Source organism: Chenopodium album, chromosome 21 (assembly GCF_948465745.1).
Source record: "Chenopodium album chromosome 21, dcCheAlbu1.1, whole genome shotgun sequence".
Lineage (NCBI taxonomy): Eukaryota > Viridiplantae > Streptophyta > Magnoliopsida > Caryophyllales > Amaranthaceae > Chenopodium > Chenopodium album.
The window spans coordinates 40,995,617-41,047,113 of record NC_137854.1 but is presented as its reverse complement, the minus strand read 5'-3'; the positions used below and the strand labels follow the sequence as shown (position 1 = coordinate 41,047,113).

Genomic DNA, 51,497 nt, shown 5'->3' with positions numbered 1-51,497 from the left:
AAAATTAAAAAAATATTTTTACAACTTTCAAGCCAAGTAAACAATAGTACTCGTATTAAGTAGGAGAGGTAACGGGAACTTCAAAAGATTCCAATAAGACCAATATATCGAAGTACGTAGTATACTACTTTGTATAAGAACATATAAGAAGCTTCCTTTTAATTTTAAATGTTTGACTTGTTTATATCTAAACAATTTTTTTGTCTAATATTTACCACTTACAAGACAAATAAACACTAGCTAGTTGGTAGTAGGTTATCCTTTTGGTAAGCTCCATATTTTGTATCTGTTTTGGAGTTACCTTTTGTAATATTTGCTAATTAATATAATCATCTAGTGTTTGTTTAAAAAAATACAAGACAAATAAACATAGGTACTCATATTAAGTAGGAGAGGTAACGGGAGCTTCAAAAGATTCCAATAAGACCAATATATATATGGAAATATACTTTGTATAAGAAGATTACTTTTATTAAGTAGGAGGGTAATTTTGTCGCCCATCATGTACCTAAATTAATTTCTTTTTGGGGTGAAGCAAGTTTAGGAAAATCATTACAGTAAATTATAAAATTGTACTTACATGACTAAATAAAGATAAATCTAATATATACTTCCTCCGTTTTCTTTTACTTGCAACACACCTTTTAGGCACGCAGTTTTAGGAGATGATTAGTGAGGGTAGACGAGCGATTGTATCAATATAATTTTTACACGAAGATTAGAATAGGGTTAAGTATCATTTGTAAAAATTATAATTAATAATTTATCCGTTTACATTACATAAACCCGACCTCAAAACACGTGCCACAAGGTTGTGTTGCAAGTAAAAAGAAACGGAGGAAGTACATATTAGAGATAAAGATCTAACAAGATCTCACATGACAAAACTATGTTTGAAAGTATAAAAAAAAAAAAAAAAAAAAAAAAATCATTATCTATTAGATGTCATTTGAAATTTGAAATCTCTCAAGATTTCAGATGCATAAGACAAACAAAAGAAATTAAATAAATTGGGGCAAGTACATAGATTATCCCTAATATGTCTATTACACTACTATATAATATACCCTTAGATTGCTTGTTAGCTATTGAGTAGAGAAAAATGGAACCAAACCAAATGTCAAATGAAGAGGCAAAAGAGTTATTAGAAGCAGTAACACATATATCAAACTATAATATAGCTTACTTGAATTCCATGGCACTGAAGTGTGCTGTTCAACTAGGCATCCCAGAAGCCATTCACAAACACGGCAAACCCGTGACTATCGATGAGCTCGCCAAAGCTCTTTCAATCCATCCTACCAAGGCTCCATCCCTACATCAGTTGATGCGTCTTCTTGTTCACTCCAAATTCTTCGCTACCAAAACATTGATCGATAATGGAAACCAAACATTATTATATTTTGATCTTACCCTAAACTCGCAACTTCTTTTGAAAGATCACCCTCTAACTCAAGCACCTTTAACTATTATGCGAACCGATTCACTAATAACTAAGCCGTCACATAATCTTGCTACATGGTTTCAAAATCAAGATATTGAGGTTTCTGAGTCCCCTTTCCACGTTACTTACTGTAGACATTTATACGAAGATGCGCCTAGTGATACCAAATTTAATGAGTTATTTCAACAAGCTATGACAAGCGATTCTCAATTGATCGCCCGTGTACTATTGACTAGTAACGAGTTCAAGGGTGTAATGCACGGTGTTGAGTCATTGGTCGACGTTGGTGGAGGTGATGGTACTATGGCCAAGGCTCTAGCCGAGGCCTATCCTGAAGTCAAATGTACCGTGTTCGATCTACCAAACGTAGTCGATCGGTCACAAAGAAACGAAAAGGTAGCTAACTTAACATATGTTGCAGGTGACATGTTTGAAGCTATTCCTCGTGCTCAACTTATCCTACTCAAGGTAAGTTACACTAATACTTTTACAGTAACTATCAAACCTGTATTGTAATTATTATAAGGCAAATGAGATCTAATATTTAATACCCGTATATATACTACTTCCTCCGTTTTTTTTTTTTTTTTTAATATTAGCAATAGTTTGATTTTCATACTATTTATTTGCTTTACTTTGATATATGACTAACATTGGTGATTTATAGGTATAAAAAAGTATAGTCATATGAGGTCTTGTTATATTCGTCTTGATTCATACTATATTAGTATGAGAAATTTGTGAAAAATGACCTTTTAAGTGGTTGAATTTTTGTAAAAAAACCTTCTAAATTTTATTATGTTTTTAGGCGGTACTTGGATGAGTTTTTTTTGGTGGTCAATGCCGAAACTCCAACGTTGACTTTTTTTTGGTGGTCAATGTCGAAGCTCTGAGGCCTCCGACGTTGACTTTCACGTTAAAAAAATAAAAAATTATTTTTCCCCCAAATTTCTGAAAGATAAAGGCGGAAAAATGAAAAGGGTGGTTTGAGAAAGGAGGAAATTTTGGGGGAAATTTTTTTTAATTCATGTGAAAGTCAATAGCGGAGCTCTGGCGTTGACCAGACCACCAAGAAAACTCACCCAGTACCCCTAAAAACATAATACAACTTAAAAGGGTTTTTTTCACAATTTTTCACTTAAAAAAACCTTTTTACAAAAAGTCGACCAATTAAAAAGTCTTTTTTCACAAATTTCTCTTTTAACATCAAATGTTTTTAATACTTATTTATTGATAATTAAATATATTAACGATAGAAATAATGCATTGGTAATCGTGAAAAGTGAAATGTTACAAGTATATAAAGAATAATAGAGAAGGTAATTTAAACAATAGAAGGATTGTGTCAAAAAAAAATTTAAACAATAGTACGCAATTTCTTATTAAATTCGCCTTGATTTTTAGTTTCAAAACATTAATAGTGGGTTTGGATTGAAGGAAATGGAGGGAAGGGAAGGGAAATGGAGGGGGGAGGGGGGTTCATTCATTTGGATAAAGAGTTACAGATAAAGGGAATTAGAGGGAAGAGAAATGTAAGGATTAAATTTTAAGAAAATAATCCCTCCAACAATGGAGAGATTTGGAGAGAAAACTCATCATTATTCCTTTCTCTCTCCTCCCCTCCCCTTCACCTCCCTTTCTTTTCTTTCCCTTAACATTACCCAATGAAACCGTGAAATTAACAAACTATGCAATACTTACATTAAGGAATTGTTATTACAATATTTACAAATTACCTACTTTTAATCGGCATTTGACTAATTAACTCCTTATAAATTTACATTGTAGTGGATATTGCACAATTGGACCGACGAGAATTGCATAAAGGTGCTTAAGCGATGTAAAGAAGCAATTCCAAATAGGGACAAAGGCGGCAAGTTACTAATCATAGATATGGTGGTTGGGTTTCCAAGTGACAACTTAAACCAATTTCTAGCAGATGTGCACATGATGTCTCTTTTTGGTGGAAAAGAAAGAACTGAACAACAATGGAAATATCTTTTCATCAATGCCGGTTTTGGTGATGACTATAAGATTTTACCAATTTTAGGGCCGAGATCCGTTATTGAACTCTATCCTGCATAATTTTAATTATTTTGATATTAGTTTGTTTTTTTTTTTTTTTCGTTCACTTTTAGTTGCAACGTTTTGTTCTAAGATAAAAGCTCTCATGATACTTTTAGATAAATTGTATGTTTTTTTTTTTTTTTTTTTTGGGACAAATTGTATTTCAAGGCCCTATTTAAAAAAGAATTTTAAAACATATTATATATATAGATTATAGAATATATCCAATGGCAAATTTAAGTTGTGATGTATATATACTCCTCCGTTCTTTGTCCCAAAAAAAAAAAAAAAAAAAAATCCTCCTCCATTTTTTTTTCTTTTTCTTTTTTTCTTTTTTTAGGTAATATTGTTCAAACATTAATATTTAGAAAATCAGATATAACAAAAAATAAAAAAAAATAGAGAGAATATAAAATGACACTTAAATATGAGAAAATACTCCCTCCATTTTTAAATACTTGCTCTATTTCTCCATGCGCGGAGTTTTAGGAGAAATTGGATAACGTAATAAAATATATACTCCATACAGAGATACTAGGGTTTGTAAAAGGTAAATTGGATGAGAGAGAATCTAAAATTAATAAAATTGGGTCCCACTAATTGAGGAAAATGAATAAAAATATTATAAAAGCTTTCCAAATAAGGAAATGGGGCAAATATTTAAAAACGGCCACAAAAGGAAAGTGAAGCAAGTATTTAAAAACTGAGAGAGTAGAAGTTTATCTCATTGATAAACAAAATATGTTTATCAAATGACTAAAATATAAATAAATCAAAAACTTTTTGTCATATATGGGTTCCACACTTTTTTTATTTATTTACCAAAATGTCATGATGTCTACACAAAATGATAAAATTGTAAATAAATCAACAACTTTTTGTTATACATGGATCCCACATTTTTTGAAAAATTTACCAAAATGCCCTACATGGATTAGAAAAATAATTGATTTATCTATGATTTTGCCACTTGTATCAGGGGGGATAAAATGGGTCTTCCTCATTAGATCTTAATTAAGGGTACGTTTTGCTTTACGAGAAAGTACAAGTTATGAAATGACATAACTATAATTAAATCAAGGGAAATTCTCATTGGTAGCCTCGTACTTTTGCTTATTTCCATTGGTAGCCACTTTTTATATGAATTATCTTTGGTAGCCTTAAACTTTTTAAATTTTACTTCCGTAGCCATATTTACTATAAAACGTTAATTTTAACTGGAGTCAAATATTTAACCCATGCATTTATGATCTCTCACTAACTCCACCTACTTGTAACTGAGTCAGTCATAAAACACCAAACCCTTCTCTTTTTTTAGAACAACAAACCCTTTCTCATTTCTTCATCTCATTCTAACATTGCTGGGCATAATTTTGCTTGAGGAAGTCACAATTACAGTAGATAGCACGAAGGAATCATCAATTGCGAACAGAAGATCGATTTAAGGGTAGCTTCATTCCAGGTATGTGGTCGAGAAATTCGCAATTACAGTCGATGCTCTGTTAGAGCAACTTCAATGGCAAGCTAATTGTCAAATTAGCTTGTCATGCCACATAAGCTTTCAAGCTAATTATCTTTGTAGCTAGTTTGAGCCCCAATGGCTAGCTATTAGCTTATTATTTAAATTATTAATTTATTATTTTTATCTTAATTACTAATTAACTTTTAGCATTTTCTATTTGGCAAGTTTTTTTCAAGCAAATTAGCTTGGCAAAGCTAATTTGCTAGACTAAGCTAATTGCATATTTTTGCTCCAATGGTCAAGCTAGTAGCTAGAGATTATTTAAAATTGCTAGCAAGTCCCTAGCTACAACCATTGGAGTTGCTCTTATTGTGTGACTGCGTGTAAGTGAATAATTTGGGTGAAAGTTAGGTTTTTCTTAGTGAATTATGCAAATTAATGGTTTATTTTTGTAAATTATGTGGTTCAATGTCGATAATTATGCAGATTTAAGATTTATTTTTGTTAATTTTGTGGTTTATTTTTGTTAAATGGGTTAATTATGCAATTTTGCATGTATGTGTTAGGCCTCGAAGTTAGGCGTTGAATTTCGTATGCTGATGAATTTCGTATGTTATTGTTTCATGTTACCTCAAAGTTAGGCATTTAATTTTGTTTGATGTTGAATTGCATGTATGGGTTAGGCCTCAGAGTTTTGCGTGTATGGTATTGAATTTTGTATTATTATTGCTTGATTTGGGTGAGTGGTTAGGATTTGTGTTGATTGTTCTGAAATTGGTTGATGTGGGTACGAGCTTACTATGGACATATGAAAGGGTTTCAAATGATTGTGTATATGAATTTACCTCTGTTTTTTTTTTTTTTTTTTTTCCTGAAATTGTACCTTTTCTTTGTCTTATAATAATGCAGAATGGATTACCCAGTGGTGCTTAAATTTCAATATAATCGTAGTAATATTGATGTTGTGGTAGATGATGTTGATAAAGTGAACTTAATTGACTTAATAATTGAGTATTGGGAATTATCTAGGAAAAATGACACACCCACACCCAGAAATCCTAGGTTTGAATATTGCTATAAGATGATGATGTATGAACTTAGGTCAGATGGTCAGTTAATGGAGATGTTTGAAAGGCTGGTTACCCACTGTTCAGCCATAACCATAAAAGGGGGAAGGAAAAGAAAAGAAGAGAGGAGGGAGGCATAAAGATTGAAGGTATGGGGTGTTTATTTATGGTGGGAGGTCTGCTTGCATTTTGGAGGGAAACTTTGGAGCCAAAAATAAGTAAACTATAACCCTAGTTAGTGTATAAACCGTGAATCATTAAAATTAACGTTCTAATTAACGTTTTATAGTTAATATGGCTACGGAAGTAAAATTTAAAAAGTTGAGGCTACCAAAGATAATTCATATAAAAAGTGGCTACTAATGGAAATAAGCAAAAGTACGAGGCTACCAATGAGAATTTCCCTTAAATCAATAACTTTTTATTAAAAATGAACCTCACAATAGTTAATTAATCTACAATTATGTCATGATGACTAGAAAATGAACCCCAAAAATAGTTGATTTATTTATAAATATGTCTTGATGATTAGGCAAAATTGTTGATTTATTTACGTACAGTGTTGTCATTTGATAAACGAATTTTGTTTATTAATAACATGTGACCATGTATGACGTACGTATTAATTAAAATTACAAAAGGAAGTAGCTTGGCATTGAGGGGGTTATAGCTTAAATGATATAATTGGGAAACCATGATGTGGGAATCCAAAGCTACAAAGGCATGTAGCTAGCCAGTGTGGATGCTCTATGTACGTAGTTTCACTCCACCCAATGCACATATTGATTTGTTTAATATTTTTATGTAATTGTTTTTTTTTTTTTATGGTTAATTTATTACAAAAGGAAATAACTTGACATTATAGCGGTTGTAGCTTAAATCATGTAGCTCGGAGAATAATGATATGACAACCTAAAGCTACATATACATGTAGCATGTAGCTAGCCATTGTAAATACTCTTGCTTATTACTTTAACTTATTGTAATAATATACGAAGTATAGCTTAATAATTACAACACATTTTTATACTCCACATATGACTGATCAGATACTCGATCACATTATTAGTTTATGGTGTGATTAGTTCACATATATAAAGAATAGATGCAAAAGAAATTGGAAATGAAAAATGATTGTGACCAATCTAAAAGTGTATATATGTGATTAGATCGACGAGGTGATCTGAAAAATGATTTGGAAGATTTGCAAATTTTATTTTAAAGACCAAACGAAAGCTGTATATTTTTTTTTTTTTTTTTTTTTAAACAACGAAAGCTATATACTTCGTATACAACTAATAATTGTGTTTTTTTTGGGTGCAACTATGCTAATAATTGTGTTTTTTTTTAATCATAATGCATCCTATTTAATTTTTTATTTGTGGATAACTAGAAGATACATGTGACCTGAACACTACAAATTCTTAAATGGACCTGGTTCACACTAATTTATTGTGAACCACTAACATTAGAGACAATATGATTGTTTTGTTAATAAAAAAAAGTCACTATATTAAAATAAAGGTTGCTATGCTGAAATAAACATGAGTGTGACATTAAAAGCTATAAGAGGTTATTTTTTTAATGATATTTTTAATATAATGGTCAATATGAATAATAAAGATCACTATGTTAAAATTAGGTCACTATTCGACATAATTTCGTACTTTAAGTTCATGATAATATTAATGGTCACACAAGTTTTTAAAAAGGTTACTATGTTAAAAATAAGGTTACGATATTAAAATTAGGGGCCACTATGTTGAATATAATGCCAGTTACGTGTATATAAACCTTAGGCCCACAATAATATTATTGTGAACCAGGTCCACGCAAGATTTTCTGCCTGAACACGATTAGGTTATCTTGAAAATGATTTGGAAGATTTGCAAATTGTAAAATTGGCAAAAGGAAAGCAATGCATGCAACTAATAAAGTAATAATTATGTTTTTCTTTTTATTATTTTTTTTTTTTTTTTTTTTTTTTTTGGAAAGCATAATAATTGTGTGTTTTTATTTCTTTTTCTTGTTCCTATATTTTTTTTTTTTAAATAAAAATTGATTCATAAATAAAAGGTCATATGACATCTACAAAATTAAATCTTTAATGAATATTGTATGTCATACTACCTATTCTTTTTTTTATCGCAACATGTCATATTGGCAAGTATTTTTTTTTTTTTTAACCAAATATAGGCAAGTATTTTAAGTCTTTAAGAAACAGATTAGAATATATAAACAATTAAATCAATTTAAAAAAAATAACATAAACACTACTAATAAGAAAGCAATAAAAAAATCAATACCTCTAGTATATATACAATACGTCTGTATACTACATGTATTATATTATTCTTTTTAAAATGATAGTGAGAAATATTGGATGGAGAGAAGTAAGGGTATTGTTACTATTGTAGCCTCACATACATGTGTGTATATATATGTATACACTAGATCAACTATAGTTGAATAAAGTTGAACATAATGGAACCAAACACTATTTCAAATGAAGAGGCAAAAGAGCTATTAGATGCAGCAACCCATGTATACAACCATATTATAGCTTACCAAAATACCATGGCCCTAAAGTGTGCCGTTCAACTAGGCATCCCGGATGCCATTCACAATCACGGCAAGCCAATGTCTATCGACGAGCTGAGCTCGCTAATGCTCTTTCGATCCATCCTACCAAGGCCTCATCCCTACATCAATTGATGCACCTTCTTGTTCACTCCAAATTCTTCGCAACCAAATCTTTACTCAATAATAATGGAGATGAAACATTATTATTTGACCTTACCCTAAACTCGCGACTTCTTCTGAAAGATCACCCTCTAATTCAAGCACCCTTAACTCTTCTAGGAACCAATCTTCTTTTCACTAATTCATCACATAAGTTTGCTACGTGGTTTCAAAATCGTGATGTTGTCTCTTTTGAGTCCCCTTTCCAATTTACTCACGGGAAGCATCTATACGAAGTTGCACCTAGTGATACCAATTTTAATGAGGTATTTCAACAAGCTATGACAAGTGATTCTCAATTGATCGCCCGTGTACTATTGACTAGTAATGAGCTCAAGGGCGTAATGCACGGTGTTGAGTCGTTGGTCGATGTTGGTGGAGGTGATGGTACTATGGCTAAGGCCATTGCCATGGCCTATCCTAAGGTCAACTGTATCGTGTTCGGTCTACCAAATGTAGTAGTTGACGAGTTAGAAGGAATTGAAAAGGTTGAGAACTTGACATATGTTGCAGGTGACATGTTTGAAGCTATTCCTCGTGCTCAAGTCGTCTTACTTAAGGTAATTTACAATTTGTATATGTTTATGGGTGTTATTGCAAATATTTGTTCGTTTAAGGTAATATTTGTTTAAAATGATCCAATAATTCGGCATTTCATATAATTTTTACATATGAAATTATAAGTATTACTTCGATCACATGTATTTATGTATAGATTCATTACAATGAAGTTACAATAAATTTTAAGGACTATTAATATTCATAAACTAAACTTATTTGTACGTAATGCTCTTGTGGCTTGATCAAAACTAGGGAAAAAATAAAATATATTTGAACCAACTTTTAGGACTATTAGTCTATCTTTATATTATATTATCAACTTGCAAATATTGTATATTTTTATGGGTGCTTTATTTACTAGTCCCTTAAATTTTACTACTTATCAGTGGGTATTGCATAATTGGAATGATGAGAATTGCATAAAGGTGCTTAAGCAATGTAAAGAAGCAATTCATACCAGAGACAAAGGAGGTAAGTTGCTAATCATAGATATGGTGGTAGGGTCTCCAAGTGACAATTTAAACCAAGCTCTTGCAAATGTGCATATGTTGTCCATTTTGGGAGGAAAAGAAAGAACCGAAGAACAATGGAAATATCTCTTCATCAATGCCGGCTTCAATGACTATAAGATTTTACCAATTTTAGGACCGAGGTCTGTTATTGAGGTTTACCTTGCATAATACGGAATTTTTACTCCTTTTGTTTCTTTTAAATTGTATGTCTTATTTAAAATTCTCTATGATTCCATGCAATGCATATGGAATATAATGTAAAAAAAAAGGAATATAATGTAATATCATTTCAAATAAATTAAACAATATTTGAACGACATCATAGTTATGTGAAATCTTATTTAATTTATCATCAATATATTGTTTCCACATATCGTTTTTCAATAAGACATGCATGTTTAAAATACAAGTATATATTTATATATGAATGTGTAGAAAGTACTAACGGCCTACGGTGAGCCGTTAGTTTCATATCTCACAATTCTAAAATAAAAAATAAAAAAAAATACGGAAGGTATAAAGAAGAATAAGCGAGAAAGGAAGAGAGCTAAAAGCTAGAAAGGAAGAGTGAATAAAGGTGTGTGGGTCTAACTTTTTTTAGAGACATGCATGCATTTACATGCAAAAAGGATAAAATCAAATTTATGTTTTTATGTCTTTTCGAATTACAAGAATAATTTACACAATAAGATTTGAGTAGATGTCAATACGTACGAAATTGACGACTTCCATGAATTAAATTCATACCATCATCCCCGATTTTCTATTTGTTTGGCAATCTACAGAAGAACTAGCTTGAACCACTCGTGAACTTGTTTTCTACCGGGGATGAGAAATAAGTGTTGGAGTTTTGCTAATCCTTGTAATGCAAATCAAAGTGTTCTTAAGTGAGTGTGGTCACCTTCGTGCCAATTTGTGCAAGGAGCGTGCTAGCGAGAAATTAAAGAGATGTAGCACGCAAGGTCCGAGCTATAGCTCGCATGCAAGAGAGCTAGAGCTCGCTGCCTAGAAAGCCTACAGCACGGCTGAGTGAGAGCTCTCATGCGAGAGTGCTATAGCTCGCTGCCTAGAGAGCCTACGGCAAAATCGAGCGAGAGCTCTCATACGAGAAAGCTTAGCCCGGCCGTGGGTTTGAGCTTTGTGCAAGGCTTGCCTTGCTTTGTTTCTTTTTCTTTCTTCTTCTATAAATACTACTCCTTAACTCTTATTTCATACACACGTTATTTTCATTATTGAAAAAACCTAAACACAAAGCAACCCTTTGAGATCTGAACAATTCTTGAGCTATTCCACTCTTCAAGTTCGGGTACACGAATTACGAGGAGAATTGTGTTAACATTGGGGGGCGTGTATCATCAGGAAACCTATACCGTTGGTGGTGTATTTCACTCCTAATGCAGTAGATTTTGTTCTGCGGCACAACTGTAGTATTATTGAGATTTTCAATCAAGTATTTTTTCCTTTCATCTTTTTTATTTTGTTATTGGAATCAACAGGTATTTTACCAACAATAGGCTCTTGATGGAGAGATATACTTGGCCAAAGCATTGTCATGGGTATGCAAAGTGGAGAACTTGAAACCCAATTGTTTGGCCTAGCCTAAATATAAGTTCTGACTTTTGAGAGAGAAAATTTCCTCTTGAAAGAGGAAGAGTTATAAATCATTAAAAGTAAAAAATTACACATGAAATAAACAACGATTAGGGTTCTCCACCAGTTAAACTGATGAATTTAAAGCCCCTCTAAAATTATTCAATGATATCGGGTAGAGTTTTAGGGTGAGGAAAGTGCATGCCTCTGATTTATTTGGAGTAGTTGATATTATGTACTTCGTAATATAGTTTAATTTCATTCATTCAAATTAGAATCAAATTTTTTTGCTACTAGGCAAAGTTGATTCTTCTTGTGTGTCACCAAACCAGATAGCACATTGCTGTCAATATCTTCCTTCTTTAAACCAGCAGGTAATTCCCAATCAAAATAGTATAACAATTGGCAAGTGCAAGCTCAAGGTTGGCTAAACCAAAAGCAAAGGCTGGGCACATTCTTCTTCCACCCCCAAAAGGAATCATTGCCATACTTTCACTCCCTATCATATCCATTGAACTCCCTAAAAACCTCTCCGGCATAAATTTTTCTGAGTCCTTCCAATATTTTGGGTCTCTTCCAATAGCCCATGCATTTATAACAATAAGATTTTTGGGTAAGATATTGTATCCTTTTAAGTTACTTTTGTTTACTGTTTCGCGAGGTATTAATAGTGGCGCTGGTGGGTGCAACCTAAATGCTTCCTTAATCACTGCTTTGAAATATTCGAGTTTTGAGAGATCAACTTTTGTTATACAACCTTTATTCAATGCGGCATCCCTTAACTCTTCTTGTACTCTTTTCATTGGAATGAGGTTTTTCACTAACTCGGTAAGTGTCCAAATTATCCCAGCCGTAGTGGTATTTGCTCCTCCGGAGAAAAGATTCTACAAATAAAAATGGAAAAAAAATAACAATTAATTAGAAAAGGTTGTTAGAATTGAATCTACAAATAAAGAAGTATCATCATATTATACAGTATTATTGTTCCTAACTTAGTGTTGATAAATGGTAATTAAGGAAAGATAATTCCAATCTTTAGGCTTGGGGTTAAATATCCACTAGGGGCTTTTTAAAGGTGAGAATCCCTTAAGAAACAAGATTTTAACACTTAAAGTTTAATATGTACTTGTAGTATATACATGAATATATATTTCATCCATTTGTTAACACATTTTGACATTATTTACAAACTCTCAAATGATAAAACATAGTGACATGAGAGTAAAATCTTGTTAGAATCATCTTGACATGTATTTTCATAATGCCATGCTTTTAATAATTAGATTCATTAATCATTGAACTTATGCGCAAAAAAAAAAAAAAAAAAAAAAAAAAAAAAAAAAAAAAAAAAAGAAGCATACCAGCAAAATTGCTTTGATGTGGTTCATTGTGAGCTTTAACGGAAAGGAAGTATCTTCCATGAGGCGAAGCAAAACATCAACTATATCTTGTCGCTCAGATTTGGTCTTTACTGTGTGAAGATGGTCGTCAATGATTTTTTCATAAATTGCGTCTAACTCCGTAAATGTCTTCTCAAGCTTAGAGTGTTGTCCAGCGATCTTATCTATACAACCACCGAGATAGAAATAATCACTATAGAAGAATGCTGTGAACATGTATTCGGCTTCATGTAGAAGGGTGTAGTATCTGCTTCCTAGTACTTCTTCATCATCGTACCTATGCATTCAGAGACGACAGGTGATGAGAATCGATTTCAGGATGCTCTAGAAACACGAGGAAAGCTCTAAGCCTCTAATCACTTGAGTTATCCTTCACTCTAATCTCTAGGGTTATGGTGATTGAGGAAATTTTTCATGTTTGCAAGTTGATTGTCTCATTTATGAAATCATCATTTATGAGTTTGAGTTAGCCTCATTATGAAATCCTCAAACTTGATCAAGCTTGTAACAATTTGATAGATGAGTCAAATTAAATTAAACTCAAACTATATGTTTTTTTAGAATCATAAAAAAAATTAAAAAAAAAAAGAAAAGAAAAATACAGTTGGATCCTTTTAGATGAATCTCAATATATGCGTTTTCTCGAAATATCACAATAGTTAAATTATGCAAAAATTGATTATGTAAGAGTGGACTGTGAAAAACTATCTTATATATTTCAATTTATGTGAAAAACTACTTTATTAAAATAATATTGTATAAAATTATCTTATAAACATTTAATGCTGTAAGAAATTACCTTATAAAACACTTAATGTTGTAAGAAGCTACCTTTTGCCGAATTATTGCATTGAATAAGGGACGTTCATTGATCCACTTTCAATAATTTTTTCTCCATTCCCCACACCCCACCCCCCACCCCCCACCCCCCACCCCCCCAATTTCTCCATGTATAGCCCCTGTAACCCCTAATTCCCTTTCTCTATCGTTGTTAAATCTAATGACCATAACCACGTGACTACTTTTTCTTATGCATACGGTGCGTGAATGGTACCACTAAGACACTAATGCAAATGATGTAGCATTTTTCATATTAGCAAATGTAAAAAAGGGGTACGGTGCATGAATGGTACCACTAAGACACTAATGCAAATGATGTATCATTTTTCATATTAGCAAATGTAAAAAAGTGACAATCGTACAAAGGTTATACACGTGAAATTTTGTTAGTTTCATCCCGATTTTTTTAAATTTTGATAGATTATAAAATATGTTCCTGGGACTCAACCATCAGCTTAATCTTTTTGGTTAAAGGACCAACTCAACCAAAAGCTTAAGCTGATAGTTAAGGCCCAGGATTATGTTTTATACTTTATCAAATTTCAATCAATCAATAAAACTTTTCACAATTTTTGTGATGCTTTCCTACTCCTAGAGATATTTTGATATATACGTAGTATATTGTCATTGCAATATTGTACCCACGTATTAAAACTGTTTAGTTTAGTTCACATGCATGCATATTTTTTTATCACTTTTAATTTGTCAGACCAATACATAAATTCAATCATAAATATCTTTAGTTATCTATCGGCAAAAAAAAAAAAGGAATATACAAACTAGTTCATACAATTATACGTATGTACGTACCTCTTGCCAAAAGCGATCCTGCTAGAATTGGAGCTAGCATAACTGAGAACCAATTGGCTCAAGTTGATAGTTTTAGAAGCAAAAGAGAGAGATGAAACTTGTTGAATCAACCTTGATACTTCTTCCTGTCGAATTAAAGCAAAGGAATCGACACTCTTAGTGCTTAAGAGATTAGATACAAGTACCTTCTTTATTTCCTTCAAATAGTTACTATATGGGCTTAAAGCTATGTCTAAACCATTGTAACTTAGCCTTTTTCTTCCGGCCGTTTCCGGTCTATTACAGAAGTTCTTATCTTGTGTTAATAACACCTCTTTTGCCAACTCGGCTGATTGAACCACAACCATGGTTTTACCCATCAACCGGAGCGCGAAAATCGAGCCGTAGGTCTTGCCTAACTTGGCAAGGTAGAGGTGAGTATTTGAGGGATCATACTGGAAGAGGTTTCCTACTAAGGGAAGCCCTCTTGGTCCAGGAGGAAGATGAAATAATAATGCTTGTTTTTTTCCATATTTTTGAATAAGAAACAAGAGAAATATGGCTAAAAATGCTGTCAATATTAGAAGTAGCATTTTTTTTAAAGCTATATCGTTCATGTCTATACCATGCAACTAATAAGCAACAATATTTATAGTAGTGATTTATGAAACAATTAGATATGAATTGAAGTTTATAATTAATGTGAGTGGTATTTTAATTTATTCACATATATATAATTACGTAGCGAGTACTGTGCATGAAATATGTACGTATCCTTCCTTAGCTTCAACAAATATTTAAAAAACTTGCATTGACATTATAAGATTTTTTATTATTAAAATAGTTTCACTAGTTTGTTCGTTTTAGGTATGTGATTGATTCAACGTAATGAAACTATAGAACTAAGGACTTTAATACTATATTCAATCACTCAACTTTTATGGTCAATTATATTAATATGTTCCATTCGAAGTATCTCCAATAATGCAATAATGTACTCCTTCCGTCCCCTTTTGATAGTCCCTTATGGGCAAAAATCACGGGAATTAAGAAACTTAAATAAAAGTAGTAAAATTACATTGGAAAGATAAATTTACATTGGGTATGTAAAATAGTAGAGAGAGAAAGTAATAAAAGTACATTGAAAAACAAAATTTATATAGGAAAGATAAATTTGCACAAATATTGTTGTAATTAGAGAGAATTTTGATAAAAAAAATTGATATTAATGGTACTTGAAAAAAACAGATGGAACTATCATTTTGGGACTAAAAATAGGCCATAAGGGAGTATCATTTAGGGACGGAGGTAGTACTTTGAAAATATTTTTCGAGGAGTTTACTAGATTCGTCTGGATTTTTTATTTTAAAAATGTGTACTGTCTTCATTTTATATTGTTGTTCTTACTTTAAATTTGATTGTGAGATGCTATATAATTGATCAAAGTGGGAAAAACAATGTGAAATTAAGTAAAGGGAGCGAGTAATTTTACCGCATATTTTTTTTTTTTTTTTAAAAAAAAAAAAAAAAGTAGCCGGAATTCGTTGGAATCTCCGACTCCAGAAATAGTTTATGTCATTTACCGCATCTAACCCCAAAGTCTTTGTAGTTTATTACTCCATATAAATAAAATCCGTGTTATTATGCGCACCCAAGTACTCCCTCTGTTTTTTTTTTTTTTATTTGCATCAGTTTGATCGCGTATTTGCTGAGACGCAACTTTGACCATTAATGTCTTTGATTGTCTATTAGTAAAAATTGTAACAAATTTAGGGCCTGTTCATATTTACTTAATTTCAGTTCAGTTCAGCTCCAATCAGTTCAGTTCAGTTCCAATCAGTTCAGTTCAGTTCAGCTCTTAATTTCTCTCTCACATAAAATATTCATTTCAGCTTAATTCAGTTCAGTTCAGTTCAGTTCAGTTCCAATCAGTTCAATTCAGCTCAGTTCAGTAAATATGAACAGGCCCTTTTATTATGACAAATCCAATGATATATTATATAATAACAATTATTTAATTTTATTGAGGTGAAAAAATTAAGTCAACTATGGTATGTAATAGTGCAAAAATCAAAGTGATGCATTTAAAAAAAACGGAGGGAGTAATAATTTGTGTCGTTCTATCAAAATTTGCCTAATAGAAATAGTATATATATATAACTTATGGCATACACTTGTTTATAAAAAATCATTTAAATTGACTTAAATTATATACTACTAAGAATTTCTTTTTTAAATAAAACAAATACAAAAATGGGAAGAGTAGTTTTAATTAAGTGGACCAGCCAAAACCGAACCAATTTGGTAATTTACATACGTAGACTGTAGACACGTAGTAGTTATGTAATGAGTATTGCGTAAGAGTGTATTTGAAAAAAAAAAAAAAAAAAAAAAAAAAATTGACCACTAGTTTGGTAATTAATTCCGAAAAGGCAAAAACTGAACCAATTTGGTAATTTACATAATACATACGTATACTGTATACAGTATACTTGCCTAGTTGCCTTCCTTACCCAAAAAAAATTGACTTCTATTCCAAGATTCTCTAGCCGCTAGCTCGTAACTACTCCCATCAATAAGGCCGGCCAGCTGACTAGTTCACTTTATCTTATTTTTGTTAAATTAAAATTATTTTAAACTTAGATTATTTTGAACTTAATTTATTTGTGTTAAAATTAAATTATTTTAACTGAATTGAATTTAATTTTACTAAACTGAAATTATTTTTTGCTAAACTGAAATTATTTTTACTAATTCTCTATTAAATTTCTTTTACAAAGTTACTGATTGATTTTACTAAATATTATTTGTAAGGTGAAGTGAACAAAGCCTAACAACAATATACTAAAAGAGATATTAGTTTTGACTTTTGACACATGTCATTTTCTATTTTAAAATTTTCTCCTCCAAGCGAAACTAGGAATGACACACTATTAACCTAAACGTTCAAAAAAAATTGTTAAAATAAAACCTAATAGGCCTTAATTTTTTTTTTTTTTAGTAATTTCTAATTCATCAATCCCCTTAACATTGGTATTATTTACGTAAATTATTGCTGAATTAGCTTTGTAATTTGTTACAATATTAAATTTAGTAACAAGGGTGCATTACACGGGATTTAAGCTAGTATTATATTATTATTATTATATTTCCACGAAACCGTTCTAAAGGGATCGATCTAACTAGACAACATCTTGTGTCAATAATGACTCCACGGTTGACCAACCAATCCACCGCACAATTGCCCTCCCTAAAGGTATGAGCCACCTTAATCTTCTAACTAGCATCTTTGAGCATGCTTCGACAGAAATTATCTCATGAATGGATTCTCCCCTGCTTTCTTCCCCTCTGTTTAGAATATGAACACACACAAGATTACCAAGTTGAATTTCCAACTGCTAGATTTGTAGGCTTTTAGGTAGTTTAATCTTACGAACAAGTGCCAACATTTTCACCGCTCAAGAATAAACAATAATGGCCAAAGTTAGCATGAAAAGCAGCCATAAAACGGCCTGCATGATCCCTTATTATGCCCTCTCCACCTGTAGCTCTTGGGTTCCCTTTGGCTGCACCATCACAGTTAGGACTAGAGGTGTCAAAAGCACACCCGATCCGACCTGATCCGAATCTGACCTGAAAAATATGCGATTCAGATTTGGACTCGCGTGGACATAATAAGTTACTATAACTCAACCGTAAAAATTTACCCGATCCGATCATCCGAACTGACACCCCTAGTTAGGACATACTATCCCAACCCAGGTGCTTGCCAAGACAAATGATTTTGCTGCTTCAGTAGCTTTAGAGCTAGAACTTTATAGATAAACGATTACACGTCCACACAATATTTATAATAGCTCTCTCACATTTTTTAAAAGGTATAATAGACAGATTAATGAATAATGTCCAAAGTTAGGACCGATAATGTCAATTTATATACAAGTTGTTATATGTGGCTGATCTCACCGTGTTGCCAGAGTTAGGCCCTGTTTGATTCACCTTAAAAAAATAATATTAAGTAAAAATAATTTCAGTTCAGTAAAAATAAGTTCAGTTCAGTAAAAATATAATAAGTTCAATTCAGTAAAAATAATTTCAGTTCAGTAAAAATAAGTTCAGTTCAGTAAAATTCAGTTTCTTAAAGAAGAATTATAATAGAAAATCAGTAAAAATAATTTCAGTTCAGTAAAAATAATTTAAGTTCAGTAAAAATAATTTCAGTTCAGTAAAATTAAGTTCAGTTCAGTAAAAATAAGTTCAGTTCAGTAAAAATAATTTCAGTTCAGCAAAATTAAGGTGAATCAAACAGGGCCTTATTCGAGTTACTCAAATAGGGATTACTCGATCATGTGTTACTTTAAGGGTTCGATTAATTGTTAATCGGTCAAAGGTTACTTGAGTGATCTTCTTTGACCCGAATGTGTGCATTCGACCCGTACCCAGTCGTCCAATAACCAAGTCTACCAAACGCCCCTTAAACAGTTAAACTAAAGGATCTATGTTCGAAGTTGCTTGTCACTCCCTAATTTCAGCAAAGAACTTGTTCCAAAGAATTGGGAAACCTCTAAAGCAGGAGAAAACAATGGATTCTCTGTCCTCTGTATCTCCTTCAATCATGCTACCACCTCCACCCCACACTCTCAAACTTCCTCTCCACTACCCCTTTCCTCTTCGCATTCACAATCGCCCTTTTCTCTCTCCTCCTCTGTCTTCCGATTCCTCGCTTTCGCAGCGGCGGAGACGGCGGAATGTTGGGGTGTTGCAAGCTAAATCTTACGACAACTCCGATAGCGAGGGCGGATTCAACGGTGATGTCAAACGTGGTAGTGACGATGATGATGTTGAAGTTGATAAAGCTTTGCAGTTGGACGGAACTATCCCCGGAACTTCCGATGAATTTGTCAAGCAGGTTTCGTCCCGTGCTTACGATATTCGCCGCCATCTTCACCAATCACTCGATTCCAGCAGCTATGATGGTACCCTTTTGTTCTATCTCTTCAATTTTTGAGTTTTGTTTGGTTTAATTTAGGTTTTAGTAGGTTTTGATTTGATTTGGGTTATATTATGATCATGATTTTTGGAATTGAAAAGTATTAAGATGTTTGTTAGTATTAGTATTAGTATTTGATTGTCTTTGATACCAAGTGTGAAAATTCTCATCATGATTTGCCAACTTATGAGTTCAAAGAGCTACTCCCATTGCTAATTGACTTGAGAATAGAGCTGTGGAGTAAAGTGGATCATTTGAAATAAGAACCTTCTTGTAAGCTTGAGGAGCTACTCCCGTTATGTTGCTAATCGATGAGCTCCGGACTAAAGTGGATAATTTGAGATAATAACCAATTTATATGCTCAAGGAGCTATTCCTATTACTAATTGATTTGAGAGAAGAGCTTTGGACTTAAGTAGATGATTTATGATAGTAACTTGCCTATAAGCTCGAGGAGCTACCTCGTTACTAATTGGTTTTGAGAAATGACCTCTGGACTAGAGTGGATAATGCTCCTCTTCCTTGATGGGCATTTTTTGGAATTTTAGGATTTGTTTTTCATTTGATTTACTAGCATTTGATCAGGTAAGTGTGAGTAGCTATGAATATGGCTCATTTGCTGATCTTCAGAATTAAGATAAGAATATGGTAATGGTATGTATGGTGGTGTTAAGGTCTTTTATTATGATATTTTGTACATTGCAAACTTTTGAAGTTGGGCTGAATTGTTGCCTTTATTGGTTATCATGAGTTTGATGTAAAAGATGGGGATCGAAGTTTTATTAGTTTGGAATAATTTGCAATAGTAAGATGTGTATGTGATAAGATCTCTTTTTTCATAAGGCACAAATTGTCCTCAATCCTGAGATTTGAGCTGTTAGCCTGTTAGGTGGAGTTGTATTCATCATGGACTTTAGGCACAAAGGTTTAGAAGAAGCTGAGAATGTTTATAATCAATTCATAGCATATTTTCTGATGAAAAAGGCATAATTTTGACTGCTATTAAATTGATAAATTTTGGTTTAACTGCCTTAAAACAGTGAATCTTTATTGAAACAAACTAGTAGAAGAATCTAAGGGAGGTAATGAGGTATATTGGTCATTGGTCACTTGAGATTTACTGTTATGTCGAGTTTAGTTTCTCCAAGAGCAAGAGGTGCCTCAGTCATTGTTTTGAAAGTAAAAATAGTTTATTCAATGATTACCTAGACACTTGGAAATTGATAACATTCTTTTAAAAAATTCAGTTTGAGCAGAACTTTTGGACACATACCTATTTCAGGTAGCTTGAGTCCACACAATAAAGAGGTATACTTATCCTTGTTTCAGTCTTACCGTGTGTCTCAAAAGGACCACTAGTGAGAAGAAAAGCGAGTTCAGGGGAAGAATGTAATCCCTTCTGCATATCACACTTTGTGTGGGTTTTGGATCTTTGCATTACCCTTGTGACTTTGTTCCATGAATTTTAAATTATTACCCAAACAGGGGGATGAAATCTTCTCTCTTTTACATCCATAATCCTTTCATTTTACTCAGAACTCCTTCAATCGGGTGATAATATGGTTTCTGCAACCTAGAAAAGCTACAACCTCTTTTCTTATCTCAAGGTCCCAATGCAAGCACTTTTAAAAATTCATTTAATATTTTAATGGTTATCATTCGTTGCCATGGCTTGCTGGTACTTGTTATAGTAAGTTGTAGGGGTTGTTGAAATTTTTTGAATGATATAGCTTTGAATTCTCTACTCAAGTTTAATTCATTTTAAGGGAGTACTCTGAAAAACATGTACCAATGAAGTGACATGGTATAACATGAAAAGAATGACTTAGTGGGATATGAGTTGGTATGGACTTGATGTTTGAAAGAATACTAAGGCCAAGTGGTTGTAGTTGGGCTACTATATAAAGGCTTCGGTTTGTTGCAAGAGTGAGTCAACTCTTTTCGCAAGGGTGAGCCAACTCTGATGCTGCTTGTGAAAAAGACAGGAAGATTGAGGCTTTAATTAACAAAACAATGGTTTACACAATTGATAGGTTTTGCCTATTAAGCTCCATAGTGAGTTTAGCTCACAACTCTCCAAATAGTGACTTGAGGTCACAACTCTCCTGAGGATTTTCCATTTGCCCCTCTCTCTATTTATACTAGGCTAATGACTATTAACCAAATTATTACTAGACTACCCATATTGCCCCTCCTTAGGCTAGTTTATTACATGCACCCGAGTATATATCTATTATATACAAGCAAAGGTGTATTATGCATTATTTTGAATATTAAAGGAAAAATAGTAAATTAGTTCCTCCAAGGGGTGCTTGAGGCTTTAAAGTTGACAAATTATGTAATCTCCTTAATAAAATTGATGAGCTGTATTAGCTTTGATTGGCTTAATTCTCCCAACTAAAAGCTAATCAAAGTGAAATAAAATGCTCATCAATTCATTTTTCCTTTCTACCTAATGTGGTCTATTTATCATATTCCGCTAACTCACTTATCTTCCTTTTCAAAATACAAGTACTACCTGTAATGCCTCTTCCCATAAATCTAATGCATTACATGATGTCTTTCATTTAAACATTCCCATACCTTTAAAGGGCAAGTTGTTGATGAACCCTGAAAAGTTACATAGGAAGTGTTGTTCAATGTTCACTAGAAAAATATGAAGAAAATACGATTGGTTTACTTTAATTCTGAATAAATCAGAGTTCAAATTACAATTTTTATAAAAGTGCTGGAAACATAAACCTAAGCTATTTAAAATAATAACAAAACAACTAACAAGCTTAGTTAATAACATAGGAAGTCTAGGAACATAAACTATACTATCCTACGCAAATACGAGTAGGACTTTATTTCCTAACATAACATGCATGTGGGCCTATTATTAAATAAGAATTGAGCCATACAGGACATTAGAATACTGAAAAGGAGGCAATAGAGGTCGACTGCCAACTATGAGTTTCTGTAAGCATGCTAAATCAATGAAAGTGTGTTCTGGAATCTGGATGTTAATTTGTACGCTGGTATACATAATGCAAGTGATTCAAAGGAATTCAGCAATATAGCTAGTGGATTAATATCATACATTGCTTTTCTGTTGCTTGAATTGATGTGTTCATTCTTTCTTCTTTAGTGCTGGATGACAATCCATGGAGGGAAACTACAAAACCTGTGTATGTCCTAACCCAGAAGGAAAACCAACTGTGCACAATGAAAACTCGAAGGAATCGCAGGTTAGTGACTCCTTCCCTTTTACGTCTAAAGTGGGTTAGCTGTTTCCATGTTAACGTTTAGATTTCCTGTTACAGTGAAGTTGAAAGGGAGCTTGGGTTATTGTTTTCGAAAGGGCACAAATTCAGCTCCGATTTTGGCAGTCAGACCAAACAGTCAAGAAGTGGCAAGAAGTTTCAAATGGTCGTGGAGGACGTAAGGGAGGGAATACTTGTAAGACCCTTTCCTACCTTTTTAGATTTTGTCTTGTTCTGTGCGCTATACTTGGGGTTAGGTTGGGTGTATCGTGCTTTTAAATCCTCGTCCTGTTATGACTATGGATAGTTTCTGGTGTGTTTTCAAGATATAGACCTCCCTACGCAAGAAAGCTTTTTTTATTAAAACTGTTGGGTATACAGAATTAGGCAGCTGTCTTTTTCTTAATTCATAAAGTATGCATCCAAATGCTGGAAATTTACCTCTCGAACGTTGGGACTCTGCATGAAAGTAGAGGTATTGTGGATATGACACTCCAACAAGTTAAGGAGGAGAAAATTTAACATATGCTCCGTAGGCTCTAGCATGGGTGAATTGTGACTGGAAGCATACTACTTGTCTCCAGTGTCCCTTTTAGTTTTCTTTATTGTCTATAAGGAATTTTGTTCTTTCTAATGTCAGCAGTTGTGTCACTACAGGTATTTGAAGACCAAAATGAAGCGGTAAGATACTGTGACCTAATGCAAGGTGGGGGTCAAGGTTGTGAAGGTGTTGCTGAGATAGAAGCATCGTCTGTAAGAAACCAAACCCTGTCCTTCCAATAGTGCTTATTCTACTTAATCACTATCCGACTTCAAAACCTGAAGTTCATATATTTTGTTCAGGTTTTTGATCTTTGCCGAAAGTCAAGAGCTTTGGCTGTTCTATTCCGCAGAGGCAGGACTCCACCTCAACCTGAAAGCCTCCAACTTAACTTGAGAGCTCGGAAGCGGTCCCTTGAAGACTAACACGGTTCATCTCTGCAGCATTGTATAGAAAGACAAGAGTTGAAAATTGAACATGTATACACAGATTTCACATGTGAATCCTACAGAGCAATGTAACATAATGTAGTAATACAGTGATTATAATGTATATAGTATACACAACTAAAAATCATACTTATATTCATAATACACATCCAATCTGAGGAGTTTTCCCGAAATCTAACACAATGTATATATTAATGCTTTCATCGTCAATTTCGCCATTGATTACCCCTATTGGTGACAAATATGCTTTGAAGAGTGGCTGCAGTGCTGCACCGCCAAAGTTGACTTGGTGCATTCCATGTTTTTGTTTAATTTTTCACGTGTAGGAGGGTAAATTAATTCCAACTCAAAAAATTTAGAAAGTAAATTTTGTTAATTACGCATATTAATGCATATCTTAATTGTTAAGACTTTTTATTAACAATATGTCAATAATAATTTTGATACTATGAAAAATATAAATTGAGATACATCACATGAGACATGACTATGTTTTTTCTTATGAAAAATTCACCAAAAATAAACGTGTAGTACAACAGCTAATCAAACAGTTGCAAACTTGCAATAAAATAAGAACTGAAGCTTGGGGATACATCACTGAAAGCACTGTTTGGACGGAGCAAGCTAAAATGTCATAGTCAATTGTTTTGCCACAAATTCACTCATAATTCTATTCAACAAAATAGGGTAAGATTCTAAGAATGTACTACTCGTAGAAGATAACCATGATTTCATTGTCCTTTTTTTCAATCAAGTTGAAAGTGTCTTAAAATAATTCAATGAATCATGAATATATTATGAATCATGTTGTCATTTAGTTTTATCACACACGCTTAATGTTGTAATCAGCTTCTGTTGTGTAGTGCCATTGTTATACAATTCGAATGTCCTATTTATCAAGTTCAGGCAAAATTAAATAACATCAATTACTTTATATGGGATTAAGAGACATATGTTCTAAAATTATGATAAAAGACCAACAAAGATCACTCAGCTAAACTTGCAACTAAATAAGGTCAAATAAGCACCAGTAAAGTCTTAGCTTAATGGGTAAGATTGAGGACATATGTACAATATGTCACATGTTCAAATCTTCATCCTTATCTGTAATTTACTAATTTATATTACCCTTGTGACTCATTTTCACCCCAAAAAGTCTAGTGAGACCAAATCAGCACATGCAATCCAATTAGGCCATATATTATTTGAACTTATTAAACATTAAATGTAAAAATAAGGTGAGGAGAACAAAGCTTTTAATAATAAATTAAGGAAAAAAAAATACTGAGCAACAAAATACAACAATGGATAATACAAATGAAAGAAAGTGATGTTGAATACTCCATATCATCTATACCTAGAGTTTCCTAGTCTTAGAACACAAACTACATGTCCCTTTCTCTTTTAATTTTTTTTCTTTTATAAATATATATATTTGTTTTTAATAAAACAATATAAAACTATCTCTAATAATTTAGGGATTGCAAACACATTAAAGGTCTATTTATTTCATTTTTTTCTACTTATTTTATAATTGACAAAATAAAATAAGCTCATAGTAATAAGTTTAGATAGAATCAAATAAAATAAATTTAGATAAACTAAAATAATTAAGTTCATAATAAGTTAAGATATAATAAAATAAAATGATTTGTTTCAAAAAAAAAATAAAAAAAAAATCAAGCAAAACTAGATGAACCAAATCAATCATACAAAAGATAAACGAACCACTAATTTATCAAAATGTTTATTCCGCAGTACTTAAATCACTTGTATGTTTTTGTTTCCAAAAAAAAGTGTATGTTTTGTTCTTTTGTTGTATGTCTCTATATAACAACAATGATAAATACAGTATGTTGCATGATCGTTTTGTTTACTTTTCTATATTTGAATTAGTAGAGACCAAAGGTCAAATTAGGAATTAGTAGACTAGTAATGCATTATTAAATTAATGTTAGATAATGCATTTACATAAACAATCTGTAGTCTAAGAAAATTAAGATAAGGCTTTGAAGTGTAGGACAAAAAGAGAATAATAGACCAACAAAAAACAGTAAAACACCATGTCTAAATTACTTTACAAGTGTAAACAAATTTCATCCCAAAATCATATGGCGATTAGTGAAATATCCACTTTAGCTAAATATTTAAAACTCTTTTTTTTTTTTTTTTTTTTTTTTTACCGACACTTATATGTGCGGTTTGAAAAACTACACAAAGTATTTCAGCACGAACCCAGCACCAATAAACCACTGGATCAACTTGTACTTCTTAACATGTCAATTATCATGTATACCTTTCGAGCTAACTTAAATGTAGTAGAATGCACTCGCCACTAACAAAAAGTTTTTTTTTTTTGAAACAAACCACTAACAAAAAGTTGGTTGCATTAAAAAAAAAAAAAAAAAACTAAAAGTTGGCCAATGATAAGATTGTTAAAAAGGAAAAAAAATTAATTTAAATACAAAAATAGGAACGAATCAAATCTAATCTAGTAATTATTCTGTTTGACAAATTATTTAGGAAATAAACAAAATAAAAATACTCGAATAATTAAATAAAGAAAACAATAATTAAAAAGGAAAAAAAAAAAAAACAACAAACAGAATAACGGATACACACATTTTCCACTTCCCCCTTTCTCCTTCTCTTCCGTGAAATCTCTTGTTCCAAATTTCCAGATTCATTTCTGACCGGAGAATGAGCGACGCCGGAGAAAGTTCGTCGGAATCACCGTCAATGGACGGAGCACCACCTAGCAAAGTAGTGGAGAAGCAAAAGGATAAGGATAAAGCTAGGGTAAGCAAGACGTCAGCAATTCTATGGCATGCTCATCAAAACGACGCCGTTGCGGTCAGGAAGCTTCTAGAAGAAGATCCTACCCTTGTTAATGCTAGGGATTACGATAATCGAACTCCTCTTCATGTTGCTTCGCTTCATGGTTGGATCGATGTTGCTAAGTGTTTGATTGATTTTGGCGCTGATGTCAACGCTCAAGATCGCTGGAAGAACACCGTATTATTCAATCTCTATTATTTTATTTAATCTTTTTTTTTTTTTGTTGCGGAAATTTATTGTTTTGATTTGGTAATCTATGCTTAATTTGGCAATTTTTTTGGAATTATTGATGATGAAATTTGTTTGTGTTCTTGAAGGTTTAGTATGATTTTTGAAATTTTGGTAAATGTATGAATTTAGGTTTTTTATTTGTGATTTTTGGAATTCGGTGAAGTTTCTTGATCGTATTTGTAGAATTTAGGAATTTTAGCTGTCTTTTTTGGAATGTTAGAAGAATAAAGATAATTTGTGATTGCAGTAAGATTTGGTGTATAAATAATTAATGGAGGATTGCGGTTGCTTTTAGAATAAATGCAAAATTATGAGATACTCGGTATGATTATTGTTGGATTATTGATGAATTTGAGATAAGGTTCTTTGGTTAATGTCAACTTTGATTGATGAGATGACTACTACTGTCAATGCTTTTAGAAAATATTTGTATCAAATTTATTTTAAGTGAAGAAAATTTATGAATACTGAAAGTTGATTTGCCACTCATAAATTCTCCCTCGACATTCTTTTCTTCCTCTCTTTATTGTTGCTCAGCGATCTATTGACCAATTTGTCACGTATTCGATTTGCTTCTTTGTTAAATTTACTGACTAAAACTAAACTCAAAGTTCAAAACTATTAGAAGAAATGAAAAGAGCTAACTTTCTCTTTGAAGGCTCTCTCTTTCCTCCCTTTCCTTATTTATCTTGTCGAGTCTTGCAGAATTCATTGCAGCCAGGGTTAGGGATTCATAGAAATATTCTTTTCCTCTCATAATAGTCACTAACTGATTTGATTAGTTTATTCAATCACTTAACGTTCTTTTTGATATTTTGAAGGAATTCTAGTGATTTTAATTTTTGATCAAGTTTCACCTTTTAGATGTTGAACTATTTGGTTATAATTTGCAGGCCTAAATTTAACTTTTTTTTCTAAGGTTTTCACGTTCCTTGCTTTAGTGCTTGAAGATGTGCACATGACCTACTTCAAGAATATTATAACTAGGCAACATTGTTGATTCTATTTGTGATTGTTGATGTAAGGTTAGAATAGCTTCTATCAAAATTGTTTAGTGAAAGCTGTAATGAGTTTGCCCCTTCCCCCTTAGTTACTTCTGGCGCCTCCTTTCAAAATTGTTTGGTTAAATCTGTAATATGTTTGCTCCTTCTACCCTTAAGTTGTCCTAGGCAGAAGCCTAGTTAGTATTTACTAGCATTGGTTTAAATCTGTAATGATATGGTATAGTATGGTACAGGGAACGATGAAATTTGAGCATTGAATTGGATTCTGAAGGGTAAATTCTCGACGCCTAGACTAAAGCGTCACTTTTATTACATGGCATTTTATGATCTGGATGCTCTGTTTCATTTGTTGTAGCTATTTTTTTAATTATTAATTCAATAAGAAACTAGCTGGATTGCATTTTAAAATAGATTCTTGTTTCATGACAGCCTCTAGCTGATGCCGAAGGTGCAAAAAAACATGGAATGCTTGAGCTTTTGAAAACATATGGCGGTTTATCTTATGTAAGTTTATTTCGGCACATTTGTATGTCCTCTTTCTGACTTTGGCTTTATATTAGTAGCTATGCCATGGCGTATGTGTTCTTCAACTGGAAATTTGTATTTCAATTATCTTGTACACCTTATTCTCTGAATTGTAACTTGCCTTTTTGGTTCTTCCTTATTTATTGACATGCTTAAAGTATTTCTGTGTGTGATTTTTTTTTTTTTCTCAGAAAGTCATTAACCCGCAGTTAGAGACTGTAACAATATGAACTTATGAACTTGTTTTCCTTGAAAGGTCATTAGTTACAATCAGAACACTCTTTAAATAATGAACAATAAAACTGCATGAAATGAAGCGCACTCTGATATGTCTATCCTAAAGTAGTGTGAAGTACTGAACACAGATAGATATTAATGTTTGGAAGTTAAATTTTCTCAGGCAGGTAATCGCTGTTGCCTGGCATTGTAGACTATTGAGAAGAAACTCCTTTGTTTATAAAATATCAATAGTGTCTGCTATTGGAATCTATATTTGTCATCAACATTATTGCTTTTCTTGTGTCTAATTGTATAGAAATTGTGATAATATTTTGTGACTCAGATTTTTTACTCGTTCTTTCTTCTCATGAATGGATTCATGGACAGAAGCATGTATGTCTAATGTTTTAGCATTTCAGTGTTACTAATTTGAGCCTCTGCTCTGCTTTGATTGGATTCATGTCATAATAGTTAGTACGTAGTAATTTTTATGAATTCTGAGTGATTACAATTTTCAGGGACAAAATGGAAGCCATTTTGAACCGAAAGCTGTGCCCCCACCCCAACCAAACAAGTGTGACTGGGAGATTGACCCTTCTGAGCTGGATTTTTCGCACTCAGCAATAATTGGAAAGGTGTGACTCTATCTTGGCATTAGTGATAAGTAGCTTCAGACCACTTGTAATAATGTCTGGTTAATGATTCAAAAAGGTTATTTCTGATTTTTGACAGCTTATCTCTAATTCTATTCTTGCTTTTCCTGTTTATCTTCTGATTTTACACATTGTGATGCTCAATGAACATGAAAGATTGAAGATGAAATTAAGCTTTAAAGATTTGACCATCTAACAGCTCCTAATATACATGTGGTGAAAAGGGTTATGGAGTTATCGTGCCTTTTTTTTATATGCCCAACTTTCTCGTAGCTATTTTAGGAATTAAGTGAAGGAATAGGTAATAAACTAATCGGTATCAATTAGGTACTTAAATAATAGGGTGGCAATCATCATGAGTTCATGACTTGATGGAGAGGAGGGGGATTATTTGGTGGAGGGGGGGGGGGGGGGGTGGTAGAGAAACCTATTTTTCCCATTTAACTTTCCAATCATGGCCTAGGAAGCTTACACATGCAAGAAATTAATTCTGAAAAAATAGAGAGAAAAGGAGTGGATGCTCTTGTAAAACAAATATAAAGATAGAAATCATCTGAACCTAAGGAATATTGTTAACTTGATGGTAATCCATTGTACCAATCTTAGGCTCTTCTAGGTTATGTTATTAATTTTGCAGGTCAATGTTGCTTATGCATCAAGGTGATTACTTTCTACTGTTTCTAGTTCTTTCTTTGCTTTGTTTGCCTTTGATAATATTTGACTCCTGCAGGGATCATTTGGTGAAATTTTGAAAGCCTACTGGCGTGGAACTCCAGTTGCAGTTAAGCGCATACTTCCATCTCTTTCAGATGATAGATTAGTCATGTAAGATCAAATTTTAAAGATGGGATCTTTTCAGATGAGCATGTGATGTAGACAACTCCAATAATTTTGTATATTATTATTAAAGAAGCGAACTGATGTTTACTTCCATTTTGCTTCTTCAGTCAGGATTTTAGACATGAAGTCATTTTACTGGTGAAGCTTCGTCATCCTAACATTGTACAATTCCTTGGAGCTGTGACTGAGAAAAAGCCTTTGATGTTGATCACGGAATATTTAAGAGGGGTACATTGATTGCAAATATTTATCTATACCTGCTTCATCCTTAATGTATTACTGACTAGCTGTTGTTTATGCTTATCCATGTATATCTCTTCTAGGGTGATCTACATCAGTATCTTAAAGAAAAGGGAGCTCTTAGTCCATCAACAGCTATAAATTTTGCACTGGACATTGCAAGGTATCCTAATTTTTTGTTTGGTACAATTTATTCTTTTACAAGTTCTTGCATGAGTATATATTTATTCTTAAAATGTTAGATTCTGTAAGCATTGGTATCTCTAAAGATACTTAATAGGACCTTAAATTAGAAACAGAGGGATAACTTTTCTTAAACATCCTTTGTTTTTGTTAGTTGACATGTTTCTTTTATCACATTTGCCAACACACAAATTAACTATTAATATCTCTATTCATCCAGTTAAAATTATAAAAAAGTTTATACTAATAAAATATACATTGAGACGATTCAAATGAAATACCACATGAATATGTTTTATCATATATATAAATCACAAAAGCTAGTCAAAGTAAAATTTATGAATGTATTGTTAAAGTCATAATGTGCCAACTAAAAAAGAACGAAGGAAGTTATTCTGAGATGGGTAGAAAAGGTATTATGATAGATTGTTACCAAATAAAAATGATTATTATTGGACGTGTTTTTCAAACTAACATGATTAGACATTTTTTACTCACACTTTATGTCAAATCGTTGCAAATAATATGAAATGGAGGTAGTATATGTGTAGCCATTGTACTTCATTGTAATAAAATTGCACCATGAGAGCGCACGGGGATGTAAAAAATGGATAAGAAGAATCGAAAGAAAGGCAAAATTACCCAGTTACCCATGTGATTGCAAGCATTGACTAAGGCAACAAGTATTAACAAGGGTATATTGGGTGTTTTAGTGTGCCAAAATTATTTCCCTGGAACTTGTGGTTCAAATGTGAAACTGGTTGATCTTATATCTCCAATTGTATATTTTTTCGCAGAGGAATGGCTTATCTTCATAATGAACCTAATGTCATTATCCACCGAGATTTAAAGCCAAGGTTAGTGCAGTTGTCCTTTTCACTCTATTAGGGGTGAGGGCTTGAATTGGTCACACCATGGAATATTTTACATTGTGCATGTAACATACTTCTGTATGTCTACTATCTTCAACTCCAGAGAAGATGTTTTTGATACTCATCTTTATGCCCAATAACCTTTATCGCTTTGGCAATGATTTCAGGAATGTTCTCCTAGTCAACTCTAATGCAGACCATTTAAAAGTCGGAGACTTTGGACTGAGCAAGCTCATCAGGGTACAACATGCTCATGATGTATATAAATTGACTGGGGAGACAGGAAGCTGTGAGTAAATTGTATATCTGTATTTGATGGGACATTATTTTTGCATACTCGTTCTTAATGGTTTGATTGAATAAATACAGATCGTTATATGGCTCCAGAAGTTTTCAAGCATCGGAAATATGATAAAAAGGTTGATGTCTTCTCCTTCGGCATGATATTATATGAGGTGAGTTCATTATATTGATGTTGAATGGACGTTACAGTATTCAACTTTATTCCTCATTAACTTGTCTCTTCTCAGATGATTGAGGGAGAGCCTCCCTTGTCAAGCTATGAACCATATGAGGCAGCAAGATATGTGGCTGAAGGGCATAGACCTACAATTAGGTCCAAAGGGTTTGTCCCAGATTTGAAAGAGTAAGTTTCACTTAAAGTACAATATTCCTGAAATCTAACATTTTTTTTACCCATTTGTGTATTGCTTGACCTTGGAGCTTTCAGCTTACAGTTTGTCTTTTTTCTGACTTCATTTGTTTGGAAAGTGAATTAAATGACCTTTTGGTTGCTGTGGTTAGCCCATGTGACTACAATCTTATTTCACTCAAAGAGTGTGTGTGTTATAATTTAAATTTATTTATTAAATAATGAAGGTCTCGAAGTTTACACGTTTCTATTATTTGGGCTCTCATTTGCTATTGCTTACTTTCCATTGAACCAAATGTTAATTATGTCTGCTATAGTCTTGTGTCCATACATTATCTTCCTGTGTGTCTTACTCTGTTTTTCACTATTGCTCACAATTTTGTTGGGCCCTCTTTCTTATTTGGGGGGGGGGGGGGGGGGGGGGGGGGGGGGGGGGGGGTTGTTGGTGCTGTACAGTTGATAGAATCACAGCTATTAAAATCTCTGAAAGGAGAAGGGGCTGTTGGATACAAATCAATAATAATCGCAGAAAAGAGAAGAAAAAAAAACCAACTTTTCTTATTTCATTGGGCTTCAAACGCTCGATGCGTCAAAGAACAACTAAAAAAAGGGTAACAACTGTTTCCAGAAGTGAAAGAAGAAAATTTCTATGTCTCTGCGAAAATGGGAGGTGGGGGTGGTGCTGTAGGAAGTTTATGTATATTTTGCTGTCCAATGAACCAAATGTTAACTTTCTTCATCCTTCTGTTCCTACATTATGATCATGTTTTCTTACCCTTTTTTCATTATTGTTTACAAATTCATTTGGAATTTTATATTTGTCTGTATGTGTGTGGAGATGGGGTGGGGGTGAACACGGACATTCTTACGAATCTTACTTGAGGTGGGTGGTCGTGAATCGTGATTCTAATCTGGATTTAGACGGCGTAGCCTAGTTGTGTATTTCTACAGTGAAATTGCAGATTTTGAGCTTTTCACTTTGTGATGCTTAATGTCTTTGGGTGTTTATACAGGTTAACTGAACAGTGTTGGGCTGCGGATATGAACCAGAGGCCTACCTTTCTGGAGATTCTAAAGAGACTTGAGAAAATTAAGGATAATCTTCCAGCAGAGCATCACTGGCACTTTTTTTCTGGATGACAAAGTCTGCACTATGAGCTCATGGCCTGATAACTAGCTAGTATTTCATGCCAACACTGTTGATGTCCAATCCTGGCTTAAGGACTTAAGGTATTGCCGTTTCTAGATAAATAGTTCCTTGTTCGTTCCGAAGAGTGCTACACCTGTTTATTAGCTTCAATTTTTTTTTTTTATCCAATCATTAGCTATATCAGATTCTAGCCAACACAACCTTATTCAAACATTATAGGTTTCCGACTCCAAATATTCATTCTGATTCATATATGCCTTGGGTGGGCTTATTTTATGACTGGTCGTGTATACATATTAAAATTACAATATTTTTATTTTCTTTGTATATTGTATTATTTGTGTACTACGCTTTGTAATCTGCCATTTGACATTTTTTTTTTTTCATTTTCATTTGCCTTGTAAATGACAACTGCCTTCTTTGGTAGATTTTAAGAAGAAAAAGTTAGCAGTTCTTAGGCTGTGCTGTGCAATTGCATAAGAGTTGTTATTTTTCGACCTTCGCTTTGTGTTATTGACATTTTGAAAGATGACATTAGTCTGATGGACAGCATAAATGTTTCTTCTGTAAACTTTAAACACCTACTTAATGAGAAGGCCCATTGTATTTCTAAAAGTTATGATATCTAACCTTTCACTACCAAAATGATTGACATGCTACAAAGTAAATTATACTCTCGTCCTATGTTTTTGCACTGAATTTGGAATTTCAATGAAGGGATTTGATATTTGTAGAAGTTCAGAAGGAATCTGTTGTAACTTTCAAGTGTTTAAACCCTTCTTTTCTTCAACCAGCTACCAGTATCCTTTTGCCTTTCCCTTTTCTTTAATCCTAGGAACCTATTATTAGAGTTTTGGAAGAAGCATAAGGATGAATAAGACTCTTGCATTTGTGTAAGCATTGAATTTTTTGTCTGAGGAGAGCACCTATCAAAGCAAGCTCTAGCGAGTGGACGAGAATTTAACCTTCTTAAATACTCCCACTGCCCCCAATTGTTTGCTCCACTTGCCTTTTTTAGGTGTCCCTAAAAGATTGTCCCATACTACTTTTGGTATGTTTTTCCACTTGCACTCTCTCTCTCTCTCTCTCCTCATTGATATTTGTGTCAACCCATGTGCACCATTTTTTGCCCAAAACCTAGTTGGGTATTTATCAAATGAAAATAGTATAATGCACGGTTTTTAATTATACCTGAAAATAGTGCATAATACCAAATGAAAATATTTATGTTTGATAAGAACATGACATTCTTTTCTTCGCCCATGTTCTTTTAATTATACTTAATGTTCTTTCCGGGTGCACCATGCAACCACATATTATTGTATGTGTCAAAAAAGATTATGGGGTATAATAAAGGTGTCAAAAATTAATGTGACATGACTCCCAGTCTAGATTTCAACTTTTACACAATAATTTAATATGACCCGAAACTTGAACTAGATCTAGACCCTACTTGACTTCACCAATCTAACTCAATCAATTGAATTGACATCTCTTCCGTTCTTTTTCTAGGAGATATTATGAGCAAAATTAGTAAAAATGGGAACCACAAGACCTCGCAGTATTAAGCCAAAATAACAAATTTAGTTTGTAATTATTGTCAAAAAAAGGCAAAACAATACAACAAAAAAACAGAGGAAGTAAAACTACTTCGGAAAAAAAAAAAAAAAAAAGAAAAAAAAAGTCCACTAAAAACTTTGACGCACTTAGATAAAAACAGGAGTAAAACCGCAATATGTGTTCCAGACTTAGAAAACCTATCAATTTAGGAAAATTCTACTACAACTATATACCGAATCAAATTGGGGAACTTAGATAAAAACAGGAGTATAACTGCATGGTTCCAGACTTAGGAGTTGGGATCATAGTGTCTGTGTTTAATTTAACCAAAAGTCAATATATGACAAATTCATATTAACATTCAAACACACAATATCAATTCCCAATTAACACCTATCACGATCATATTGACAAATGCCACGAAAAACTAACAAAAATACTAATGACGAAAAAAATGTCAAAAATAATCATTGAAAAACATACTCCGTGAATTTCAAGTGGATTGACTATTTGATAGATAATATTACATTCTCGAAAATTTTACAGTAATGCTTTAAAATTGACTAACTTATAACAACTTTTTCCTCTCGAAGAAATTCTTCAAGTAAAAAAATTGCAAACCAGCCACAGTTGAACAAACAAGAAATGAGAGAAAACCCAACCAATACATCCTGGAGTTGGTTGTTCTGTTCAAAGCTTGCATCTCTTCTTCCCTGTATATCAAATAAAATCGTTTCAGCAATCTACATAAACCTTCCTTATTCGTATAAATTCAAAAGGAAACTCACCTATCACGGAGGTAGAACATTTCCTCATGAATGGAATTAACAGTATCCATTAGCTTCTTTAACTCCAATTCCATGACCTGATAAGAATAAATTTAGGCTTAATTTTTACAAATTATTTTTTAAAAAATAATAATACATAACAAAAGTGAATAAGATGATTACAATTTCCATCATTTAAAGAGACTTATTCGGTGGAGAAACTTTCGACAAGGCATGACAAGTAATTTTACAATATACAACTCCATACACAAAAGGTTCTTTGCTGAATTTGAAAAGACAACAATAAACAATCACATAGTTTTTACCATGATACGTACTTCAAGTCCTTTCAAATGAAGATAACAAAATATCATTGATTGAATCATTTTTTATTGAATGTAAGAAAAGGTGAGGCCCAAACTTTTTAATAACAAAAAGAGCAAATTATTTTATTTTATTTGTTTCAAAATAAGTGGGTCTCTTCAAAATAAAACACTGTAAAAACAAATTTGGGATTAACAATAAAGGAAAGTGTAGAACTAATTCAAAAATGTATATTAGTTTCTCTTGCCCCTGTAATGAATCAAGACCTTGAATCAGTTTCAAAGATGCCACAAGTGTTTTAAGTTTTTTTTTTTTTTTTTTTCCTATTACCCCAAAGATACGTGTAATATTGTTGTGTTCATGCGTAAAAGGCCAAAACAATACTTGGAGCATCAGACACATCCCCCTTTGTATACATACATATATAAAGCAATATCTCTAAAAACAGAAAAAGAGACAATAATGTATAAAGAACAAGGGACGATAGAAAGTGCCCAAAAAAAAAAAACTCAATCGCATAAAAAATGTCCTATCCTTTATTTGACACATGATTATTTCAAAAAAAAATGACAAAAATAAGATAACTTGGGAGGATCTTTTAAACTTAAAAGTCGAACAAGCACACTTTACTAGGATGTTGGAAGTATCAATTATGCACAGCAGTACATTCTCAAACAGTTTCTGCTACAGAACACAGCAGGTTCCCTTTCCCCCATGCAGCCAGAGGTAACCTATTCAACCAAATAAGAAATAGAGAACAGCCCAGCCATCCATATGCAAGACACCAATAAAAATATATAAACTTCCTCCGTTTCTTTTTAATTGCATCACTTTCCTTTTTAGTTGATAAACTCTCTCTCTCTATCTCTCTCCCATCACATGGGTAGACCTCATACAATAACTATCCTAGCTCTACCCTATCTTTTGTTTCACTTTTTCTGGAACAAGCACAACACTTTTTTGATTATGGATCAACTAGCAGAAATTCAATGCGTAATCTCAGCTTTCAATGTGTATTCCTAAATAATCTCAAATATTTTGATTAAAATACCAGATATAGATCATCCAAAGAATTAATTAGCATCGTCCTTGTTAGCAATGGCAACAATTACAAAATAGACAAAAACACTCGAAGAATAGAAAGCCAGAATGAGATAAGTAAGGAGTCAATCTTGACCCTATGAAGAATGATCCTTTAAGATTGTCGGGTTTCTCGATAAAACATATAATTACCCACGACTTTTAAAAGCCAATGGCCCTGCTCAAAAGGAGTAAAGCCCATTAATGATTGTCCCAACCCAATTGCCATTGACCACCACTACACAAAACTCCAAGCAAATGCTCAAATCTAAATCAACAGCACCATTAGCTTCCTTACAAAAGAGAAGCATTTTAAGGCAACTGAAGACCATCTCTCAATTTATCTACATCCATTCAGAGAAGGGTTGGAGACTTGTGCAAGCTAAATCCAAGGAAGCAACACTGGAAACTCATATTCTCTTTGAATGTGATGGGAATAGAAAATTATATCTCAATCCCTAAATGATAACAATTGATTTGGGATCACCCTTAAGTCTTAAGGAATGCAGCTCAATTTCAATAACCATCTCTCGCTATATTTAAAAATATCTACAATACCACCGCAATATTTTTGGAAGTCTTATTACATATCATTGACACTATGGTTGAATAAAAATGGTGAAGGGAAAGAGAGGGGAAGGAAAAAGAGGGAATTAAAGGGTTTGTTAGGGAAGGGAGAGAGTGACCTTCCATTTTCCTTCATCTCTCCAACAATGGAGGGATTCAGTTTATTATAGGGGAAGGACAATGAATCCTTCCATTTCCTTTCCTTTCCTTTCCCTTCCCCATGTCATATCCAAATAAGAAAAATTATATCCTTTCACTTTCCCTTCCCTCCTTTACCCTCCAAATATTCCTATCCAAACATACATAAGGGTTACAGGGGAACATTTAAAATTCAACTCATAGCATAATATAGAAAGAATATCCTATTGTTGAACATGTAGCCAATTACGGGACAAAAGTCAACTTCTTACCAAGAGCACACATAAAAATCGCCAATTTACAACGATAAGATAAGTAACCATGATCATGACCCTAACTGCCACCAAAGACAGAATCTTGAAGGGCTAAATCTGAATAAATATTGACCTCAGAGTAAATCAACTCAAGCTATACAATTGCAAAAAGAGCTAATTCTCCCACCCAAAATATGATGACATTTTGCTAATCAGGTAACAATGCAATGCAAACCCCTCAATCCCTCATCCACAGTACAACATTAGCTACTTTGGCTAAGCAACCACAATGATCAAACCATCGAAAAATCACAAATCTAGATATACCATATACGAGTCCCAAGCCCCATACTCAACCTATTAAGCCTTTTTCATAGTCAATTCATCATCATCCTCATTCCAATATACCCTTTTCGCAACACGAATTGCAACAACCAACTCATCAAACAGGAAATACAATATGATTAAACATAACTATGAAACCATAATTTACCTCAACGGTGCCCTTTTTAGCAACACTACCCCAATCCTTAGCAGCAACACCAGTTTTCCAATCAAAATCAATAGTTACAGTAACAGCCGGGTTATGCTCCGGCGTCCAAAAACACGCCATGTAATCCCCTGATTCCACAGCAGTATACGCAAACTGCCCTGATTCCACATGATCTGCAGTGTGGTAGTTATTCCCATACGCCGAAGTCACCTACAAACACAATCAAATCAAACCAAAATTAGGGTTTCCAAATCACAAAAATTAGGGTTTCTAATTCACCAAAACAATTCCCCAAAACAAAAATCAAAATCAAAATTACCCGAACAGTGACTCTGTGAGTATCAGGCAAAGGATAACCTTCATTGGGATTAACGATGTGATACTTTCCGACGGTCATGGAATTGCTCTTGATATCTTCGGAAATGCATTTAGTATGGCCAGATTGAAGATCAAATCTAAGGGAATGAGAAAAGGTAAGCAAAAACCCTAGAATTACGAAAATTTGTAATGATCTTTGGATCATATTCGCAGAATTCTAGGGATTTGATTTGAGGAATTTCTCTCTCTAGAAATTGCAGCAGCTCGTAAAATTGCGTCGAATTCGCAGTCGATATAGAGGAGAGAGAATGAATTGGGGGAAAGAGAGTCAAAGGAGGAGAGTACGAGGGAAGGGAGACCTTTTTTTCTTTAGTTTTTTTTTTTTTTTTTTTTTTTGAGTTATTAAATAAAAAATAAATTAGATTTGTGTTGTAAACTGAGAAGATGTGATTGGAGATTGGAGGAATTGTAGCTTACGTGGTGTTTTCTTATTGGGAAGTATACGTTATTTGGAGGACTTTTTTTTGAGTTAAAAGCCATGAAAAGCTTTGACCTTATTTTGCGTTTTTGATGGAATAAATTTTAAATTGTACGGAGCAATAAACTAATTATAATTATAATTTAGTAGTTCCTATTTATTTTTTAGGTTTTCATTTAAGAGGTTCCTCTTTATTCTTTATATTTAGGGCCTGTTATCTTAGGTTGAAATTCAGTTCATTTCAGCTCATAATTTCCTTCTCTTATAAAATATTCATTTCAATTCAGTTCAGTTCAGTTCAATTCAGCTCAATTCGTTCGGCTGAGTTCGGTCAATGAGAATAGGCCCTTAGTATCTTTTCCTTTTTAGTCATTAATTTTGGATAAAGTTACCCTTATTTTACAATTTTAACACTCAAAGGTTCTTACTTTCCATATGCTATTGTATTTTATGCACTATTTTAATGATTTTTCAATACTTATTACTCCGTATTAGTTTCTTTTTCCTCTTTCCTCTACTTTTTTCACCCCACATGCACAACATTGTTTATCTCAATAAAATTGTACTTTTAATCATTGAAATATTCCAATATACCCTTTACACAATATCTTAATAACCGCGCGTAATTTCAAACGTAAAGAACATAAGAATACAGAGGGAGTACTAATTTATTATAAGGTTTATTATTAAAAAAACATATATTAAAAAATTATATCAAATAATTCAGTAGTTATCTAATACTTCGTATTCTGTTTGTTTCTTTTAAGTATTACACTTTCATAAACTAATTGACATTATTATATACGAGTAATAAAATGTCAATAATCTAATAATTTCCTAGTACGGAGTATTTTTTGTTTTATTCATCATGATGTCGTATTATACTCCACTTTCTAAAACTATCCCTAGTTCCCTACAAAAATTACCAAGTACATAAACTGGGAAAAGCTTAATAATTTATCCAGACTAAAACGCGGCAAACACATTATATTCATCATAATGACAGCTCTAGTACAAATTTAATTTGCAATTGAACTACGTATTAACCTAGCCTAACTTTAGCTTTGCCTATACTAAATTGTTATTGTTAGGCTTTCAAGGACAGGTGAATTGCTATCTTGTCACCATCATCCCATGCATCTGAGCACAACTGCCAGCCACCACCAACACTCCATGAATCACTGCCTTCAGCCCGCCATAACCATGCTACCTCGCCACCCCCACTAGACCTTTCCTGCACTTTCCTCTTCTCTCCACGGCCGCCACTACAGCACCTAAACCAAATCACCAACACAGCTCCACCAAAACCTACAACTAACCACTGAATGGCAGAGGGGTTTGTGTATTCCACCAAGGCTTCTGCGATTTAACAAAGAAAAAAGGAGGAAATGTTCTGAGATCACAAAATCAAAGCAAAAATTCTATTAACATTTCCTCTACCTTGTGCTTAGAAACTACAATTCATGCCATCACAGTAGGACAGGAAGCTCCATTTTGTCACAGGAGAACAAACTAACTCGTCCATCATCTACATGACCAACTTTTATGGGAAGTCCATTGCTTTGTATCTCCAGTACTTTGATATCAGATAGTGAAGGTGGATGGCCACTGAATATCACAATATCAAATTGAATTACCAAATGCACAAATTTGGAAAATAACCTAATATATGTATCTGAAAAACACTTCCAAAATGTATCAGCAGTACTTTAAGTTGGATATTGACCAAAATGAGCACAACACTTCCAAAAGTTTTAATGCAGAAAGTCGAGAACATCACTCTATTTGCAATTGACTTGGAGACTTGAGAATTGAGAGTAACATATTTATCATTTATTAAACTACTTTTGGGCTTGTCGTGCATCAAAAACACTATAATACCACAGTTCGATCACTTAATGTCTTATGCAATCATGTAATATTATCAACTATGATTTCCTATCTTCTACAGAGTGTGTTATTTAACTCATAATAAAGAAGACAAAATTGTTATTTTCAGCAGTCACAAAGAAAAGATTTGTATTTTGGGGTCAATTAAGCTAACATAATCTACAAAAACATTATAAAACTTACATCATACATGGTATGACAGCATAATAGCATATGTCAACATAATTATAAGGAAACATAAGCCCATAAGGCAGTAACAAATAATTCATAACCCTCTGAATCCCAAACTCTCTGACCGTAATTTGACCACATGTAAATATGTAATATTCCTAACGAACCTCACGTATTTGAGATAGAAGTGCATGATTTCTATGTAATATAATATTCAGGATACAGGTCTCATCTATTATATGACAACTGACAAGTATGAGCTAGAACCTTGCAAAGCTTGACACTTTTTGAAATTTCATTGGACTCGATAAGAAAAATTGCGAAAATTCCAGCTATGAAAAGAAAACAGAATTCTCCAGAAGCAATTACCTGGTAGAATAGACAACAAAATTTGGATCTCCAGGGCATGTCTTCTTGAACTGGCTGTTTGGAAGATAAACTTCATAAACAGGTAAACGGGCAATAAATTTTGATTCTTCAGGAAATGTCTTTTCAAAGTAGTTTGGAAGAGCATCTTCAGAAATAGGACTTGCTTCTTCGAGTTGTAAATTTTTCAATGACTGAACAATGGAAGTCCCAGAAACTATAATTTGTGTCGCATTGTTGTTTTCAGATGTATTATCAGGAACCAGTGTGCAATTCTTTATGCTCTTCAGGCTCCATGGGGTGCCAAGCCTCCCTACAATGTAGCCAAGAGACTTAAGATGCTGATATATTTTGAAACCTTCCCAACTGCAACCACTCTTATCTTCTGCAACTTTTGGATAGATCTCTCTTAAAGAAAGTGCAGTATTTTTATCATCAACAAGAAGCAATGCCCCTAATTGTACTAAAAACCTATCATATCGAACACTTATCAGAGACACAAAGAGATATAGGTAAACATCTTTAATGTGGACAACTCCATACATCTGATGTGTCAATACTCAATAGCTTTTCCTAAACGTCAGCTGGATAAAATTTATTATAAAAATCAAAGCTTATTGAGCATTGCTTGCCTATATGAAGGATGATCATATCATTGTCTGAGAAGCAATTTCGATAAATATCAGTGACTATGCAAGAGGCACTTTTATTACATTTAATAAAAGAAGCTTGTCAGCTTTGATTTAAACAGATTGTGGATTTAAAGATATGAGTATATAAATTAAGAGTTTTCCTGTCAATAGCACGCCAGGAACAGATAATCAACAAAAGCAACATGCCTTGAGAGAATATTAAAGTTAGCATAATACACATGGTACTCAGTCTCACACCAAAAATAATCTACCTTAAATCATTAAGAAACTTCAGCTGTCAATGGGGCCAAGATAATTTAGCAAAACAATCTCATAGAATAAAAGGCAATAAATCAAAAGGCATGCACAAAAATCCAATTGAGATTTGCCAAAGCAGTGAAAGGGAATGAAAAATTGCATCTTTGTTAAGGTAAGGGATATACAATGGTAAAAAATAAACTTGGGCCAAAAAAGGTCACCAGATAACTTACAATGTCTCTTCAATTGATAGATATATCTTGCCATTACGATTGATCCCCATCGATTTCAACAAATTGCCCTTGTGTTTCATGATCTCAGCCATACCTATTTCATCTTTCCAACAAGCCTTAAAGACAACACTCCTATAATAGAAAGATCACACGCTGTTAAGTAATTCAGTATTTCAGTATATTCAAAATTTCCCAACCTTCGCGTACTGGAATACATAACCTGAATTGCAATCTGGTTTGGGAGCCTGCTTCACTGTACAATTCTTCATCTGCAGAATCTTGTGAAGAGAATTCAGAATCACTCAATCCCTGTACAGAAGTTAACAACTCCTCTGCCTCCAATCTACCATCCATAGCTGTATTTATCACCGATGTTGCAAAAAAAGTAACCTAGTTCAGGCTAAGGGTCTCCAAATCAGAACATAGTTTTTTTTACCTCCTGCATATTAAGATAGAAATAAGCAAAGCAATATGAGAATATACTCACATCTGAAGTAATGAGCATTCAACTTTAATTGTAGCAGACCTAGATTATCTTATGATGGATCAACGTATAACATAAATTGGATCCACGAGACAACATACAGACAAAAGAACTTACATAGCAATTGTAAAATACAAAGGGAGTATGATTTTAATTGTAAAAGTTATTTTTTTTTCTCTAAATTGGCGGTTTACATATCAACGCTATTATTTTAGACGCCGTATGGCTATTCATGAATGATAATATTTTCTTCCCATCAAAGAAAAAAAAAATTACAGCAATGCGTAATCCCATAATCAAGACTGTACACATCACACATCTCCACCTCGAATGTTTTTTGAAAAATCACAAGAAGATGGTGAGGTTGGAAGAAGCCAAAGAGGGGAAATAATGAGGAGGAACCAAGGAGGGTCATTAAAATCTTTTCTCTAGCAATGTTAAACTAGACACCACACAATTCATTGCTTAACAATTGGGTAGATTCTTGATTGCCATTCAATATTCATCAAATGTTTTGGACTGACTTTGATACTATGGTTCTTAACAGGCTCAGCTTATGCTAGAATCTGCGGCTGCACTACGTGAAAAGGTAGAGCGATTTCCTGTTCCAGACTTCGGGCCTGTTCTCATTGACTGAACTCAGCTGAACTGAACTGAACTTATTAGAGCTGAACTGAACTGCAATGAAATGAATATTTTATAAGAGAAAGAAATTAGGAGCTAAACTGAACTGAACTGAAAATAAACGTACGAGAACAGACCATTTGTATCTGATAAGAATAATGTGTTATACTTTCAGCTTCTGGGTGAAGTTGTACTCGTACTAGTCCTAAGATTGATGTGTAGAAAGCATCCTAAGCTTATCATTTCCCACTGCAATTTCTTTAAACCGCTCGTGATTTCATCTATATTGTACTTCATTCTCACTTTTAGGTAGGGGGTGGATCTTGTTAAGCAAGATTGCAGTTAAATTAGAAAAAACTAAATTAAATTACTTGCATATCAACTGTATCTGAAATAATCAAATTATAATCTTTGAGGGTTAAAAATAAATCAGCCTAATCTCGTGATTCAGGACTACTGTAATGAAATGAATGAAATTAAAAGAAATGCTTGATGATTGAAATGAATAAAGTAAAACTACCCGCACTTGAAAATCAAATGACTAAATTCAAATGAAATAATGAAGAGTTAAAATAGAATGAATTTACTTACAATGAATTGCAATGACTAAAAATTGGCATGCCTTCCAATTTTTAGTTCAAGTAACTAAAAATATAATCTTTATTTCTGTTATAATATAAATTAAAGTAGTTTAATAATCTAACAATATAAATTAAAAAGTGAAACTTGAATACAAACTTACCGTGATTTGCAGTCGGCGCCGGATAAATGGTAGCCGCCGGTTTTGAGGGTTTATGAGAGAGAGTCATGTGTGTGAAATCTATAAAGTGATGGCTTTATATTCATTTTTATTTTTATTTTTATTTTTACGGGCCTAAGAGACCGGTTCTCAAACACAACTGGTCTCTAAAATTAATTGTTTTTTGGCCTATTTTGGGCCTAAGAGACCAGTTCTCAAAGACAACTGGACTCTTTAATTAGCTGTTTTTTAATATAAAAAAAAAAAGTATGTGCTCCGTAACCCCGTCTTTTTTCCTTCCCTTTTTCTCTCTCCTCTCTCTGAAGTCTCAACAGAAGAAATTCCAAAATCAAGATTTGGAGAAGACAGACTATACTCAAAATTCAGGCAGACCTTCAGTATTCATTCAGGTAAGAATTCAAAGTTATTTTTTTTATTAATTTAAATTTTTTTTTTGCAATATTCGGTTTTAATTTTCTATTTGTTTCCGATTAATAATTTACTGCTCATGTGTTTCTGTTAATTTAAGTTCCAATTACATTTGAAGATAAACCAATACTTGTACAATTTTCGTTCAAGAATCAATTAAACTGATATGTGGTACGATTGATTGAATCTAACTAGTAATTGTTATAGAATAGTAATTCGAGAAATCTGTGTTCAATTGTTCATCAAAGAATGACTGATTACCACTTATGAAAGTCCATTTTGAATTTTTTCAAGCTTTTTCTCAACTTCCTAAATTATATATAGAAAAGATTGACTCCCATCTATGATGTATGCCAATCGTTTTAGTTGTGTTTGTAGCACACTAGTTACGCTGTATCCGCTGTTTTGATCACCATTTGTAGCATCAACTAGCTTATATAGGTTCATCTTCATTGCGCTCTTATTCTCCCTCCGGGGTAGATGGATGAGAGGATTATGTTTAGGCTATGTCTGAGTATTTGTGTTGCTGAACGATTTTCAATTCATTGTATACATTTATGAGGTGAAATTGAAACTTATACATGTAGGAATGTAGCCTTGCTTAGCATATGAATTAGCTTCATTACTAATTTCGTAAAAGGCGGTCCTTTTTTTCTTCTGATAGGGAGAAATGTGTGAGGGTTTTTTTTATGAGAAAATCCTATCTTAAACACTTGTATTAAACCAGTCCAATTCTTTTTGTTAGGCTCTTATTGTCTACCCTCAATATAGGAGTTTAGCTTCCCTTAATACTTCTCCATTGGCTGCTAAAACCATCACGTCTTCCCCCTTATTTCACAGCTTTTGTGGGGTTCCTCTCACTGTCGTTTGAAAGCCGAAGAGAATTCAAATGCAAATGTTAAGTAATAAGGAAGCTTAAACTCAAGGAACTGAACCTAGTGATGTGAAAGATGCTCAATATTACTACAGAAGTAGCCATTTATGGTGTAGTTAAGATGAATAGATTTCTACTTGCATATAGCAAAATAAGTTTTGGGAATGATTAGATTGCTGCAAAGAAAGTGTAGGTTTTTAAATTGGAATTTTTGATGATTGCGAGCTGATTTAGCAACTATATATCCAATGACCCAAAAGACTCATTATTCTTAAAGTATTATGGATTTTATGAATATGGCTTTGCAAGCTTTTTTTTTTTTTTTTTTTTTTCCTTTTTCTTTCTTATTGCAAACAAACTGACCCTCTATGGTTTCTGGATGCTCGCTGACTGGAAGGGTAAGTTTTGTGTGCAATTAACCCCTTCCCGATATTGGCAGGATTGAAGTAATTTAGCAAGTAGTTTAGACTTCAACCTTTTTCACCAGGAGATAGTGAATTGCTCACTGGGCATAATGTCTGTAAATAAAAGATCATTTTGTTGTCATTTGACGATGGTGTTCTTTTTTTGGTTAATTCTTATTGATGATTAAAGATCACAACTTAAGTTGAGTATGTTGATAGAGAAGGTTGACCGAGTGCTGACATAATCCTTTGCTTTATCAGTTGGTTAACATTGCATCATTCAAAGTTCTCCAAGGGGTTGCAATGTATTCAATGATCACATAATTTAGTTAGTACTGAAAATTACAAAGCGGCCTGGCAGAGTGGCAGGCTGGCATCCCAGTTTTGGAAGCTGTAATTATTAAGGTAGAAACTCCATACTCTGAACAAAAATAATGCTACTAGGAGGGCAGCAACACTTAACACAATTGACTTTTGAATTTAGCTTTTGCCTTTGACTTTATCACAGATTAGGGCTGCTATTCGGTAAGAATTTTTGAAGCTTGCTGTTTTCTCTTTTGAATTGACATATGCTCTTTCTATCTTATGTCTCTTTTAGAAATGGAAGAATCAGAGACGGCAGCAAAAAGGGCTGCATCTAAAGAGGTTTCTCATGAAGTCAATACTCTGATGAATGCGGAGGCTATTGATTCACTCAAGCAAATGCAACACCTCATATCAGGAAGATTGCAAGACAGCAATGCGGTGCTTTCACATTTTAATGAATACTCAGAGAATTGCTATGCAGATGTCATGGCTGACTTTTCAAAAAACACTCGTCTTTTGAAATCAATGAAGACTGACCTTGACTACATATTTCTGAAGCTGAGAAGCATGAAGTCCAGGATATTTGCTACTTATCCTGATGCGTTTCCTAATGAATCCTTGGAAGTGGTTGACACTAGACCAGACCTTGAGGTGCCTGTGTGTGAAGAGAGTCAGCAAAGTCATGCTAGTCCGACAGTTTCCCATGATTCCCATCAACCACCAACTGTATAATACATTATTTGAATGTTAACCATCTTACATTGTAGTTTGAAACCTTGTTGAGTGAGCTCTACTGTCAAATTTAAATCAATCGTATGGAGTATATTTGACCACCTTGTGACATTTTAACCTGCAATAGTGTAGAGTCAGCTTCCTCTAGGACACCAATTGATATCATTGACTCTTTTGTACTAGGCAATGGCCATTTGATTGGCGATCGTGGTAAGTGGAAAGGAAAGTCTCTCTCAACTCACATTTGAGTTTCTTGGTATTTGGTTTAACCATATTTCATCCCTTTTAATAGTTCTGCTCCAAGAATCTCTCTCTTGTTCACAAATTGAATTATCACTTTGGGGTTTCATCACCCCAACTGAAACCACCATAGTGACCCACCACCACCTCTAGCCTTTCCATTAATCCATTGCCAACTACATTCACCAACCATCTGCTTCACCATCAGTCGAATACCATCTCTTATATCAATGCTATTCCAACCCGTTGTTCAACTAAGTGTTCAGATCACCTTGACAACATAAAGGAAGCTGCTAAGAGGGTGTCCTTAAAGGGAAGGAGCACCCGGGCAGGCGAGCACAGGTGCCCCCAGTCTATGTTAGATGCTCTCCACGCCGAGTAACATATGTGCCTCAACCAACTATAAAATTATGCCATTTACATTTTCATGTGCCAAGCCGAGTATGTTTACGAATATAATATTACTAATTATGGGTTCAGATTATGGACCCTCCTAGGCTCCTACCATCAATGGCCTCGAGTGGTTACCCCTCGATTCAACCAGCGCCGGCCTTGCCCATCCTTAACCTCCTCTATCCCATAAATATTTGTTCTAGCCCACCCAGCCACGTTCTCCTTCCCCTCAAAACATGTAGATTCATGTTACCATGCCTTATTAGCTACGTATTACTGATAGAGAATATCCATATAATATTCTCATCCTACGTAACAATTACTATAGGAGCATAATTTAAATGTTGGTCGAATTGGCCTCTAAAAAAATAATTTTACTTTAAGCTCAAAAGAAAAGGTATACAAGATTTTTTCATGGTGTTTATTCCTAAAGTTTGAAAGAACTACTCCTATTTCAGATATTCACCAAATATCTTTGCGGTTTTTTTTATTTAAAAAAACAAAATTCCCAATTACCCTTTGTACATCAATAGATTGAAACAAAAGAAAAATTACATCAAAAACTATGTATAGCCTAAACCACTAGTTCTAAGTGGAAACTTTTGTCAAATAATACAAATTTCATTTTTCTATTTTGAAATTTGTCTGAATAAATTTTCAGTCCTTAATAGGAGTAGTTAATATACACAAGAATTAGTTTAAGATGTACAAGCATTAGGCTATGTATCTCAAAGCTATATAAAAGCAAAGGTAATACGACAATTGACAATTGTACACATAAGAATATTTAAAAAAAAGAGACGTAGAAGTTAGTGAAACAGCAGAAGTTAATTGCGCATTAATGTACTCATCATGTAGTGTCGCACTATTCCGACTTTATAGTCTCCTTTAGTTGGGCAAATAAACATTAATTAAATAGTAATTACTCTTAAACTTCATAATTAATTAGCTAAAGGGTAACCTGGTAGGTGGTCCATAGATCTAGTTACATGCACTGATCCCGGCATTGATAATTCTAAGATTTGTAACGTTGGAAAATCCAATTATTATAGTCAGTTGAGTTAGTGAGTGAGTGGAGTGCTTTGGGGACAACACACTCAATTACTCATCACTTCATACTTACGTCTTCAACTCAATCTTCATCATTTTTCAACTCTTTGGGTGGTCGTTTGCCTAAGCATAAATGTTGTACCCTTGTAGGAAATGGTTTGTAGGTATTTTTGGCAAGGAAAAGAACTCTTTCTAGACCAAGACCTTAGTCTGCGTGTATTAGCTAGTAAGACCCTGTTCTTTTGAGCTGTATTTTTCTGCTCTGCTCTGCTGAAATGTGAAAATTAATGTCCTATTTTGTCTGATTGTCAGTAAAATAAACTTCGATACAATTTTAACAATTACTCACATGATTAAGTTTATCTATATATACAATATACAAATATTGATCAAACTGATATATGTGAATATTGCAAAAGACAAAGTGAAACATTTATTTTGAAACAGAGTGAGGTTAAACTTTCTTACGAAGTATTTTATTGTTGTTCACTTATTTTGTACTCCAAATTTTCTATACAAAGTAGAAGTACTACTTCCTATAATATGTAGTGCTAGAACCTAGGGTTTGGTATCATTGTCAATTTTCAATACTTGTATTTAGATTTTTAAGTTGTTCTGTAAGTTTAGAATTTATATCCAAACTTACTTTCTGTCGCTTAGTGAATTTGATAGATGTTGTTGTCTTGCCTTGAGCTTTCACTCATTCACCCACTTGAAAACGAAGGTGATTGGTGGTGATGGTGATGACGGAAGAATGCTATGTATGGCCTATGGGGTGTATGGTTGCAACATATTTTCAAAATAGTGACAACTCGCTACCCTTAAGGGCATGCTTGGATTGGGTGTAATACATTAAGGGGGTAATAAAAGTCAAACTAAGCAAAATGAATGTGAAAATAGGGAAGAAGGAGATAGTGATGGTGTGAGTGTAAGAAGATTATGTAGTGATGGTATGGTTTGAGGTGAAGAAAGAGGAATCAATACCCTCATTTTGGGGGTAATAGTTACACTAGGGGGAGGGTGGGTAACTATTACCCTCATTATGAGAGTAATAATTCCTCCATCTCTCTCTTTTCCTCATGGCACAACTAGTTTATTTCATTTGTAAGCACCATGTCTCCTACAACACCACCTCTAATTACTTTTGTTTTTTCAAGTTTGACTTTTATTACCCCCTTAATGTTTTACCCCCAATCCAAGCATGCCCTAATTGTTTACTCGTTTCTTCATGTATTATTGATGAATTGGGGTTAAGTAATCTCCCACAATCATATATTGATGGTGATTTCCTTGTTTTGTTAGAAAGTAGTGGGAGAATTAATGTTGATTGTAAAAACAAAACTACAAACCTATTTGGCACACATATTTGACATATAGATTTCTAATAAGACAAAACTCTCGGATAGAGAAAGCCTAGCCCCATATTCATGTAGATATAAAAGCGATTATTATTGGCATGCATGGGAATGAGGCATGTATACTTCATGAAAAAATTAATATATGTTGGAGTAAAAAAAGTTGTGGAGAGGTTTGTAGAATTGTGGACTAAGAGTTTCAAATGTTGTGGTTAAAAGTAGAAAAAACAACATTTTAATTATTACATAGATGTGTAGTTATAAACAAAATAAAAAATAAATAAATAAATAAATAAACCTTAGGTATTTTGATAATTAGATAATTGCATGCATATTGTAAAGGATTATATGCTTAAGTACTTGCTCAACTTCATCACTTAATAGTAAACACCCTTTCTCATTGTTGTTAGTGGGATTTGATCCCAAGACATGGCCCTCGACAAGGGAGTAGCTAACAACTACGGTTAAACTACACACTCAGATCCTAAAAGATTTAGTGCATGATTGATGTTTCATGTCTAGTATCGGTCAAGGTGGTAGGGCTCCGGTTTGGGACTTTGGGATACTTGCACACTAGTGCATGTGGTTGCCCTCGAGGGTGGCTTAAGGAACTCCCCTTTGATGCTTAAGTAAGTATGTGTTTAAGTGAAAGAATTTGTCTTAGATTGAGAAAGTAAGGACGTAAGGTGTAGTTAAATGTACAAATTATCTAATCCCTTTTCGATCTGTTGTGCTTTGGATACTATTTATAGTTATACGAATTGGGCCTGAGCGGAGCCAATTTGGTCACCTGTGAATTAACTTAGGTGGCTTCCGGGCTCAGCGACGTCATATAGATGTTTGAGGTGTGCCATTTCCAAGCAAGACCGAGAGCGGGAGATAACTTAGTGGGAGTTATCCCATACAACTACCCGCTCCTAAGAATTGATACCTGTTGTGAGACGACTCATCACTCATGCAAGACTCCTTTTGAATAATGACCTTATCGGTGCTGCTCAATTGACTATCAGGCTAGAGTCCCCCCATATTATTGATTTCTATTATTTCAAGGATAGAATATAGAATTGAAATAAATAAGAAGAGGAGAGTGTAATCTTAAGTGTTACCTTTTTAATCGTTTTGAATACCTTATGAAATGAATCTCTTGTACGTTATGAATACCAGTATTAGTCCGGATTTTTTTTTGTATTTATTTTCCATCTTAATATAAGATAAATATCGTATATGCTTTT

General features: G+C 33.4%; 4 protein-coding genes and 4 pseudogenes across 9 annotated transcripts; 5 read left to right on the top strand and 3 right to left on the bottom strand.

Moving 5' to 3' along the window:
* The first annotated feature begins 1,102 nt into the window (after nucleotides 1-1,102).
* On the top strand, nucleotides 1,103-3,574 carry LOC145600852 (trans-resveratrol di-O-methyltransferase pseudogene; annotated as a pseudogene).
* A 4,909-nt stretch (nucleotides 3,575-8,483) lies between these two features.
* Nucleotides 8,484-10,076, top strand: LOC145603105 (trans-resveratrol di-O-methyltransferase-like; annotated as a pseudogene). The gene is made up of 2 exons (XR_014104687.1): nucleotides 8,484-9,342; nucleotides 9,730-10,076. The product of XR_014104687.1 is annotated as a trans-resveratrol di-O-methyltransferase-like (transcript).
* Nucleotides 10,077-11,807: 1,731 nt separating this feature from the next.
* LOC145600851 (6,7,8-trihydroxycoumarin synthase pseudogene) lies at nucleotides 11,808-15,067 on the bottom strand (annotated as a pseudogene).
* Nucleotides 15,068-18,983: 3,916 nt separating this feature from the next.
* On the top strand, nucleotides 18,984-23,909 carry LOC145602477 (uncharacterized). Its single transcript, XM_081658670.1, has 5 exons — nucleotides 18,984-19,450; nucleotides 22,595-22,694; nucleotides 22,770-22,905; nucleotides 23,367-23,462; nucleotides 23,553-23,909. Exons 1-5 carry the CDS (start codon nucleotides 19,057-19,059, stop codon nucleotides 23,673-23,675), a joined length of 849 nt encoding a protein of 282 aa, XP_081514796.1. The 5' UTR covers nucleotides 18,984-19,056; the 3' UTR covers nucleotides 23,676-23,909.
* A 2,325-nt stretch (nucleotides 23,910-26,234) lies between these two features.
* LOC145601170 (serine/threonine-protein kinase VIK-like) lies at nucleotides 26,235-33,469 on the top strand. The gene is made up of 11 exons (XM_081657121.1): nucleotides 26,235-26,714; nucleotides 28,202-28,276; nucleotides 29,035-29,151; nucleotides 29,900-29,994; nucleotides 30,117-30,237; nucleotides 30,333-30,412; nucleotides 31,230-31,289; nucleotides 31,472-31,593; nucleotides 31,674-31,759; nucleotides 31,835-31,950; nucleotides 32,970-33,469. Exons 1-11 carry the CDS (start codon nucleotides 26,400-26,402, stop codon nucleotides 33,094-33,096), a joined length of 1,314 nt encoding a protein of 437 aa, XP_081513247.1. The 5' UTR covers nucleotides 26,235-26,399; the 3' UTR covers nucleotides 33,097-33,469.
* Nucleotides 33,470-35,136: 1,667 nt separating this feature from the next.
* LOC145601755 (transmembrane emp24 domain-containing protein p24delta9-like) lies at nucleotides 35,137-38,980 on the bottom strand. Its single transcript, XM_081657824.1, has 4 exons — nucleotides 38,609-38,980; nucleotides 38,290-38,499; nucleotides 35,455-35,531; nucleotides 35,137-35,379 (listed from the first exon to the last, which is right to left on the bottom strand). The coding sequence occupies exons 1-4, from the start codon at nucleotides 38,810-38,812 to the stop codon at nucleotides 35,235-35,237; spliced, it is 636 nt and encodes a 211-aa protein (XP_081513950.1). The 5' UTR covers nucleotides 38,813-38,980; the 3' UTR covers nucleotides 35,137-35,234.
* An 844-nt stretch (nucleotides 38,981-39,824) lies between these two features.
* Nucleotides 39,825-44,558, bottom strand: LOC145602117 (uncharacterized). Of its 3 annotated transcripts, none has more exons than XM_081658276.1 (7): nucleotides 44,486-44,553; nucleotides 43,644-43,797; nucleotides 42,856-43,074; nucleotides 42,636-42,767; nucleotides 41,516-41,983; nucleotides 40,526-40,693; nucleotides 39,825-40,444 (listed from the first exon to the last, which is right to left on the bottom strand). In XM_081658276.1, the coding sequence occupies exons 3-6, from the start codon at nucleotides 42,987-42,989 to the stop codon at nucleotides 40,555-40,557; spliced, it is 873 nt and encodes a 290-aa protein (XP_081514402.1). In that variant the 5' UTR covers nucleotides 42,990-43,074; nucleotides 43,644-43,797; nucleotides 44,486-44,553; the 3' UTR covers nucleotides 39,825-40,444; nucleotides 40,526-40,554. The 3 variants fall into 3 exon arrangements, with proteins under 3 accessions (XP_081514402.1, XP_081514401.1, XP_081514400.1); XM_081658275.1 differs by lacking the exon at nucleotides 43,644-43,797 and adding an exon at nucleotides 44,335-44,409 and having other exon boundaries at nucleotides 44,486-44,540; XM_081658274.1 differs by lacking the exon at nucleotides 43,644-43,797 and having other exon boundaries at nucleotides 44,486-44,558.
* Nucleotides 44,559-44,774: 216 nt separating this feature from the next.
* Nucleotides 44,775-47,401, top strand: LOC145602783 (kxDL motif-containing protein LO9-177 pseudogene; annotated as a pseudogene). Of its 2 annotated transcripts, XR_014104615.1 has the most exons (3): nucleotides 44,792-44,892; nucleotides 46,451-46,594; nucleotides 46,788-47,401. The product of XR_014104615.1 is annotated as a kxDL motif-containing protein LO9-177 pseudogene, transcript variant X2 (transcript). The 2 variants fall into 2 exon arrangements; XR_014104614.1 differs by lacking the exon at nucleotides 46,451-46,594 and having other exon boundaries at nucleotides 44,775-44,892; nucleotides 46,788-47,398.
* Nucleotides 47,402-51,497: the final 4,096 nt, after the last annotated feature.

Coding starts and splice junctions, on each gene's coding strand:
- LOC145602477 (XM_081658670.1), top strand. CDS start 19,057: ATGGATTCTCTGTCCTCTGTATCTCCTTCAATCATGCTACCACCTCCA. Junction 22,695..22,769: donor AAAACTCGAAGGAATCGCAG/GTTAGTGACTCC, acceptor TTCCTGTTACAG/TGAAGTTGAAAGGGAGCTTG. Junction 23,463..23,552: donor CTGAGATAGAAGCATCGTCT/GTAAGAAACCAA, acceptor TATTTTGTTCAG/GTTTTTGATCTTTGCCGAAA.
- LOC145601170 (XM_081657121.1), top strand. CDS start 26,400: ATGAGCGACGCCGGAGAAAGTTCGTCGGAATCACCGTCAATGGACGGA. Junction 26,715..28,201: donor AAGATCGCTGGAAGAACACC/GTATTATTCAAT, acceptor GTTTCATGACAG/CCTCTAGCTGATGCCGAAGG. Junction 30,413..31,229: donor TTTGCACTGGACATTGCAAG/GTATCCTAATTT, acceptor ATTTTTTCGCAG/AGGAATGGCTTATCTTCATA.
- LOC145601755 (XM_081657824.1), bottom strand. CDS start 38,812: ATGATCCAAAGATCATTACAAATTTTCGTAATTCTAGGGTTTTTGCTT. Junction 35,532..38,289: donor CTAAAAAGGGCACCGTTGAG/GTAAATTATGGT, acceptor TATTCTTATCAG/GTCATGGAATTGGAGTTAAA. Junction 35,380..35,454: donor ATGTTCTACCTCCGTGATAG/GTGAGTTTCCTT, acceptor TTTGATATACAG/GGAAGAAGAGATGCAAGCTT.
- LOC145602117 (XM_081658274.1), bottom strand. CDS start 42,989: ATGGATGGTAGATTGGAGGCAGAGGAGTTGTTAACTTCTGTACAGGGA. Junction 42,768..42,855: donor CAAACCAGATTGCAATTCAG/GTTATGTATTCC, acceptor TTTCTATTATAG/GAGTGTTGTCTTTAAGGCTT. Junction 40,694..41,515: donor TTTGTTGTCTATTCTACCAG/GTAATTGCTTCT, acceptor TGTGATATTCAG/TGGCCATCCACCTTCACTAT.